At 45.8% G+C, this 72089-nt stretch overlaps 1 pseudogene; it reads right to left on the reverse strand.

Moving 5' to 3' along the window:
* Positions 1-22288: 22288 nt before the first annotated feature.
* LOC146198945 (arylsulfatase B-like) lies at positions 22289-48142 on the reverse strand (annotated as a pseudogene).
* Between the last annotated feature and the right edge of the window lie 23947 nt (positions 48143-72089).

The raw sequence follows: 72089 nt of genomic DNA on the forward strand, positions 1-72089 counted from the left end.
CTCGTTGTATGAAATCAAGCTATCTTTCATGTCTGTGCGAGACGGCTGTAGATAGGGAGCTCAGGCAAGCTCGTTTTCAGCCTCATTTCCTGCAAGACTCGTGCGCTGGAATCTATATTATCTAGATGTTACGTTCTAGTTCATAACGTGCGGGGAGAGGGGCACTCTCGACCACGTAATTTGAGAATGTGCGGGCGCCGAGAAAAACATAAAAGAGAAGCCTAGGAGACCTTGCTGCCAAAGCTAAACCACAGCCAATTTTTAACTCGCTCTCGAAAGCATGACACCTTCTGCCGACAGCTCCTACTGACAATGATAAGAACATAAAATATTTCACCTTAAAAACAACCGTAGCAATTTCCGTGGTCTCTCCACTTTTGTTCACGGGTGTACTACAATATACCATGCACGCTTGCATAAATTTCAACTTCAAAACCGACTCGCGTCGCAAGGAACAGTGACAGTAACTCACTCAGCCCTCACTGCTCACTCCAAAACCACAGATGATGCCATCGAGCGCTTGTTTTACAGTTTCACAGGTTACTCGGAAGCCCGGTGTTCCTAGAAATCCAATCAATATGACGGCCTCTATTTCGCCAGTAATCTAGCTGGATACAGCAAAAGTATTACGTCTGGATCATGGCCTCTTTGGCACAATGACGCCATCATGAATATCCGCTAAGTCTGAGGAAATATTTTATTTAAATATTTAAATCCGATATAGCATACACAGCAAATAAAGCTTTCTCGACACAAACTCGGGAGGTTAATCGCTGCTGAACCGAATGTCGAGTGATAGCTTTGTTGTCATAAGATACAATGCAGGCTTGAATGTTAATTTTATTGATGTCAGTCGCGCATTGGCGATTACAAACACAGTCGTGTGATCAGTGTAGAAAACGCTCACGATTCCTATGTTTATTCTCGGCATCTGCAGTCACAATTTTGTTTCCCACTAGCGTCCGTATGCACAGCGCGTATCACCGTCATCAGCCACGCCATAGAGGTTTTAAGCTGATACTCCCCTGATGGGGCTGAGACAGGTAGGTCACCGCCGCTTGCGGCGGGAGCTAGCCTGCCAGAGAATTTTTATCTGTTGTAGGTCGTCATTGCACCCACCACCGTTGCGGTGGTGGACGACAGCTGTTGTTGCGGCGCGCGTCTTTCTCTCCCTCTTCCTTTTCTTCTCTATTTTCTCTTCTGTCTGCACGAGGCAGCGGAGGTGGCTCAGCTACAAAGCCAGTAGCAGGCCCGTGCATTTTCTTTTCCTTCTTCCGAAAGCCCCAACAACAACAGTAATAAATTATAGATTTGCCTAGAGGAAATAATAACACTAATAATTGTTTCACAGGAAAGGAAAGGCACCGTATCTGTCACGTTTCTATGGGCACCTGAACCACGCCGTAAAGGATGGGAAGAAGGTGGGTCTGAAAGTCGAAGATGAAGAGGAGCCGTAATGGTGGGCTATGGAGTAATTTCGACCACCTGAGGACCTTTAACATGCGCTGACACCGCACAGCATACGAACGCCTCTTTGTGTCACCTCCATCGAAACGTAGCCGCCGGCGGTCGGAATCGAACCCTAGAAGAAAGGAAAAGAGCAGTTTCAGTCACACATTGTGGGCATCGAAGTGTAACAGTAAATTGGTTCAGCGGAAATGAAATGCGCAGTATCTGTCACACTTGTTCTGGGGACACCTAACCCTGCCGTAAGGGAAGAGTAAAATTTCGACCACTTGGGGAACATCCACTCTTGTTGTTGTGATATTCCCAACAACAGTTGCAACAACAACATCCACTGACATCGCAGAGCACACGGACGCCACTTCGTTTCGCCTGCATCGAAAGGCAGCCGCCTGCGGTCCGGATCGAACCCGGGTACTCCGGCACAGTAGTCGGTCGTCTTACCACTGCTCCACCGCGGCTGGGCAAAACACCAGACCGCAAGGCGCAGTTTCTGTCACACTTTGTGGACACGTGAACCGATCCGTAAATGGTTTCATAGCCAATGTAGCAAAGGGGCACGTCGGCTTTTTGTGTAATGAGGATATATATTATTTCAATTTATCTTCAGATTTTCGTCGATTTGCTTATGTATTACACAGTCAGCCATGAAATAGTGTTTGGAAAGGAACGAATGGAACCTCGTTCGAAACAGTAAAAATTATAGATCAAGATCCTGCTCTGTTGCACAGTTGAATTTACAGTCGTGCCCCGTTAATATGACCCCCGTTAATATGGACGACCCGAATTATGGATAGTTTTTCTGGGGACGAAACCTTTTCAATGTATTTATGCCTCGTTAATATGGAAACTCGCTGTCCGGACAATGGACAGGGGAAGAATACACGCGCCCCCTTGGGCCCATGTATTTTTGTCTCGGTAATATGGACAGTGCTTGAAAAAAAGCAGGAGTCCGAACGCAGGTTAAAGAAGGGCGCGCCGCCCGTGAACCTACGCGACAGCCGATACGGCAGGATGCCTGAACGAGTCCTGTAGGGTTGGAAAGAATCAAAGCGGGCGTGTCGTCGTTTGGGGAAGGGGGGGGGGGGGGGGGGGAGCAGGGGAGCACAAGAGCGGAGAGGAACGTACACAGCAAACCGAGGGTCAGCGTAAGAAAGACCCCGAAAGGGGGGAATCAGGAGATTCCTGGGTGCAGCGGAAGTGCCGCCGCAGTCGGGAAAACAGCAACATGTGGTTGCAATAAATTCTGCTGAACGTGAACAGAGAGGCCGGTAAAAGCGTAAGAAATAAATGACAGGAAGAAAGACAAGTGCCTACAGTGGCGGTGGGAACTGAAGTTTTCTTTCCGAAAGCGCAATGTGTGTTCCATGAAGCCGTTAACGCTTTTCGGTGAGAGTTAAGACACACTCACAAAGTAGAGCGACAAAAGAAAGGCGACGTACGAACACGCAACCGGGACCGGGCGTCCCGTCCTGGACGCGCTTCTCTCTCATGCTCCTGGTTTTCGTCCCTGTTGCGCTGCCGAACTAACAAACTATGCACACTAGGCGGCCCGTATGTCGGCTTCGCTTTGAGTCAACGATGCGGCCTTGACAAGGTTTGAGCTCTTCGTAGTCGGCTAGCCGTCATTATAAACTGTACTTCAGCTTGCAGTGTTTGTTTTATAGGAAACATAAAAACGGCGCCAAGAAGATAGGATGTTCGATAGCCCTCAACATAGCAGCTTGCCAACTTGACTCCCTTGCTTCCTTACGGAAACAGTACAAGGCAAAAAAAGAAAGAATCAGAAGAACGGAAAGGCAGAAAGGTTAACTAGGCAAAAAAGTGCAAAGCATCAGAAGTCTGTACCCTCAACTTGAGTCTGGCTTTTGGCATGGCGGGAGTTATACGCAAAAGAACAGAGCTGAAAGTAGGCGCGACGAAATCTGTGAATACAAGCGGCAAAAGCCATCTCAGTCAATCCAAGCTGCGAGGGACTAGTATCGACAGCACAGCTGTTTCCTCGACTCAGGAGACTCTCAAACAGCTACATAGCGGCTACTTTGCGCAGTGAAGAGGCCATTTTGGAAGTGGCGGTGAGTAGAGAATCAGACGCTGATTCATCGGCCAGTGAGGAGTTCGTGCTCGAAAGTTCGACCAACACAAAGCCCAACATCACGGGTGTCATGGTAAGCGAGTCGCTTCAGACTGCACTACATTTTTTCAAAGACAACAATGACAAGGATAATGCACTCAAAATTGCCTGTGTTCTGTGAAAGTTTGAGTCCAGTGCACACCATTATGTACCAAAGCAGTCGTTAACTACAATTCTTTTTTCTCAATAAAATCCTTTTTTGTTTTTATTCATGACACGTTATTATGGATGACTCGCTTTATGGACAATTTTGGTCGGAAACCAAAGTGTCCACATTAACGAGGCACGACTGTAGTTCCTTTTGATCGCTGCCTAAGCGCATATTGCATCATGTTTCTAAGCCTTGCGAGGAGCTTCCGCTATAATCGTTTTAGGAGGAAACGTATTGGGCTTGCTTCTCATTACGGTAACATCTGACTTGGCGCTGTTGTGCAAAATTTGGCTCATTTCTGAAAACAAAAACTCATTTTACCAACTTTTCAACCTGCGTTGAGAAACTGGTCAAATGAGAATCTTTATTCTACTATCATGACCTAGTCGCCCCTTTTGAATATAACAAATTTTATCATCTCCAGATCACGAAAATAAAGAAATCATCGTGCTTAGTCCTGTTCCTAAAAAGAGACTCGAAAAATAGCACCAATAATAAGCCATATTACATTGTCTTCAGGTTTGCTGGAAAGCCAGACGAAATTCATTCACACGTCTGCATAGTGACTGAAAGTGCGCAAACAAAATATTTCTAGAGTAGTTTCGAATTTAGGGAAACTTGTTTGTGTCTCGTAATGCTATTGAATTACTGTACAGGTTGTATGATACCAGCCAATGATCCAAAAGATAAAAATCACATTTGTGGCAAAGTTCTATATTATTCCCCTTTTTTGGCAAACGGTAAAATCAGGTACATTTGCCATCCCCAACAAATGCTCCTGGGTGTTTCTTCACACGATATATTTTTCTTCAATATAAGAAAGATTTGTTTCGATAAGAAACTACTGATCGCAATTATTGGTTGTTAATTCGCTGGTGGCTGGTTTGTATACGTAAGGAAAAGAAATGTGCTATGAAAGGCATTAACGCATCATATCCACAAAAGATCCCTCAAAATAAATGTCAGATGGAACCCTGAATTATGCGCGTGAGTGGCGTCGTTATCTTAGAAGCGCACTCTCTTTCATCTTCACAGCACTCACGGCCTCCTTTTCCTGTGCTTCAACTGCCGCCCTCCAATGCCTTCTCATGGAAGACATAGTGGTTGTTTAGAGACAATTTGGATTCCTTTCACGTACGATTTCCGTAGAGGAGCACTTCAAAGCAGACCCAGGATTCTAGGAACTTAGCGAATCCTTTTTCTTGCTTGCATTCTTTTGCTGACATTTTTACGCCCCACATTCTCTGATAAGCGTGAAATAAGTGCTTTCGGCAGACTTGTGGATATGTTATGTGTTTCAGTGTGGCTGTTTTAATTTCTTGGTGCGCAAACCTGGCCTTTTCCAACTATTGGTCTTCCACCGTTCTTTGCGTTCTCTGTACACGCAAAGGGTCAACTGAATCGAAAAAATATGATCGTTAGAACGAATATCGGTACCACTACAAACACAAAAGTACCAGTGGAAGACGTTTAATAAACGTAATCAAATGCAATGAATATGGTTGCTCTCCACCACATGCCTTAAAACATTTACATAAATAATCTTTTAGTCGCTCGGTTTTCTTTTTTTTTTTTTTTGTCACAGATGTCAAGCTTCTCTTGGCCTGTGGAAAAGTGTGAGAAATTGTGGTAATTACCATAATTTCTGGGAATGTTCCGCCTTTCATGCATACATGAAATAAAAATGGTTACGGAGGATTCAACAGAAAGTAAGTTAAGATTCATAGCCGATGTAGGGTATTCTCTGTGTTACTTCTGTTGTGCTGGGTTTTCATCATTCTTGGGTTTGTTAGTGTTCATACCCCGGTCAGACTCTTTCGGCAAGTTGAACTTTCAGTGCAGTCGGTGGAATTCTCCGATCATGTTGCACCAAGCATTGCCTAAACAACCGCTTTCTCGCTTTAAGGAAGTGACAGCCTTGAAGAATTTCAGACAGTTGCCTAAAAAAAAACATGTCAGGCCTGTGCAGGTGTCACGAAATCGGCGCACATTTTTGTTAAGTCAGGGCGGCGCAAAGGAAGCGCTAGCGTTGCGTCGCGTAGATGGTTCGAGAGCATTGGAGAAATCTCTTCCTTATGCGTGTGGAAACCGCCTAGCCTTGCACGCATTGATATCACCCACTTTGTTCAAGTTCTCCCTCACTGACTTTTAGTTGTGTTATTTGCTTCGTGCGGATTTATTCTTTTCTTTTTTGCAGCTTCTGCCTACTTCGTGCATGTCTTGCTCCATTCTTCCTCGGCCTTCTTTGTCTTTTTGTATTTTTCTTTTTCTTTAATATTTTCCTCTTTTCTAGTCTCGAAGTAATATGTCGCCGCTATGTCGTCTTGTTCTTTATTACCCTGTTATTCTATTTTTACAATTATATGAAAAGACAAAAAAAAAAAGAAAGCAGGAGTGCCCCACGTTGTGTAAATGTGCGCAAACAATCCACCTGACAACCTAAACGCAGTGCTAAGTATTCAAGGGTGGATCTTGCGTATCTAACTCCGGACTCCAAGTCCAATGGGCCTCGTGGCAAGAGCAAAGACAGCAGTGACAGCCGCTGGAGTCAGGCTCACTATCTGCTGAATTCCTGAAAAAGAGACGCCATCAATACATCCCCTCATTTACCTCCCAATGAAGATTTTTCATTTAGCCACTCCATGCAATGAAGAATTGTCAGCTAGGGCACTTCTTCAGCCAATCACGAGAGTACGTTAAGCGTTCGTCGTCTGCTCGTGCCGTATGCGGATGTGGCTGAAAAGGTAAACAGACACTGTGTACCTACCAAGCCCTCAAAGGACTTTAGGAAGATTTTAGATAGCAATTCGTGTGATGTTAGGTTGTTTCCCACATCCGCACATCTAGTTCAGCGTATGCAAACGAGGTCGCTAGCAACAATTATACCCCAGCGGCGATTCTGGTTTCTAGCATAAAATACGTTTTAAAGAGAATGATTTACTAGCCTCGTCGTGTCAAGATCATCGGCGGGGTAAAGTTTGCATCAAATACGCCCTACCTCAAGTGCGACTTGACGAGCCAGCGCCGCCTGCATCTACCCTTCGCACGTGCAACCCACGGAGTCGGCGGCCCTCACTTCTTTTTCTGCTACTTTGTTTCTTCTGCTACTTCGAGAACCTGCTGCATCTTTTTTTTCCTCACCTAACTTAATTAGTACCGGCCGAATATCTCCACAATATAAAACATTACTTGACACTCCACGCAGCATTCAGCCCTTTTCTACCCTTTTCTTTCACCGCCACCGCTCCCCATTTCTGCCGCCTCCTGGGACCTCCCCTTTGAAAATTTTTTCAACACCTTCTTGGCATCTGGACCAAGCTGAGGTTTCCTCGAGGTTCGTAGAAAGCCACGAAGGAGTCGCGCGCTGGAACTAATGATTCGGCTGCGTTTCCTTGCGTTCGTAGACAGACATGGAGGAACTGAACCATAGCAAACTGTGTCTGATAATGATTAATCGTATTTCCGCAAACTAGGTTAAGGCCTATATGAGTCTAACTTGGCTTTGCAGCTGAGCATAACCAAGCATAACAAAGCTTTCGCTCGCATAACCGGGCTTAGCTATGCTAAGTCGCAGCCATTTTCGTTTTAACTAACCGACGTTTTTTGCAATGTTTATTGCCTCCGGGCATAAAAAATGCTATGAAAGATGAAGGGGGTGATCAAATAAATGAATAAATGTTGGCTGATGCAATGAAGTCGAGGAGTGAACGATGATGTGGTCCCTGCGTCCAAGCCGCATGTGACTGCGGATTATGGGTGGTGAGGCCAGCTACCACCAGATGCCAGATCCGCATTAGCTTCGGCGCTTGACATTCCCACAGCAGGTGATGGATGTCAGATTCTGTATTTCTGGATTTGCAGACGGGCACCTAAGGTATGGACACCAATGTCGAAATTGAGGCCACTTTCTGATCATTGTCGGTGTTAGGGCCACCTCAACTCTAATTCTTCGAAGCGCCACCTCTTCTGCACGGGTTAGACCGCAGGGAGGCTTACCGTACACGGAGGTGTCAGAGCACGTGTACGGCGTCGGAGGTGTTCCCTTCTTGTTAAAAATAGGGTATCATTGTCCAATTTTATGAGGTTAGGTGATGTCGAGGTTAAGGGTGAAAGGGGGTTCGCAGAATCTACCTGGCTTTGAGCATTTAAATGGTCACGCTTAGTCCATTCAATACGAATTGGCTGTGGTACGCGAGCCTCTATACTGTGTATATTTCCGCAGATTTCTGGGCTACTGCTAACGCGTCTAAGTAGCTTTGTCACCTGAAGGGCATCAATGCGTATGATAATACGGGCTGTGGGAAGCATGGGAATGACGGTCACTAAGCGAATCACCTCTTGCACTGCAATCAGTTCCGCACAAAAAGAAGATGGCGGTTCCGGTAACTGAAACTTTGATGTCCGATTAACTGAAGGCTTGCTAGGGCAGTGAACTGCAGTTGTCACTTGGCAGGCTTGGATGCCCGCGTCGACGTAAATTATAATGAATCCTTGTGGCAAGCGCGCGTCTAGTTTCATGATTAGCTCGCGAAGTTACAGCGCCGTTTCCGGTGTTCTAGGCCATCGTAAATCAGTTGGCGTCTCATCGCTCGGACGTACAAACCGCCAAGGAGGAAGAACTGGCAGTGGTGGTGGTAGAAGTGAATGAGACGAAGCATAAGCCCTCAAAACGCACGTTGCGTGAGAGAGTGTGCCCTTAAGGCTGCGTGAATCACGTCGCTGCTGCAACAGTTCATCTATTGTGTTTAGCTGCGCGTTTTCTTGGAGTGCCACGATTGGAGTGCCGAACCGACTTTTTTGTTTAGACCTATTATAGGGCAGAATGCTCACACCAAATAAAATTAAAAATTAAAGCACTTAGGTGTTGATTTAAGAAACTTGAAGTCAAACTAATGACCGGTGTGCCGTGTATTGCCAATGAATGCACTGAAGAACTCAGCAAGAACCACGAGTTCACTCCGAAGCGAGATGTTCTGTTTTCAAGCGCGCCCAGTGTTAACAACACGATTGCGTGTTGATAACAAGCAAGAGTCGTAAAAGCTAAACCCAAGAAATAACGTACGTGACACGACTGTACACACAGGCTTAATTTCAAATAGCGTCTCGCGAACGAGCACGTCCACACTTGATACTCTATAAGCTAGTATGGTGACTCTATACTATCACTTCGTGCCACAGCGCCACGAAGTCGCCGCTGCAGTGCGCTCATCACAGCTTTGGTTGTGCGGTAAGGAGCTGTTGGAATGAAGACGGTCTCCAATCATTGCCCGCGAGGCAAGGATGGCTTGGACTGTCATGTAGTAGCGAAAGAAGCATGGTCGGTCAATATTACCCGTCGGCTAGGGAACTACGCCAGGACCTAGCATCTTCCTTGCCTGTATTTTTACTGCGGTCTTGTGTCGCTTCGTGCTTGTGCGTTCTTATTTAGTGATTTAAATTATGTCAGCCCCAGACCGCGCTCGTAGCTGTCTACAAATTGAGTGTCCAGTGCTTCTGTCAGGGCCGCATATCTGAATATTTCGGCATCCCTTTCCTCTCAGCAACCGACTAACCGACAAAGCGATGCAGTATCAGACCTAGTTTCTTCTGACGTTCCCTCTGATGAAAGGCATGCGTATACGGTGCATGCGAGTGAGTTGTTATGGAAAGGGAGGAGCGGAGGTTGATGTGTGTTCTGGTGCACTACCCTCCTTTCTGGACAGGGGACAAGGATGTTACTTCCCAAGCAGTAGTATATGTGAGATATAAGAGCCTGAAAGTGATGAGAAACACAGCCTTCCTGCATCAGCGTCTGGGCTGTGGCGTCGGCTGGCGCCGTCAGCGGAAGTAACCGGAATTTTCTGAAGCAAGTGAATTGTTTTTCTATTCTACACCTTGAAATCACCCGGGATATTCTCCAAGTACGCAGCGAAATTCTACGCGACCATCCATGTTCCACCCGTTCTTCCCATCTACTGCGCTGAGATATCCCTAGCCGGTGACTACATTTTTTCTCATCTGTATCAAAACTTGTAAAAAGAATTAGCCATTGCGATAGTTGAGAATTGCGCTCATTTTCTTGCATGTTTTGCTTGTCACAAGAGTTGTCGTAATTCTAAGCATTTATCAGGTTTGTTCAATACCTAGTATTAAGTTGATGGTCTTTATTCGTCTTCCGTTCTTGCGTTGTCTACGCCCCTAGAATTATGCGCACTTGAATAAACATGCAAAGTGGCCGTAAGGAAACCGCAGCTTCGGTTTTAATAAATTTATTAGTGTTTCGTTTGAAACAGCACTTACGTTCCTCTCTTGACTGCAAAAAAAAACACTTCTCTTCTAGGGAAACGTCTACCTGTCATGGACCTAGTTATCTACAAAGCCTTGTATAAATGCCTTTTTAATCATTCCAAATTTAGCAGGGCGTGGATAACTCTATCTGTTAAGTGCTATGTCGCTGTATTGTTATTTTTAGAATAGGCGTGCATGGACTATTTTCAGCTATACATCTTCCATTGAAAGTGTCTGATAGGTATACAGTTCGCGAATACAGATGATTGAGCCGGTTGGCGCAAATAACTTTATTTCATCAAAAAGAATAAATAAACACGGTAAAATGTGTCGTTACATGCCCAAGTTCGGCAATAACATCATGCAGATGATTAATGTCGTTGTTGTGGCTGTAGGAAGAAAGAATAGAAAATGCACGGACCTGCTCCTGGCTCTGTAGCTGAGCCACCTCCGCTGCCTCGTGCAGACAGGAGAGAGTATAGAGAAGAAAGAAATGGAAGAGGGAAAGAAAGACGCGCGCCGCAACAACAGCCGTCGTCCACCACCAGCGGTGGCGTGTGCAATGACGGCCTACAACAGATAAAAATTTGGTGCCAGGCTAGCCCCCGACGCAAGCGGCAGTGACCTACCTGTACCAGCCCCATCAGGGGAGATAGGAGAGATACCTGCACCAGATGATTAATGAAATCAGTAGCGTCACATCCTTAAATGCAAGCCGCGTAAAAGTAAAGCGTAGATTCCACTCTTTGCGGGCCCCTTCTATCTAGACAACGGACAAGCTTTATTTAGTCCGCTGTAGAGCATGCATTTGCTTAGAGCGACGTAAGTTTCTATTTCGTGTCAAGAAAATTATTTTTTTTAATCCTGCTGATACTTGTCTTGTTGCATGTTCTTGCGCAATTATCCGTGCGCATGTGTATAAGTCGTGCTCGGAGTTCGTAGTTTGTGTATTACTTGGTTTTAATATTTTGCGCATGAAAGATGATGGCGTTACTGTGTGCTTAAAGTCAGGGGGGTCTCGGGAGGTCTGAGACCTCCCACTATTATTTAAGAGTGGTTCGAGACCCTCCGAGCTTGAACGTATAAGGACTATATGAATACAAAGCAGGCAAGCATTTTTTGTTCTTGTCAGTGGCGTATTTCGAAGAATTCTCCTCATTGTTTCGACGGTTTCGCAGTGAGTATTAATAAGAACCAGTAACATGTTCTCGAAAGCCTCAGATGGAGAAATATAATGATTTCTCCCCGTTGTATAAACAATTTGCAAAGCAGGTAACTAGTCGATTTCTCTCTTTTCCTTTTCATTTCCCTTTCCCTCAGTGCTCGAATCACTACAGACCCCTTTCCAATGGAGCCAGACTTTAAGCACTGTTATGGGAAAGTTTAGTAAGGAAGTCAGTGCCATATTGCCTCGTTTGTTGTTTCTTTCTTTATGCATTGCTGCGCTTTTTCAGCACAAAGCACATTTTCGCATTGACGTCACCAGTCAATCGTCTGTTAAGAACAAGGCAGTGGTTAGACGTCCTCCGTTGTCGTTCATTGTGTGCCAGTTGTCTGTGGGCGGCGTGTCGTGGAGAAATATGCGTCACAGAAGCTTTTTATCATCGGCGTGAGTTATGGTCATCGGAGTGAACCTGCGGTGGCGATTTTATTCCGCCTCTGGAGGAAAACACGAAGGGTGGCTGCATTCATTTTTATTGAGAGCCGCGAGAAGTGCCTGTCATGCAAAGATGCTTTCTTTTGCATGGTAAATTGAAACAATAAAAGCGGCTTATAGTAATTTTGCCGAAGTAGTTTGCAAATTCCGCTCACTTTTCATCCGCAAGCATCGCTGTTGCTTCAGTCTTCAGACCTTTAGGTCTTCCTAAAGGTCTTCAGACCTTTAGGAAGTGTTCAGACCTTTAGGTGGCGTTGTTCCGGCGTTCATGTCGACCAGGTTAGCAAATACCGCCGGCCATGCATGCTTACATTAAGGAAATTTTCTTCTTCCCTACAGCTTCACGTGCCGTATATGTTATGTCAACGACGCATGAGCTGGAATAAATGTTCCTTAAATATGGAAACACAAACATGGTCACGGAATCACTGATATATTACTTTCTGCAAGCTTCGAAAACTTCAGAAGAGAAGCATGCGACTACGTTAATTCGCATAACTATTCTAAGACGAAATATATGCGCAGCCAGATTATCATCATTTATTGGGAACGAAGAAGGTGCTAGAAAACGCAAACCCTTCACCAAGTACTAAAGTTCTGGCCAGCTAATCTTCAAGAAAACGTTTGAATCTGAGGCAGTATATAGATATAAATTAGGAACTGGTTCAGGTAAGACACCTTAGCCTGCTTGATTTGCTGTGGACCTTTGTCTCCTGGCGGAATGGCAGCGTCCCGTCTCGCACGCCTTCGGTCTGGGTTTTATTACCAGATATACCACACGTTTCTTTCCTTATTGTTATTAAATAATCATGGTTAGTATCATTTCTGCTGAATGTATGCTGCGGACAATTCTTCAGGTGGCGGGTTTCTTGTTGGACGAGCCACATAATGTTTTAGTATTATTAAAAAACGGGGACCTTCAACTTCCGCCTCAAGGGTATATGACTCGATACTGGCTTGTGGTCCCCCCTTATTATGCACACATTCATTAGCAGCCATACGGTGGTTAGACACACTTTCCGTAGAAGACCACACGACCTACATATCAACATCTGCCTGCTGCCGAGTCACACGAGCGGCCCTTGCGCGGCATAGTGTGTAGAGTGTCTGATCATCACCATCGAGATATTTACAAGCCTAGCGCACTCCAGGAACCTGCGTCACAACCGAGGATGTGCGATAAATTACTAGCAAATGAAGGTGTGAGCGCAGATCGGAGTCGGATAACGTGATATCCTCTCGCTGCTTAAACCAAGTCTAAGCGCGCAGAATCATTTGGTACTCTTTATCACCCATCCGCTATCGCGACGTTCGCTGTTGAGAGAGGTCATTCACTGGCCCTGTTGGAATCTTGGTGGGGATGGTCTAACTCGCGTCCAAAGAGTCGTTGATTAGGATCCCGCTTTAAAACTACAATTTTTGGCATTTTTAGGCTATTCTATTCCCTCAATAAGGTTAAATCATTATAAACACACGGCGAGTCTTAGTTCAAACGACATGTCATGCTTGACGTGTCTGCAATTCATGATGAAGGTCATGCGGCTGTGATGTCATGACCCTGACGAGCAATCAGAATTTTTGGAGACGACGCGGTACGCAGACGGAACGACGCCGGTTTCTTTAGCTGAACGTGAACCTTAACGTCGGTGCTCTAAATATCTAAATAACCCAGAGCAATAGACGTAATTATTGAGTGCTAAAGTAATGACATCGTGCTTATTGCTAAGGCCAGTAGGCATCCAGTGGCAACATATTTTATCAGAGTGTATTGCAGATGTTAATTCATACTAATAATACAAGCATATTAACTACGCTGACTTATAAGCGAGTGTAATCCATCCTATAGCGTCGTGCTGTGTTACAACTCACAAAAGCTAATTCATACCTGACCAAACGTGTTTTAACGAAACGAAAACAAAAACAACATTTAGTAAGGCTCATCATATTTCATCTTGAAACACAAAGCACCGCAAAAACAATAAACATAATATGGTTGAAGCCGCACGCACACCGCTAAAATGCGTTCGGGGTTTCCGGCAATTCGAAATACATCAAAACAAATAAACTGCACTCTCTCTGTTGCTGACATTTTTGTTAATGTCATATTCATTCATGTACCTAGTAAAAGAAAGTCCATTACTGTTCGCACCCTCAAAATTCCATAGTAGCTCATTCCCATTTTCCGCGATGCGTCGGTCGTGGGCTATGGCAGCATAAGTATCCGCATCTTTCATATTCCGACAATGACTGATACGGCTAGCCATATCAGTGGAAAAAAATGATACTCAGAAAAAGAGCCTTGTAAATCATGTTTTGCGGCATCAAACGGTTTTTTCGTCATGTTGTTTACTTAAGTATATCAAGGTGAAGTGTCAAATAATGATGATTGCACACTTTTTTTTTTCAGGGTATATTTGTTTTCACTTCTTACGGACGAAGTATTATCTTTTGGTCTTCTTAATTGACCCATGGCGCCCAAAATCCACCGTTGTTTTCCGTGAATCCTTTGGGATCCGGTTTTGTGTGTACAGCTGGAACACTTGTCTCATTGTACGCTCTCAGCTTCTTCAGCATTGAAGAAAGAACCTGAAAGCCAGGAACACAAAAGCGAATGGTAAACGTTCTCCCGCCTAGCCAGCACTGTACAGCTATTTGTAAATCGAATTGCCTGAAGCTCTTCTTTTGTCTTTATTTAGGTAAAAGTTTTTACGTGCCATTGTTCACATTATAAGAGATATTTTCTTAAAACTGTGGTATGTATTCATTATCTGAAAAATTTATTTGGTTGGCCTCCATTTTAGTAATAGCAGGCAGCCTTTTATTTTCATCACGCAGATATATATTCTTGTATATTTTGGTGAAAATAATATATGTCACACTACCAGAAAATTCGGCGTCGTTCCTGCCCTAGATGGTTATCAAGTAATATATCAAGCCGCCATGAATATATGACGCAAAATCAATAACATCATAGTCTCCTGACACAGCCAAATCCGCAACGAACGGCGCCCCCATTTCAAGCAATCTCAATCATGTCGTTCGTTTATATATCAGTATAGGGCTTCATAACTGCTGTACCTGCATGTGGTGGCAGTTTTTCCAACTTTTACATCAACATTGTGCTGCAACCATTTGGCGTACTGCACTGCGGCGTTGCAGATGGTGTCATACCATTTCTTGTTCCATAGAGCATACATCTGATGCGCGTGACGTTTGACGCTAGCTTGCGCACCTTTAACTGCAAGCCTTCTCTGGCTATCATCTCAAAGTTTTGCCACCGATCGTCGTACAACGTTCCAGGTAGTGTTACGCGATTTCTAATAACATATAAGACTCCGATGGTAGTCAAATTGAGCAGGTAGCTCGAGACAGGGATTCAAAGCGATTACATATGTTGCTTCAGTTGTATGCCTGGAAAGCGAGTGTTTTAATTTTTAATGCTCCAAGACGCCGCGTGAACCATGGCAATTTACATTCAGTGTGGAAACACATACGATGAATATAGCTCCAGCATAAAGAAGTTTAATACATGCCGAAAATCTCACTCTAAAATAATTCCCCCGCGGGTCTGCAATATTTTCGCATTCGTGAACGCAAGCAGTCCCGAGTTGCCAAGTCGACTCAGTCGATTTTTTTTTTTACTTACTGCGCATATTGTGGTGAACACGGATCAATTGATCTCGCCATCTGTTACCTTTCAAATTGTGTCAAATGCATTGTCACGTCGCCTAAGTGCCACGTTTCCGTTTACCTTTCGGTACTGAAAACTGCCTAAGCACAGGTGGGAGCAGTATATAATATGAGTGCGTTCCGTATGTAGAGAAAGTAATAAGTAAACCTTAATAAAAACAAAGCATGTGCTGAAAAAAACGCCGTGTAAGATACAGTATGAGAAATCGCAATCATAAATATGCAAATTATGTACTTCTTAACTAGTATTTGTTGAAGAAAAGTACGAGAATTAACTATATAGAAATATTGTTACGGTGTAGTTCAGCTTGGAGCAGAGGGCGGACACCGAAGACAAGGCTTTCAAACAGACGTTCTCTGTAGGCACCAGCCGACGCTGTTGAACGTCGTCTTCTCTTAAAAACTCACGAGAGTCTTTTTCTTCTTTCCTTATGCGTATGCGTTCTTCTTCTTTCCTTATGCGTTGCACCGCCTAATGTGACACTACCCCGCCGGCTGAAAAGCACCGTCCCGGTGCGTACTAGCGTCCAAACCAGGGTCCATGTAGTACGGTTTCAGGCGTGCAACATAGACCGTCTCGGTGCGTGGTGTAGAGGCATGGCGGACGGGATGCAAGGGCGCAATTTCGTATTTCACTGGTGTATCTTGTCGTAAAATACGGTAGGGTCCTGTATACCGGGGCAGAAGTTTTTCCGAGAGGCCAACGCGGCGAGCTGGAGTCCAGAGCAGCACGAGAGAGCCGCAAGAATACTCGGTGTTGCGATGACAGGAATCATAGCGACGTTTCTGGGAGTGCTGAGAGGCTGCGAGTCGTTTGCGAGCAACAACGCTGGCAGCATCAGCTCGGGCTATGGCGTCACGAGCATATGAGCTGGCAGTGGTGACAGACGGGAGCAGGCTGTCAAAAGGAAGCAGAGGTTCACGGCCGTATAGAAGATACAAGGGGGAGTAGCAGGTAGTGTCGTGACGCGACGAATTGTAAGCGAATGTCACAAATGGCAGCGTTATGTCCCAGTCACGGTGGTTATCAGAAACGTACATAGACAACATGTCAGTCAGTGTCCGGTTAAGGCGTTCGGTAAGCCCGTTCGTCTGTGGATGGTAGGCAGTCGTGAAAGAATGACGAACGTTGCACAGCCGTAGGATCTCGTCGACTATACGAGCCAGAAAGCAACGGCCACGGTCGGTGAGCAGTCGGCGGGGAGCTCCATGGACGAGTATAACGTCGTTGAGGAGGAAAGCAGCGACATCAGTTGCACAACTGGTTGGTATTGCTCGTGTGACCGCGTAGCGTGTGCTGTAATCAGTGGCCACCGCGATCCATTTGTTCCCCGATGCGGACAGTGGAAAAGGCCCTAGAAGATCCAGACTCACTTGAGAAAATGGGTCTATGGGGATGTCGATTGGCTGCAGAAGTCCAGCTGGTAAAAGTGATGGCTTTTTCCGGCGTTGACAGCGGTCACAAGAAGCTACGTAACGGCGGACTGCGCGATATAGGCCTGGCCAAAAGAACCGACGACGCACACTGTCGTATGTGCGAGAGACGCCTAAATGACCCGCTGTAGGAACGTCGTGAAGCTGTTGAAGGACGGCTGAGCGTAGGTGCTGAGGGACTACTAGTAGAAGGTCGGGGCCATCAGGTCGCATATTGTGCCGGTATAAGGTGCCGTCGTGGAGCACAAACAAACGAAGGGAAGGGTCATCGCGATCGGCGCTGAGGCGATTGATAATTTCGCGAAGCTAAGTGTCCTGGCGTTGCTCACGGCGAATGTTGGAGAAATCAGAAATAGAGAGCACGCAAGCGTCATTGTCACATTCAGGTTGGATTGGCGGGTCGACTGGATGACGGGACAGGCAATCGGCGTCTCGATGCAACTGGCCAGACTTATAAACTACTGAAAAATTGTACTCCTGAAGGCGCAAGGCCCAACGTCCAAGGCGGCCAGTAGGGTCTTTGAGTGTAGAAAGCCAACACAGTGCGGGGTGGTCAGTGACTGCTGTCAATGGCCGCCCATACAAGCAAGGGCGGAACTTTGTAATGGCCCAAACTAGGGCTAAGCACTCACGTTCAGTGATGGAATAATTTTGTTCGGCCGCAGAGAGGAGTCGGCTGGCATAGGCGATGACGCGGGGTAACCCGAGCTGACATTGTGCGAGAACGGCACCAAATACATGACCACTTGCGTCGGTGCGTACTTTTGTGGGCGCTGACGGATTGAAGTGAGCCAACACTGGCGGACCGGTGAGGTGGGCAATAAGAGCGACGAAGGCGGCCGATTGTTCGTGGCCCCAGGTAAAGGAGACCTCTTTTTTCAGAAGCTGCGTGAGCGGACGGGCTATTTCTGCGAAGTTTGGTACAAATCGCCGGAAATATGAGCAAAGTCCGAGGAAGCTACGCACGTCGCTGCTAGATTTCGGTTTAGGGAAATCCCTTACAGCGCGGATTTTGTCGGGATCCGGCTGGATGCCATGGGTGTTGACTAAACGTCCTACGACCTTGAGTTCCCGGCGACCAAAGGTACACTTCTTGGAGTTCAACTGAAGGCCAGCTCGTCGGAAGACGCCAAGAATAGCCGAAACACGATGTAGGTGGCCTTCAAAGGTTGATGAAAATACGATGACGTCATCGAGGTAGCACAGACATGTGGTCCATTTGAGCCCGCGTAATAGGGAGTCCATCATACGCTCGAATGTCGCAGGGGCATTACATAAGCCGTCTTTTCATGATCTCTTTCGTCAACAGAGATCTGCCAATATCCAGAACGGAGATCGATGGAGGAGAAGTAGTTAGCACCATGCAGGCAGTCGCGAGCGTCATCGATCCTTGGAAGAGGGTACACGTCTTTCTTTGTTATCTTGTTTAGGTGTCGATAATCAACGCAAAACATCCAGCTGTTGTCTTTCTTTTTGACAAGTACTACCGGAGACGCCCAGGGGCTGCTCGACGGCTCAATAATGTTGCTTGCCAACATTTTCTCTACCTCTTCCTGAATGATCCTGCGTTCGGAAAGAGCAACTCTGTAAGGCCGTCGATGAATAGGTCCGGCATCTCCAGTATCAATACGATGTGTGAAGACGGACGTTTGGCCCAGGGATCCGTGACCGAAATAAAAAATGTCGCTGAATGACCGCAAAAGGCCGGCAAGGGCGCTGGCATATTCGGGACTCGGGTCAGAGGCAACCATGGCTGAGATGCGGTCCTCCGAACTATGTGATGGGACAGGTTGTGCAGGTACGTCGGCGTGACGGTCGGACAGCACTGCAGAAATGGTAAAGCTGGACAAAGGCGACAGCTCGGCAAGAAAAATGCCCTCCGGGAGAACTTGTGAAGACATGCTGAAGTTGAGTACGGGAATGTAGGTGAGGTTATTCTCGACGTGTACAATGTTATGAGGTAGGACGATGTTGCGCTGTAGAGTGACGTCGGTGATGGGGTTGACAATGTAGTCGCCGTCAGGAAGGGAGGGAAAAGGTGACATGGGCCCGTATACTGCCGCCTCGGGAGGTAGGCGAGTAAATGTACTGGAGCGGAGGCGAGGCTGGGATTGGTCAGCACTGGGGTTGTGAACACAATAGGGCAGGGCTAGGCGCAGAAGTCCGGAGGAACAGTCAATGAGAGCGGAATGGGCTGTTAAAAAGTCTAGGCCTAAAATCACGTCTTGAGGACAAGTATTAAGGACAATATTATGTGACAATATGCTGTAGTAAAATTAATTTGTTAACGGCTTACTGGTGGCGGCTCGAAAAATGGCGTCACAGCTTATTCCTTAATAGGTGTGACGGCTATAATTTGCCTGCTCAGTCGGCAAATGGTGCTGCTAAGTAAAAAAAACTTTAACCAAGAACAATACGAAGGTAGCGCATAGGAGCCCAGTCGGAGCGAAAAACTGGCCTTGCCAATGTGACACATCAGCCGCCATTTACATGGTAAAGTTTCGGACAAGGAATGCAGCTAGGACTGCCCCGGCTGGCATATGGTAACATGAGGAGAAAACTTATTCTCCTCTTCTAATGAAGAGGAGGGAGAGACCGGAAGGTGGATGTCACGAGAAAATAAAATCCTGTCCCCCACCCCTCAGTAAAAAAGAACAAGCAGATGAGGAATTGTATGTGCAGGCAACTATTGTATATGTGATAATATATTACCCCACTATATATGTATGCTACCCCTGCATCTGTGGTCGTGCACGGCAGCTGACACTGAAATTCGTATGATGCCGTTTTCACAGCGAAATGGCATTACGTGTCCTCCGAATGTTCTACAGTTTTAGGTCAACAGTTATTACTAGTTATGACTAAGCGTTTTCTTGTGATGAATTTACAGTTAAACAACGGAAGAAATGTAAATAAGCCACAAATTGCAGAGCAAATTCTCGTAACCGAAAATCGGCCAGAAGATAACGTTATCGTGGCTATGAAATGCAACGATGTCGTTATAGCGGCGTCTTATTATGCATAACTGGGTGTCGCAATTGTGTATTGTTGTGCCTGCCCGTGAGGGAGATATTTTAAGTTCCGGCTAGCCTCGCTAAGTTATAGCTTCCGGCGTGATTCTTTTTGCAAATATGGATCCGCTTCTTCATTAAAAACTGATGTGAGTACATAACTTGAGCAGTCATAAAATAAATTCTCATCTAGTTCCCAAGCATTTACACCTGCCAGTGCATATTCCTAATTGTGCCGGAATAATAAATGCTGTGTTTCATGGCCTAAGCTGATCATGCAACGGGCTGTGTTCTTACCGAGGATGTCTCATTGGCAAGTTATGTAGCTCGCATGGGTCTTTCGCCAGATCGAAGAAGTACACTTCCTGGCCAGCAACAAAGTTTGAAGAAGTGTCAGCATCGCCACCACGTCCACAGTCAACGGCAGCCTTGCGTCTCCAGTTCCCACCGTTGCCGTTTTTGAAAAGGTGCTCATCCCCGTAGAAACGCCGAAGCACGTCCGCCGTCCTGCTTCGGCTTTGCAACTCGTCCAGATCGTGATGGGGGCACCTACTCCCAACCAACTGGAAGAAAGTACTCAGGAGCTGCTGCGTATACTAACAACGCGACAATTAAGCAAAGAGTGCCACAGTGCGGGAAATAAGTTCGATGACTTAGAACAATCAAATCGCAAATCCATCAGCGCTACACTTAACTCGCAAAGTGCATCTATTCTCGTTTACGATGCACCGAAGCATATGAAGCAATTCGGGCAATTAAAGAATAGCAGGAAGCAAGAGGAGGCAGCTAATGAGTAGCAGCAGCTATAATTCAAATGTGTTAAGACGCCCTGCTTCCTTTCGCTCAAAACAACGGCCGGGTAGTGCTTGTGACGCGCAAAGCCATCAACGGCCTAAGCATTTCGCGTTAAAAGGAGAAATGTCGAGATATCTGTTGTTATGCGCGAATTAATTTTGGCTTTGCTCGCATCTCATTTCCCGCATGCCCCGAAATGAGCCTAGAATTGATATTAGCCACAGAAGGGCTAGACTGGTAACGCTACCTACGTTTGGTAACACGACGTGTATTAAATAAAATGGCACGAAACTCTAAATTAAAGAGCATTGGAATCATTTGTTTGAAGCTTTTAAAACCTTGGTTAATATCTGACTGCGTTCGTTTTTCGTTCAATCGTATCCAACAACGAGACGTGAAAGTCTTCCACCGCAACAGACTGAAAGGTTTGGTAAATGTGAGACTTTCTCAGTACCGGCGTTGCAAAAGAAAGAGGAAGGTTATAGTTCTTTGCTAATAATTTAAATCGAGAAACTTCCACTAATAGGCCGCATTTCACTTTTAAATACGTTCCTAGGAATAGTTGCAAAACGAACATTTTTTTTTTTTCTTCAATTGCCGCAGAAACACGTTTATTATGGAGTGAAAGTGGACCGTACCCACAATTGCAAAACCTAGCAGCCCACGTCACTCAGCACGCGACGCGTCTGGCCGAGCCTTCCAGAGTGAGATCCGCATTCACGCTGCATTAACATTACGCGGGAGATGGCTAGAATCCTAGCACCAGCAGGGCTTTGCATAGTCTCGTTTTGGAAATTTTGAAATTTTGTACGACTGTTAATAACAGCCAACTGCAGACGCCTTAATGTCTTTTAAACCAGGAAGCCACATCGACCGGTGGAGCACAATTGTTGCCGAACAAACATGGCCGCACTGCTCGCAAGCGCTCACCTGCAACTATGATAATCGCCTGTGCCCTTTGTTTTGTGCCTCGTCGGCATGCGGCGCCACGTGTGTTTTCACGTAGTGTCGGTACAAGCCCTCAAAACCCCGCCTCCTATTATCACTATGCTCCCATACACTCTTCCGATATGGGCGGTCTATGTAACCAATTTTCCTCTTGCCGGCTGAACTGTTGGCAGCGAGTTTGGTACACGAAAATACTTGTTAGAAACACCGTTTACCGGCCTGCTGTGATATCATAGTGGCGTCAAGATTACGTGAACCAGGATATCAGGCTTGCGCCAGTGCTGGTTCGAATCGACCTAGGGTGGCTCGAGTTTATCGCTAACGTCGACGTCAGCTTCGCTGCGTTCGCAGCAGGATGCCCAAAAACATTTGCCGAGAAGGGGGACTAAAAGCACCTTATTGATTAAAATGTTGCGGGAATTCTGGGCAGTTTCGGTTACAAATGGGCCGGATTCAAAGGGTAGCACTTCTGCATACACTCGCTCCTTAACCATCTCCTGGAATTCTAGCAGCGAATTTGTCCAAAAGGAAGTTCTTTATAAACGTTTTTTTTTTTTTTTGTATGTCGCGAGATTGCATCAGAGCACTCAGTATTAACGCAGTTGCTTCCTCGATATGGTTGCAATTGCCTGTGGTTCGTCGCCAAAATTTATTGCAAGGATTTTACGGCAGTATTACATCATTTCGCGCAATTTACTCGCAGCACTACTATACAGTATTCGACAGTCGCCTCATCTTCAAAACCCATAGTTAGAAAGGCTGAGCTTGATGGTTTTTACTTGACACTTAGGTGCCATCTTTGGATCCAGTCTGGTTAGAATTAACAAAACTCGGCTCATTTATTATTTCTGCAGCTGAGACACTAAAAATGACAAATGATAAAGCGAACCTCATGGCGGACGTCCCATAATCCTCCGTAGCTCCTATGACCAATTTGTAGTCACCGTAGCGAAGGGCACCATATTCCGATTCGCGATGAGCGTCGTGGAGGAGCTCGATGCGCGGAGATGCATCGCCCTCAGACAGCGCTTGCACTTCTCAAAACCATCCAGTAGTCCAAGACGATGCACGTCACCTCCTGTCGGAAAAATACCAAAGCGATGTCATATTATTCTGATTGTTAAATGCGTTGCAACATAACTATTTCGAGACCACTTGGCGGTGGAATAATTATAACTCAAGGACGTCGTCTCGTTCTTCTGTAGCAATCGATGAGCGCACGGGTTGCATTACAAAACGCCCGTATTGAATGTAACAATCTCATATCGTTTTTAATGCTTACAGTTAACGCAGACTTTGGTGAAAAGATAATTAACATGCCACAGTAAAAAAGAACTACATATCCGTGTCAGAAATATGATAAAATATTCTCTATTTCGGTCGTGACGTCTTACTTTTCTGTAGTTCTGTGGTACTTTCCTGGGTTTGTAGTTCTGCAATAGTTTTCTGTTGTAACAAAAGAAACTTTTATGCTATGCAGGAATTTCTGTTATCACATCTTTTTTAATGCCAAAACTGCACAGACATTTTGTCGTGACAACAGAAAATTATCTGAAGATTTTTCCAACGTGTTGAGATATATGCGGCTCAGTATACGCAATATATAATTGCATATAATATATCTTTATTTGTCTTAAGACTCGATTTTAGCGGTCGCAGTCCCTGACGTAGAAAGCTTTCGCAAAAAAAAATGCGCTAATTGTGATGCGCGCTAAAACAAAAAATAAAATAATCGAACGCTCGATGCTCCGTCGTCTGCCGTGGGAAGCATGGGAGGGATGTCCACCGTTTCCGACATCACCAGCTCATTGTCGGTCGAGGCGAGGGAAACTTCGCCATAAAACTTTACAGTGTCCTGTGAATCGAGCAGTCACTGCGGATGTACACCTGCGGTCTAGTGCTAACATCGCGCTACTGTTAGCGGGCGCGAGACGCGGCTTCAGTTCAGGACATCAAAGTGTATTCATTCGCAGGATAGCCGTGAAGGGTGAAGAGCACAGGCGGGTCCAAAACTACGAGTATTTGCGTACCAGCACTAGGCGCAAAGGCTCTGCAGTGTAACGGAAAGGTAACACACACACAAAAAAAAAATCCGCGCACAACGTCGGGGTTCTTTGATTCAGCCTAGCTGTGAAATTTATTATGGGCCCAGAAAACGCTTTTGTGCACTGATTCTGCCAGACATCATATTTTGGCCAAACAATATGATATGCGTATATTTCAAATCTCATCAGTTTCGTGTATTCTGAGCTTCGCCAATCTCTTCTGTAAAATGATTTGCTTGGCACCTTTCGTGTCATACTGGTATAGAGTCGATCACACTTGTCTAGAGCGCTGGAGCGGTGCTCTGTGGAGGAAGTAAAGTGAAATTATAAGTCAGGTACTGAATCTTACTGATAATACTTGACTTCTATAGCGCAGCTGCAAGGCCATGCAAACTGCACAGGCACAAACGCGTCACGCTTGAGAAATGAGCTGAATTAATATTTCCCGCCATTTGCTCCGAAGCACACACTCGAGCGCTCTAGACAAGTGTGATCGACTGTGTACATTTGCAGGCTATACCACCTAAGGGCAACCGTTACAAACGGGTCGTTGGTTCGCACTTCATTTTACTCATACTCTGTGATCCGCACGATTAAACTTTTGCCGCAGGGATGTTTTGATATGGCATCAGAGTTTTAGTCTCCGGAAATAATAAAGTATTCGGACTTCGAAACTGCATCGCGCTGTAATCGATACTCACACTTTAATCGGCTTCAGTCTGCCTATTATTTTACCGCAGAAAAGCAATCTGAGAGGGTAGTACTCATTACCCCTTATCCGCAGTTACTTCGAAGTGTAAATATTCTAAATATGTTGAGTGTTCTTATACGTAGCGGACCAGTACTGGTCTGAGACCTTGATTATTAGAACTCAAAGCAAACACCTCAAGGTAATGAAATAACAGGAAAAAGCTAGTATCTCCTTTATATACTATAATGTCTCTCCGGTTGAATGCAGCTTATAGAAGAGATAAATTCGTGGCGTACAAGAACCAGGCATAAGTCTGCACCTGGTATCCACGAATATGTTGACTCGTCCCGCTCTACCAAGCGAAAGTAGTGCAGCGCACTGCTGGCGTTTGGTCCTTCCGCCATCGCATCCTCTTTCTCGAACTCGGCCAGCGCACGCTGGATTGTATCGTCGTCTTCTGCACGACCACTGCGACATGTGGAGGTACGCTGTAGTTGCCCTTCCCCTCTATCGGAGGTTTCGTCAGAACCATTTAATCGATTTGCTCGGGAATGGATTAGCGGTCTTGCGGCAATACACAACAGACGCTTTAACGCAGAGGTCCGCAGTATTCGTCCGTGATTATGCGGTGTTTTTATATCGCAGTTTGTCGCATCTCTGACGCTGACGAAAAGCGCTCGCTGTAGCGTTTAACAAGAATGCGAATCTGGTCTTGTTCCCTCCGGGGTAGTGCTCGGTTGGTGTCGAGCCTCCGCTGATCTCCTCGAGTGGGTGAATCATCTACGGGCTGGTTGAGGAGAGCGAGGACTTGTCGAGTGTCCGATAGCGAGTCGAGGAAAGCGATCGTCGTGCCCTTGTTAAGATGCCGGTATTCTCCCGTGAAGTTTATCACCAGCACTTCGGCTTTCCCTCCCTGAATATAGGTGATGCCTCTTGCAACACCAAGCCGTCTTTCCTAAAGCAACAGGGTGTTTGAAATCAAATCAAGTCAGAGTTTATCTCCCATCTAACAATACAAATGGAGGAATCGTAGATGGGCAGTTTGACGAGTCTACAATCGCAATGACTTCCTTCGGTGGATTCAATGCCTGCGCTACTCATGCAAGTGACGACGCTTGAAAACGGTGGCATGTTGCATTTTCAGTCGAAGAAATTTGAAGCGACGTGATGTAGCCAAGTCATCGTAGTAGGTAATTCCTTGTCTGTCGAGTTTTGTGAGTTAAGAACGGAAGTCAATCATCGCTCAATGTTCACTAAGAAAATTCATGTCCAAAATTACGCCTCACGAGCAGTTGTGTATGACCCCGAAGCTGCTAAGATAAATACATCCATTTACTTGCACTCTTGCGGTGCATCGCCCTGACGGAGTAATAAGGTTGCGAACTAGTGGGCTATCCCAAGTGTCGCTTTCTTAAGGTGGAAGGCGAACGGTTCCCTAATTCAGAACAGTCGACTCCGGTGTCTACTAAGGTGGTAACCATGCGACCGTGGACAGTAGGGGCTTGGTGACGCAGAGCGCGCGCTGAACAGCGATGGAAAACGGAATAGGTGGCTTAACGACGCCTACTCTGCCCTAGAGGTAGTGGTCGCTCGCCAAAACGGGGTCGTGGGATGTCAATGGCAGAAATGTGCATGCCGATGCGCCTGCACGGGCAGTGGCATAGAATGTGGCCGGCCTCACCGTAGTGGAAGCATAGTGGGCAGTTGTTCGCAGTCCTTCAGGCGTCGTGCTTCCTGGGGCTTGATGATAATTCGTAGGCTTGGTGGGCGGGGTCCAAGAGCCTGCGTTCAGGTAAAGCCTGTTTGAGTAGAGGGGGCTTGGAGGGTCGCCCTCGGGGTGCAAGAAAACATGTTGCATCGACGGGATGTATGGATTGGGCTTGGTCTTTAGCTGCGATAGACGATGGTGGAGAGCCAAGCTAATGCTGAACGGACGCGTCCACAAGCGTCGCTCTTTCCGGCTGCTCGGAGGATGCCAGGAGTTGTTGCAATTCTTCGAGGACGATATCGCGGATAAGCTCCTGCCGGTTATCTCCACATGTGGGTGAGGCGTCATAGCGGCTTGAGGGGAAGATTTGAAATGGCTGGTTGTACTGGCGGGTTTGGGCGTCCAGGGTTTTCCCAATGCTTGTTGTTTCTTGGATGAATTTTTCCATGGTTTTCCATGGCTGTCATAGGAGACCGGCAAACATTGGCCTTTTGCACCGCACGTCAGGAAGTTCACCTTGATCCCTCGGTGATGTTGGGATCGGCGCGGTTGGAGAGACCTTTCATCTCTTAAACACAGGACAGCACAGATCCTTCAGCAGTTGCATTCTGGACTGAGTGTGGGCATTAGCTTTTTTTTAGGCGACACTTGAAAAGGCCATTCAAAACTCCGTCTTAAATATCTCGGAGTCCTTCAAAAAAAAAAAGTCTCATAATTTTCGAACAAGATTCAGGCAGATCCTTGCAGAGCAAAGTAGACTTGTCTTCGGTTTTCTGGCGTTGTACGTTGACACGCGTTTAGACAGGTCGTGTCAGTCTTCTGTATCCTCACCGGTCGTCCTTGGAAGCATGGTAGTGGATGAATATTAAAGGTTGATTTTTTTTTTTGACGGATGCCATTTTCACGGGTACGTTACTATGTCGAGAGTAAGCACCATCACAAGTTGCCTCCTGGTAGTGACAATGCCGCAGGCAGCAATCGAACACACTAAGATTTCCTGAAATAAACTTTTTATTTTACTGACTTTGAGCTTCAGAAGAATTACAACACTCCGCAGCGGCGATAGCAGCAATCGTACTCAGCGGTTGTCGAATTACGAATGCCCGTAGCACCGTCCAACGCTCAATTTAAAGGTGGCAAAGAAACATCTAGATAAAGCCGCACATCGGGACTACCATAACCTGGAACACTGTAGGAACATACGCCAGTGACTGGAATCCTTAGAGACCGAAGGAACCATAGAGAGTGATGCTCTCTGTTCACAAAATATCAGTGGCGCACTCCGCATCTCAGCCAGAATGACACTGTAGCTTACCGGCTGCCGTGTACAATGTGGGTAGCCAATCGGAGATGTGCATCAGCTGGGATGAGACCCTTCGGCTGTTCTTCAGCAGCGGACTCCACACGAAGGCAGCGACGTGAATCCCCCTTCCCAGAGCGTGAGCTTGGATCCGCGCAACGGCCAGTTGTATCCAAAGTTGGTGGCTATGGTCCCATATGGTTCAGCACCGTTGTCCGAGCAGAATACGAGCAAAGTGTCCTCCAGCATATCAGCGGCATCGAGTGCTTCGAACAAGTCTCCGACCGACTGGTCCAGGGCATCCACCATGCCTTTTAAAGGAGATAAGGGGGTGCGTGGGGCTCAACATTAGTTGCAAAAAGAAAGAAAGTATAATTGGCTACCTTTATTTTATAACATTTATTACCTTAATTTGTCAAAACTTGGTGGCATAAAAACATTGTCGTCTCTTAAGCCGAGGAATTTAACACTTCAAGGTTAGGCTTCCGCGTCCATAAATTTGTTAATTGTTGTATATTGTGTCTTCGTTAGATAACTTACGACCATTCTACTGCCAACCGTTATCAATAGACTGTAAATTTCTGGTATCTTAACATTTCTCTTTCAGTACGAGAATTTATCACTAAAAAAAAAGGAAATTTTAGAATTCCCCTCAATCCTAGCTGAACTGTCAAACGTGTACCGAAAACGACAGGCTGTCACCATTGGGAAATGTACAGCACTCCAACGCGGCCTCCTAGTTGAGCGCTGAAAATCCGCAGTCAACGAATGCACTTAATTTTCAATATCGGGAGGTGATGGTCCGCCCTACACTGCACTTCTGTTGCATTAACGCGAGGCCTCTAAGTCCAACGATCAGCTGTCGATTGTGCGTTCGTCTGAAACCGAAGAAATGAACATAACATTGCCAAATAACGCCGAACCAGGGGTTTGAACCTCTTCTTTGTGGGCATATTTGAAACCCTAGCCTCGAAACAAAAAAGCTAAAATAAAACGCCAAGTGTCTGCACGCATACTTCACTTTTGCCGGCCAAGCTGCCGGCAAAAGTAGCTTCTAAAAGCTCGTTATCGCAAACAAAACGTATACCTTATCGATATAGGCTTAGTATAATTTCCCTGTCGTTGTCTTTAATATAGTGGAGGAATAATCAAAATTGCCACTGTTTCTCCAGCGGCATTAGCCTCCGATTTAAGCAACTCTTTTCGTACACATTAAACACAGCTTTTTTTCCTTTTCATAACAAGGAAATAAAAGGAAACGGAAATAACAAGAAGAATAAGATTGGGATGGAACGCATTTGGCAAGCACTCGCAGATTATGACTAGCAGCTTACCGGTATCGCTAAAGAGGAAAGTATATAACAGTTGCATCTTATCTGTACTCCCTATGGGGCTGAAACGTGGAGGCTAACCAAGAGGGTTCTACTTGAGTTGAGGACAACTCAGAGGGCTATGGAACGAAAAATGGTGGCGGTAACATTAAGAGATAGGAAGCGTGCAGAGTGGGTCAGAGAAATATCTCAAGCTACTGACATTCTAGTGGAAATTAAGAAGAAGAAAAGGGCATGGGCAATACATGTAGTGCGCAGAGAGGATAACCGATGGTCGCTTAGGGTAACAAACTGGATTCCAAGGGAAGGAAAGCGTAGCAGGGGCGGCAGAAAGTTAGGTGGGCGGATGAGATTAAGAAGTTCGCAGGGGTCAAGTGGATGCAGCTAGCACAGAACCGGGTTAATCAGAGATATACGGGAGAGGCCTTCGCCCTGCAGTGGGTATAGTCAGGCTGATGATGATGATGATGGTGATGGAGGTGGTGGTGGTGGTGGTGGTGATGATGATGATGATGATGATGATGATGATGGTGATGATGATGGTGGTGGTGGTGGTGGTGGTGGTGGCGGTGGTGGTGGTGGTGGTGGCGGTGGTGGTGGCGGTGGTGATAAACACAGCTTACCAACTCGGATTGTGCTCGTTTGCGCCCTACTTTTCGAACTATTTTAATCCACAATAAATAACGTAGCCATGGCATCGAGCCATTCGCAGCCGTTACTAATTTTACCTTCGTTTACAATCTTCAATAAAAATTTATGGAAGAAAAGGAAATAATATTACCAACGACACTGTTAAATAGCTATCCTCCTGAATGAAGTAGGATGCTTTTTTAGGCTTTGAATGTACCATGCCAATCTTTAGACAGCACATGCCTATTAATGAAATAAGTAAAGTTCTTTTAAAACCTGACCGTGGCATGCATTGAACAATATTTTCTTCATTGTTCAAGTAAGCAGTTTAAAGTTTTTCTATGAATAATTTGCAGTACCATTATCACGCCCGCGCTACGCTTTACCGCTTAAGTCAAACGTTGATGTGGCACATTGCCAACCCACTTAAACATTTACGCAATAGAGTTAACGAACGCATATTAATCTCAAAGTCAGAAGCGATGTCTGATAACAGAGTTTTCCCGAAGCCGACCTAAGACGAGTCCTTCACTTTTTCAGAAGTACGGTGATTGCAACTCTTATAGCATGCACAGCATTCCCTCACCTGCGTATGTTTTCCTATTCGGGTCCCCGATGTATGAAAACTTGGCAACATTTGCTTCAGGAGCTTGCAGGAAATCCATATCGTTTGCCCTGTGAGGGGCTTGGTGGGCCATGAGCAAGAGCAAGGGCTGCAAGAAACGTGGTACCTATCTATTATTGAAGGGATGCGTTTCAAGTCGCAGTTTTAGAGGAACGATGAATTACTGTGCTAAACGGTGTCAGTTGCTCTCTCTTCCCTAAGAGCAAATCGGATAATGTTACAGATCTCATTGATCCGCTCCAGAAACGTGCACACTGGGTCCTCTATTCATGTAAGTCAGCAAGCTTCCTGGCTTAATGTACGAATCCTTGCGCTTCGATTGATCCTAAACAACACGATTAATAGAAAAGGCAATTATGATAGGTAACTGTGCAAATACAGCTCAGTGATGGTAATGGTTGAGTTGTTCGGACGCTTGACTGCTCCCAAGGACCCACGTTCAGCCTAGGGTGCGGCGGCCGCTTTTCAATTGAACAACAAAAAAAAAAAAAAAAAAAAAAGGCGCCCGCATACTCTGCGGTGCATGTCCATGTTACAGAACGCCAGATTGTCGAAATATTTGAACCCTTTATATTTAGTAGCTTTGCGGGTTAAACGGTTAGAAAGGTGGTTCAGAAAGTGGCAACCAAATGCGCACATTTTGTAGAGGAAGCTCTTTGCAAAGTGCTTGCCGCGGTTTAGAAGTGCTGAAAAGCGAGATGGAAATTTCCAATCATTTTAAAATTTCCAGCTTTCGCTCAAGGCGGTGACCCGCGCATTCGACCGCTCTCCACAGTTCCCGCACGTTACGTTGTCTGGTGCGGATGACGTCAGCAGTTCAGACTGCTTTACAGTGCAATCATTCGTTCGCCAGCACCGCAGCGAACACGACGGGCTGATCGACCAGCCCGACTGGAGGCTGTGCCACGTTTCCTTTTCCACTGTCTTCAATGTTGTCTAGTTGTTGCGTGGGAGCGAGTGGCAAAAAAAAAAAAAAAAAAGTAAAAATTCGAGCTGGGTTGACTAGTGACGCTTTCTTGGGTAAAGCGCATATCCGGTATGCAATCCTTGCCATAAACTCAAAAGCACCCAAATAGAAGTAAATGGCCCGCAGCCTAGCGCACTCTTGAAAAGGTGGTATATTGTACTCCTCAGAAAAGGAGTATCTGCTTCACTCTCGCTTACGGAGAGGTATTTAAGGTACTGAAAGGAGTAAACGTTTTACTTCTCTCAGGGCAGGGGTAATTTTTGGAGTATATGTCGGGTCACTGAAAAGTTATCATGGCATCTAATAGGACTGTTAAATATTCGTTTGAGGAGTATTTGAGCTCCTTTCTTTCAAGTACGTTAAGCAGGCAATTCTAGAAGTAATTTTTACTGCTATAATGTGGCATTCAGAATGCCAAAAGAGTATTGTTCACCTAATTAGGGAGCTCATTTTGTACACAGCACTTCTACACAAGCCTAATATTAGAGATTTGTATTCCACAGTGAATACATAAATGCAATTACAAACATTGATTTCAATGAATGCTTTTATTGCTACAGAAAATTTCAGCCCAGTATTTGGCAGCTGGCTTCTGAACTTTCCAGAGAACCAAAGGAGGATTGCCTTGACCTACGTTCTTCTTGGTATCCAGTCTGAAATTAATGAAAAGAAAAAACGGAGATGGCACACTTTAGCCATGGTGGGCACCTTTTGAGTCATTGCTTTTCAACATTCAGGCATCTTTTGTTATCACTGCTTATGATATGACGTCAGAGGTGGCTCCTTCGGAAAGAAAGAAAGAAAGAAAGAAAGAAAGAAAGAAAGAAAGAAAGAAAGAGAAAGAAAGAAAGAAAGAAAGAAAGAAAGAAAGAAAGAAAGAAAGAAAGAAAGAAAGAAAGAAAGAAAGAAAGAAAGAAAGAAAGAAAGAAAGAAAGAAAGAAAGAAAGAAAGAAAGAAAGAAAGAAAGAAAGAAAGAAAGAAAGAAAGAAAGAAAGAAAGAAAGAAAGAAAGAAAGAAAGCAGTTGCACACATATAAGCTTGCATAATATTAGACGGTTCAAGTTTAGCTTCAGTCAAGTGTAAATAAATCAATTATGAATAGATTTTAGGGAAGCCGCCATTGTTAAAATTATTTTTTACGATGAGAGATTAGCGCCAGTACTACATACATGTATTAATTACTAATCTGCTTATTATCAACCCGTTACTAGTCGGCTAAAAGCGGCTGAACACGTTTTTCAGGATATTTGAAGCTGCAAAATCTCTTTCATTAAAAGAATATAGGGTCACTAACCAATTCAAAGTTAATAAAAGTGTAAAGATGTTTCGGAAACCTTACGGTTTCCTTGTTCACAACCTTTATGCCACCACCTGACCAGACCATGTTTGGTCAGACTCTTGAATGTGATGCACTGAATAAAAACAACAGTCACTGGCGGACCTTTCACATGTGAGTAATAAAACTGAAAAAAAAAAATGTTACAGACGCACTAGTCCTTTCTTATTGCTTTTGGCTCGTTTACTACACAGAAAGGAGCAATGTGACTATTTTTGCGCCGCAGTTTATTAAAAAAAAATAAGTTCCTCATGCTTTCTAGACGAGCGTTTAAATTTTAACTAAAATTACAGCACGTGAACTGAAGGCCCGCGTCTTGCGCACCCGCAGTGGGAATTTCGGTAACCCGCAGCACCGCATTGTTAGGGCGCCGTAGGGGGAGCTTGAAGGACAAGTAGGGGGAGCTTGAAGGTTCATTGTACATTGTAATCCATTTCGTGTCCATTACGGCCCTCACATCCTTATTTCCGGCCCGCCTGTTATTCTGATCTTGCTCTCGCATTCCCAGCTGGAGTCTGTCGACTGGTTTTTTTTTTTCTTTGTTGCCTTCTCAGTATCCGCAGTTTGAACAGTAGCACGAAAGGCCTCGCAAGCCGGAAAAGAAAAAACGAAGCTTAAGCGCTAATTCTTGCACTTTCGCGATACAAAACGCTTGCAATGCTCAAAGCTAACGTATTGTTGAACAGAACGCCCAACCAACAAAAGAGGTAGCGCGATGTCTTTTCCACCTCATGTCCGCTGCTAAACAACCACGCCGCGTTTCGACACCACCAAGCATAGAGGAACATATTCGTAGCCTGAGATACAAATGTCCCACTTCGTTAGGACAACGCCATTTACCATGCTATGAATACAAAGAATAAACACTACATGTTTCTGTTGCATCGCTGTGTCTTTTTAAAACCACCCAATAATATAGGTGATACCTTCCTTTTGCAATTGAAACCTTTATCAAAATACACGAGGCTCGATAGGTTCCTGAGTTTTCACCGCGATCGTAGCCTGGACGTCGTTACCGTATAAGTTGAACATAAATAACAATGAGGAAGTTTGCTTCGCAGGAGAACAGTTGATACTCACAACCGGACATAGCAACGCAAGGAGGAAAAACGCAACGGAAAGTAAAAATACATTTCCAAGGTACTTACTTTAGTGACCACTGGATAAACTGTCTCCACGGGGCAACGACAAAACCATTTCACCTCGGCACCCCCCCTTCCCAATATCTTGCGAAGATCGCAGCCTGTCGCTGCACAGGGCAGAAGAGCTGGCATAATTACATATGCATCAACGGCCTAGCCAGCATAACGAAACTTTTCACTGACTTTTTTACTTATCAATAAAAATACTGGTTACGCAGGTTATCTCGGCCGTTACACGTAAATTAGCAGCAAACGAAGGAGAGGCCATCGGCACTGAGCAAACATGCGTCATCCGCCCATGGCCATTTCAGCCCGTCGAAGTGACAGCAGTCAACTTTTGCCTGTTAAGCAAATTAGATATATTCAGGCGTTCCGTCTACACACAGTTTCTTGGAGCACATTGTTACACAGGTCGATGGAATACAGCCTTTGTATCGCGGCAAGCGCGCACAAAAAGAAAAAAAAAAGAAAGAACCCTCGAAGTGCAGGCGGTGGCAGGGATCATGAATGCTGATGCGTCGCACACCGCCATGTTGGTTTGGCAAAGCTAGGCATGGCTAGGCCACTCGCGGGTCGGCCACGCGCACGTCGGAGTGAAACATGTCGGACAAAGAAATCCGACATGTTTCACTCTATTAATCTGATTACTCTTGTAGTCATACACCAAGCGTATGCTTTACTGTAGCCAAAGCGGCTTGTAAACAGTACGTTTTAATGGTCCGTTTCGCTTTCGTGGAATGCGCCGGTCATAAAGGAGAGAAATCATCACCCTCTCGTGCCGAGTAAACCGAGGAAAAGTGGTTTGGAAGATGACGAACGTTTATATAGATGGACAAGGTAAGCGTCAAGCGCAACGGTGTTTGTATTTGCTCCTGTCTAAACCTGGAACTTGCTCGTGTATTTCTGTCCAGAATTAATCTTGCGCACTTTCCCGACGAACAGATGACCCTTTAAGTTATTTGGTATGCTGATCATTACTTGCTTATTATCAAAGAATAATCTTAGGTGTTTGTCGAACGTTTAGGGGAATCGCCCAAGGAGGAGTAAATTAGTAACAAAAGGAGTAATTACTCATTCATATTGATTCAAGCGTTTTCATGGATGTCAGTGAGTAATTATTCCGTTATTATTAATCTTAGATTAAACGCTGAATCTATGGAAGGCGATCGCTCGGTTTTGAGATGACATACGAAGGGTCTCGAATTTACCGCCGGATTGCAGACGATAACAAGTTCATGGTTTTAGACATGGACTTCCCGCTAACACCACCTAATGTGCGCTGAACATATTTGCTATCAACCGGAATTTATATGTTGCCTTTTGAATTTCAGTGTGCACTTTTGCAATCACATCTGCATATAACCGAAGTCGTGCGCTTCGGCATTCAGGCAAAAAAATTCCCTCTCTCCAGAACGAATTGCTGGTCGGACGTACCACAGTTGTGGCGTAATGGCGACGAATTTTGTCTCACACACAGCTATCTCAACGAAATTCCATTTTAAACATACACTCGCACTCACCACGTCTATGGACATTGACAGTGCTACCAATCCCGTCAGTTATACGATGTATAAACTGCTTAATAATAAATGCCTCCTGAATATTCCTTAACAATCTGTATTGCTCTAATCCTATAAATAGTTTTTGATTAAAACATTGGTTACTTTTTTCGCTTCAGCTCATCAAAATATAGATGGAAATGCTTCCCGCCGATTTTCTTTTTCTGATGACAACATGAAAACAAAACAGCTTACCTTAGACGCATCTCTTGCTTTAATGATTACCTTGGCTTGGTCAGTGAACCGTGTTGTTGCATAAATGTCATCTTCGATCCTCAGTGGCTCAGTATCGTTCCAAAAATCTAGTCCCCTCTGCCCCATCTATGAGACGTGAATCATTGTGCAAAGAAAGACGTGCGAAATAAGAATCAAGGTAAATATATATCTGAAACCCTTTCTCTTTCAATCACATTTCGACATCTAACAGCACTAATGTGTTGCTCTATTTATGGACGACGCTGGTTCTAAATCTGCATGCACCTCTTTCTGCCCCATATTATAAGCGCCAAGTTCATGAACTACCTTTCGTTAAAGCTGCTTAAATGACGATAACATTTCGAGTCAAACATGGCAAGAATGCTTGTATCTTGAAAGCTCCCACTTTTTAGACATGGAAACCATTAACGCACAAAAAAGATTGTTAATCGAGTTAGTCATGTCTTTCCTCGTCCTAACAGGCAAAGTTTAAAGCGCATGTATTTTTAATTCTGTTTTCGTGTAGATGATTGTGTAAACATGGCAGGTAACTAGGCCCTGCCTCCCATGTTGCTTGCTTTTCTTACACCCCCTTCCTGCCAAAAGAAGCAAAGTAAAGTTTCGGAACACAAGTGCCGCCTTAAGGTGTAAGTTAAAACTCGATGTACCGAAGTTAGATCGAGAATGTGTGTGTGTGTGTGTGTGTGTGTGTGTGTGTGTGTGTGTGTGTGTGTGTGTGTGTGTGTGTGTGTGTGTGTGTGTGTGTGTGTGTGTGTGTGTGTGTGTGTGTGTGTGTGTGTGTGTGTGTGTGTGTGTGTGTGTGTGTGTGTGTGTGTGTGTGTGTGTGTGTGTGTGTGTGTGTGTGTGTGTGTGTGTGTGTGTGTGTGTGTGTGTGTGTGTGTGTGTGTGTGTGTGTGTGTGTGTGTGTGTGTGTGTGTGTGTGTGTGTGTGTGTGTGTGTGTGTGTGTGTGTGTGTGTGTGTGTGTGTGTGTGTGTGTGTGTGTGTGTGTGTGTGTGTGTGTGTGTGTGTGTGTGTGTGTGTGTGTGTGTGTGTGTGTGTGTGTGTGTGTGTGTGTGTGTGTGTGTGTGTGTGTGTGTGTGTGTGTGTGTGTGTGTGTGTGTGTGTGTGTGTGTGTGTGTGTGTGTGTGTGTGTGTGCGTGTGTGTGTGTGTGTGTGCGCGTGTGTGCGTGCGAGCGTGCGTGCGTGCGTGCGTGTAAACACCGGGTGTTTCTGAGAGCCTCCAACATTTAAGAGAAAGATAACAGGCTTCATAACTATTTTATCCCTGGGGCTATAATTGAGGCTACAGAAGATACCAGGTAAGATTCAAAATGCATAAATTTGTCTTCTGATTAACTAAGCAGTTCTTTTCCTTTTCCCTTTTGTGCATATTTTATTGATTCCTATTTTTGCATTTATTTTCCGTATTTTATTTTTCCGTTGAGAGGGCATGCAGTACTTACAGAAATAGTATCCCGTCCTCCAAATGAAATTGCCACGAAAACAACTTTTCTTTTAAAGAAACAGTAGCATGCCTTACAAAGTCCACAATTGTCTCCCTGATGGGCAGTTTCACAGCGCTAAACGTATGCACATCTATCCATCCAGATGTTTCGTCACTCTGCTGGCATCATCTGAGAGTCATGTGGATGCACGGCGGTTCGGTGCCAACGTCGATTCGACCATGGCCTTGCTGATCGGAGCTTCGTCGGTACATAAGGCGCGCAGGTATTCTACTTGCAGTCCTGCATCAGAGAATGCATTATCGGACCGGTCTACGGCGAACGTGTTGCTGGCGCTGCGTTATTAGGTGAAACTTCCGCCTATTAATGTGACATCTTTGGGCCTCTTTTTTCGCTGCTATAATATATCCTTTTTTCCTTTTTTCGCTACTTACTATTCGGAGGACTAGCTCCGATCTGGAAATGCAGCTTACCCTTAATGAAAATGGGAAGTTAAATATTCTATTAGGTTAATTACCGAGATAATTGAAACCTTCTGCTCCTTACCTGGTGTCCGCCGTAGTCCGCATATAGCCTTAGAGCTAAAATTAGTGAGTTACCTTCTTTTTTAAATATTGGGCATTACAAAAAAAAAAACGAGAACGCCCGGTATATAGCCTCAAATTCTAGCTGTCAAGCATCAAATGTCACAGAAGAAGAAAACGCTTTAAAAGTGCAAAAGATACTGACCCATTCGACGTAGTGGTGGTAGTAATCGGCTGCACCATTGTAGTATCCCAAAAAAACTGTCAAATCCCCGTTTTGTGGGCGTGTAATCCAAGCTTTTGTAACCGAGATGCCACTACCAGAAGAATATACACAAGAAAGGATCAAACGATCACCGCTGACACCTGCAATGTGCTCACGACTATAAAGACGCTTGTGAACGAAAAAAAAAAAATCTCTGCACAAGGAAAGAAATAGCTACAAAGTCTTGAGTGAGTTCAAGTGCAATATATACTTCTGAAAAGGTGCAGCGGTGGCGTAGCGGTAGAAAATCCGCCTCGCAGGCAAGAGGACCGGGCTCCAAATCCCGGTGCCGCGCAATTCTCCACCGGATGAAAAAAAAAACAAAGAATCCGCGTGTCGATGGAATTTCATAAACAGGTTTGGGGTGCGACCTGATGCCGGAGAACACCTCCGGCAACGCACTCCCTCACCAGAACAGGAGTTGGCCACCCTGGGGCAGTAATTGGCCACAACCTCCCATGATAAGCTCCATAAAACCCCGGTCCTCAGTCACCAGCGGCTGCGCAGCAACTGGCTACGGCGGCGGTCAGACCTTTGACACAGCAGGGGGTGCTAAGAATGCCTGGCTGCGCTGGACAGGCCCCCATTAGAAACTGACGCTGGCAACGTTTAATGCTGGAACCCTAGCTAGTGAAGCTAGTTTAACAGTGCCGTTAGAGGAACTAGAGGGCATGAAATGGGATGTCATAGGGCTAAGTGAGGTTAGGAGGCCGAATGAGACATATACTGTAGTGAAGGATGGGCATGTAATGTGTTATCGAGGTTTACCAGAGAGGCGACAACTAGGAGTGGGTTTCCTTGTCAATACGTATATAGCGGGTAATATAGATGAATACTATAGTATTAATGAGAGGGTTGCAGGCATCTCAATTAAGCTTAATAAGTGGTATTAACTGAAGGTTGTACAGGCCTATGCACCTACATGTAGTTATGATGACGAGGCAGTTGAAAGCTTCTATGAAGATGTAGAATCGGCAATGCGAAAAGTAAAGACGCAGTATACTGTACTAATTGGCGACCTCAATGCCAAGGTAGGGAAAAAGCAGGCAGGAGACAAGGCAGTAGGTGACTATGGCATTGGTTCTAGGAATAGAAGGGGGGAGTTACTAGTTGAGTTTGCAGAGCGCAATAACTTACGAATCATGAATACCTTCTTCAGCAAACGGAAGAACCGGAAATGAACATGGAAAAGGCCTAACGGAGAGACTAAAAATGAAATCGACTTCATTATGTGTTCAACCCCCGCCATTATGCAAGATGTAGAGATAATCGGGAAAGTGCAATGCAGTGACCACAGGATGGTGAGGTCCCGAATTAGCCTAAATCTGAAGAAGGGACGCAACAGATTAGTAAGAAACAAACCCATCAACGAATTAGCGGTGAGGGGGAGGGCAGAAGAGTTCAGGATCTCGCTACAGAATAGGCATTCAGCTCTAACTGAGGATGGCGACATTACCCTAGAGGCAAGGAACAATAATTTCAGAGATATCATTACTGAGTGCGCGGTAAAAGCAGGCGGTAGGATAGTTAGAGAGGATATCGGTAAGCTGTCTAAGGAGGCGAAAGATTTGATTAAGAAACGCCAGAGTATGAAAGCATCCAATCCAACAGACCAGATCGAATTGGCCGAGATATCAAAGCTAATCAATAGGCGCAAGGTGGCCGATATAAGGAAGTATAATAATTGAGCATGCTGTAAAGAACGGGGGAAGCCTTAAAGCGGTAAAGAAGAAATTGGGCATAGGCAAAAACCAGATGTATGCGATAAGGGACAGGGCGGGCAACGTCATCACGAATATGGATAAGATAGTCAAAGTAGCCGAGGAGTTTATACAGATCTCTACAGTAGCCAAAGTAGTCAGGACCGTAATGAGATTGGCGGTAGGGAAAAACAGTCAGACGTTGCACCAGTGACGAAGGACGAGGTCAAGAAAGCACTAGAAACTATGAAAAGGGGGAAATCAGCTGGAGAGGATCAGATAACTACAGATTTGCTGAAGGACGGGGGGGATGTCGTGCTAGAAAAACTGGCCACCCTGTATACGCAGTGCCTGGTGTCATCGACGGTGCCGGAACCATGGAAGAATGCAAACATTATCCTCATTCACAAGAAAGGGGACTCTAAGGACCTTAAAAATTACAGACCAATCAGCTTACTGTCTGTTACGTATAAGGTATTTACTAAGGTAATCGCTAATAGAATCAGGACAACCTTAGACTGCAAACAAGCAAAGGATCAAGCAGGATTTCGGAAACGGTACACTACTATCGATTATATCCATACCATCAATCAGGTGATAGAAAAATGCTTGGAATATAACCAGCCCTTATACATAGCATTCATTGATTACGAAAAAGCATTTGACTCAGTTGAAACCTCGGTGGTGATGCAGGCATTGCGAAATCAGGGTGTAGACGAGCCGTACGTGAAAGTGCTGGAAGATATATATAGTGGCTGCACAGCAACCATAGTTCTGCATAAAGAAAGTAACAAAATTCCCATAAAGAAAGGTGTTAGGCAAGGAGACACAATCTCCCCAGTACTATTCACAGCTTGTTTAGAGGAAGTATTCAGAGACTTGGAATGGGGAGCAGTTAGGGATAAGGGTAGATGGAGAATACCTCAGTAATCTGCGATTTGCTGATGACATTGCCTTGCTAAGCAACTCGGGGGATGAACTGCAAATAATGATTGGTGACCTAGACAGGAAAAGTAGAAAGGTAGGCTTGAAAATCAATATGCAGAAGACTAATGTTCAACAGCCTCGGGAAGGAACAGCAGTTTACATTAGGTAGCGAAATACTGGAAGTAGTAGGCGAATATGTCTACTTAGGAGAGGTAGTAACCGCAGATCCGGACCACGAAAAGGAAATAACAAGAAGAATACGATTGGGATGGAGCGCATTTGGCAAGCACTCGCAGATTATGACTAGCAGCTTTCCGGTATCGCTCAAGAGGAAAGTATAAAACAGTTGCATCTTGCCTGTACTCACCTATGGTGCTGAAACGTGGAGGCTAACCAAGAAAGTTCTACTTAAGTTGAGGACAATCCAGAGAGCTATGGAACGAAAAATGGCAGGGCTAACATTAAGAGATATAAAGCGTGCAGAGTGGGTCAGAGAAATAAGTTACCGACATTCTAGTGGAAATTAACAAGACGAAATGGACATGGGCAGGACATGTAGTGCGAAGAAAGGATAACCAATGGTCGCTGAGGGTAACAAACGGGATTCCAAGGGAAGGAAAGCGTAGCAGAGGGCGGCAGAAAGTTAGGTGGGCGGACGAGATAACGACGTTCGCAGGGGTCAAGTGGATGCAGCTAGCACAGAACCGGATTAAGTAGAGAAATATGGGAGTGGCCTTCGCCTTGCAGTGGGTATAATCAGGCTGATGATGATGATGATGATGATTATGATGATGATGATGATGATGATGATGATGATGATGATGATGATGATGATGATGATGATGATGATGATGATGATGATGATGATGGTGGTGGTGGTGGTGGTGGTGGTGGTGGTGGTGGTGGTGATGATGATGATGATGATGTGGAAAAACTTATTTGTAACAAACCTTTTCATTTTGATTTAATTATCAAACTCTGGTCCCTGTAGCTGTAAAATATAAATACAGGGGCTTCTACAGAACCCTATGTTTTGTCTTCAGAACGTAGTTTCATAATTTCTTGCCGCTTTGAGCGCCTAGATGACAGTAGAAATATTTTCTGTGCTTATCAAGTAGGATTGTCATTCTGGCAAATTGGTATTCGCTCATTTTGCTACGGCGCGAACAAATTGCAAAACATGCGAGAGCGCAAGAGCCACATACACTTTCAAGACGAAATATGTACTTACCAGTGATTGTATTGACATTATATCTGGTGCGCCATATCATTGCGTACTCAATTCTACTTCTGTCTGAAGATATCATTTTACGTGCGCCTATTATTCCCGCCCTCTTCACCCCAGAGACAGACTTTTACTAAAGCCGGTTTGGGAGTTTACAGAGGCAGAGGAAGAAGCCTTTACATGAGTCTGCAGAGGCAGGGCCGACGCATCAATGTAAGCTTCTAACGTTTAGCACAAAGCGGATATAGCTTAATAGCATATTAATAATAATAATAATAATAGCATAAATATTACAAGAAGGCTCTCTAATTACTACTGTAAGCTTTTCGCATACTGTCCGGAAATTTTTGGGGAACACAGGCAGCGTGACACGGTTTCTAGCCTTTTCCACTTGATAATTTTCTCCCCATGCAGTCCAAAGTATTTGAAGCATGCTTGAAAAGTGTCTTTGCTGCCGAACAGTGCTCGTCTTGAAATAAAAATCCTCGCGAGGATCATTGCATGTCTTATGAAGCCATCTGATGAGAAGCTAAAATCAATGCACAGCCGGATCTACACCTCTGGGAAACGTTCAAATGATATAGGAGGTTCTCAAGCGTAATACTTGCGGTGTCACCATATGGCAACAAGTATTTTCAAGAATGTTGAGTAACGTTTAGAATCGTTTCTATGTATACACGTGCACCAAACAACAGCTATTAACGCTCTAAAAAACTGCCTCAAACAACAGGCGTCTGGTAGGAGCGCCGTACTAAGTGATGATTAAGAATGTCCTCCATGTGATGAGCCGGTGCTTCAGAGCCAAGTAATTTACTTCGGCATTCAAAACGTCGGCAATGACCGGTCGCCAAATGTGCGACATTGGCTCCCCTCGACTGAACGTATTGAAATTTCAGCAGCTCCTAGTGCAAAGGTCAATAATAATAATCCGAGCGCCTGCTCAAAGCTTTTGAAATTTTTCGAGCCGTACACAAGATATCAGCAATACTTACGATCACCGCGGTTGCAAGTGACCTAGAAGCAGCACTTTACTAGAATTTTGTAACGAATAATCATATCAGGAAACTCAGCGCATATATGGAGATTAATTCGAGCTAAGTGGTGCTAGTTTCTTCATATATGTAGCTTGGTATCAAGCTTCGGTGGTTATTCTGATTAAACCCCAAGTTTATTTAAGAAATGTTTTTCTCCTTCCTTCCAGGTACACAAAAACAGCAGTATTGAGCATCAGGCGCGCGCGCACACGCACACGCACACGCACACGCATGCACACACACACACACACGCACACGCACACACACACACACACACACACACACACACACACACACGCACACGCACACGCACACGCACACACACACACACACACACACACACACACACACACACACACACACACACACACACACACACACACACACACACACACACACACACACACACACACACACACACACACACACACATATAGCTCGTCCCTGCGGCTACGAAAGTTGCACTGAACACTTAGCTACACAAGATGACGATACCGAAATTGTTATCTCCATTCTCGTCACTCACCGCTTCCCGCAGGAAACCTGACGGAACCTGACGCGCGCGACACGCAACTACAGTGTACTCTTCCTAAGTGAGCTAGAATTAGTACCCGCAGTAAGTGATTTCGCCGATGTTTTATTGATATGTGCTTGTGACGTTGAAAAAATAAAGCACTTTACGGCCACTAGTCGGTTTCGAACCCTCGGCACCGTGAACAGGCGAGCTTCACTGGCCACTGCATTGAACCTCAACGCCATCTTTATTGCTTTCAAGGTGCGATAATGTAATATAACAAACACACTACAATACAAAACACTCTACTAAGCACAAGACAATGAAGCACTATAAAATACAATATAATACGCGTCAATTTCACAAAACCGCGACACTATTAGCCTGGAGGGAGTGCTCTCATTTCTTCATTTGTTTTAGAGGATCCAGGGTAGAACGAAAAATAGAAGAGGGGGGGGGGGGGGGCTACACAGTTTGAAAGAGCCATGGAGGAAGGAAACAGCTTAGGAGAGGCCCTTGCCACCCTTGCCATTCCCAATGCATTGGAGAAAGTGTGGCGGAAGTGAGGTCAAAATAGCAACGACGACGCTGTTGCTATGAAAACTCGGGCCCTAGCAACAGCGTTGCTAATGAGCGTCGCGAAGAAAGAGAATGCGGAGGGTAAAGGAGGAGGAGAGACGTTGCAGCGTTCGGTCGCGGCGCGGCCGCGCCGGCTTCAAAAAAATGACGTCAGGCCTCTCCTAAGCTCTTTCCTTCCTCCATGGAAAGAGCACTGAACAAGGTTGGAGGGGGAGCCTCAGTTTCCAAGCTAAGCCAACGTTTGGACAAGCGGACTTGTCTTCGTCTGGGCACCGCGATCATCACTGGAGGGAGAGGGAAGGGGATGGGGCAGAAAGAAGTAGGGCAAAGAGCGAACGAATGTTCCTTCTGTAGGCATTTCTGAGCCTGGAACCAGAGATCCCGCGGCCTTAAAAAAAAGCGGCAGTAGCAGGATAAGATAAAATGGGAGGAGGCGGAGGATTGATGATGAGTCAGCGCCTAAACAGGTTCGATAGGCCTTTTTTGATAGGCCTTTCTTTAAAGGTACCCGCCGGGTGGCGCCGTGGTTAGGGTGCTCGACTATTGTACGCAAGGGTGCGGGATCGAATCCCCGCTTCGGCAGCCGCTTTTCGCGGGCGATGAAAAGTAAGGTGTCCGCGTGGTGTGCGTTGTCAGTGCACGTTAAAGAACCCCAGGTGGTCTAAATTTGCGGAGTCCTCGACTACGGCGTCTCTCATATCCTGCATCGGTTTGGGACGTTAAACCACGAAAACCCAAACCAAACCTTTCTTGAAAGGGGACTGGCATCCCAAAGAGTCCTGATAAAGAATACAGGTGCAAAAGAAAAAGTATCAGAAGCTTTAGAAAAGGAGAAGAGAGGAACAAAGAAAAAGAATAGCAACAATATAAGTGGACTACACCTGCCAAGCCCATTGTCTGAAGAAAAAGACTCAAGAGGAAACCAAAGTAAGCAGTCATATGAAGGAAATATGTTTGAAAAAACACGTGAGCTCATGCTATTGCGGAGGGGGCAGAGAGTGAATACGTACTGTGAACAAACTGTACAATTGACGCTTTGAGATAGCTTTCCCGACTAGTTATGGCGCAGAGGGAATATATTTATGGGATGTTAATGCTCCTTTTCAGGTTTTTGTTCCTGTTGGTTCCAATGTTCTAAATTTATGAACTTTATATGCGTCGCTATATTTTTTGTCCCTTAAAGATTTAAAGCCTGACTGGAGAATAAATAATATAATTCCTTCGAACTTATGGTCTTTCTGGTTGAAATGGTGGGAAATTAGTTTCGGGAAGTTTTTGCCTGCGTCGTCCCGATGGCTATTAAGCCTTATGTGCATTGATTGCCCTGTCTCTCCGATGTACTGTTTATGGCGAGAAGGAGCATTCTAGAATATAGATAACCCTTGTTGACTGATCTTTCATTTGCCTTAGTTTTCCAAATAGGACTGCAAACACCATCTCGTGTTTAACTCGCCAGGCGCTACAATCGTACTGTGCTTTGCATGTACGTCTTCATTTCAAACTTTCCTGCTTCATAGATCCAGAACTCACCTTCATCAAGTTGTCAATTGAAGATTCGTTAAGCGGCCCTAAAATATTATAGTGTGTGACCAAACAGGTCTTGAATCACCGAATCAAATCTAGCGTCCTACCGAAACCAGAACCGAATTGGCTTCAGACTATTAACCACTCTTGAATCGATCGAAGAGACTTTCGTGCTTACCTTTCCAAAAATGTGGGTTTCGTATCCAAGGTCCTTGAAGTGTTCAGGCATAATTTTCAAATCGAGTGATAAACTGTCAACTGATGCTGGTTGCAAGATCCCATAAATGCCTTAAATGATAACAACAAAGGACATTCATTGAGAGTCGAAGAAGACCTACAGTCCTAATGCGTATTTCTTTGATTCATGAACGTAGGGAGGAATGCAGGAAACAATTTTACCTATCTTCTCAGAGCTTTCTATTTGTCGTGATTAGTACAAGACAAATGACGAAACGTGCAACCCGTGCTCTATTTCAAAGCAATGATATTGTTGAGGACGGCACCGTTTTGTGTACGTTATCTCTGTAAAAAAGAACCTTGCTAATTTACTGCCTGCTCATAACCATTTTGTTAGGTAAATCTGATATATTTATTTATTTATTTATATTACGGCCAAACTTCTGTTGTTGCAATTCAAAATACTGCCCCGTAATGTATAGCGTCTTTGAGTGATGTGTAGATTTAAAAAAAAAAAAAAAGGTTCCGTTCCAGGAAAACGCAGGTCTCAACAATGAGATAGACATTTTTTACTGTGTTTGCAGAAATCTTAAAAACCGATGGGGCCAAATTTTTCTAAACATAAAGTTTTCTAGCTATTGCAGGGAAAGAAAAGGACGAAAATTGGCGTTTTCCGTATAATGTGTGAACCTAATTAAACTGCAGTATGTAACATCAATCGCTTTCAATTTCAGCTGTCAGAGTACGCGCGCTGCATTTTTGCTTTCAAAAGACGACAAAGGACGACTTCGGGGCCATCAAGGTGGCGATCAAGCTACACAATGTAAACACGCAATATCACGTAGCTAATATTCTTCCACAGCAACCATCTCTAACGGTCCGAGAAGATCGCGTATATACTACAAACTTCAGTTCCAGTTAGACTTAACTTCAGCTCGACTCTAAAAATACAAACGCCGATAACTTTTGCAAAGGATTGATATGTATTGCTCTCTTCTATAGCTTAAACACCTGTCTTGCTTGTCTTTTACTACTTTATCCGTAGATATTGAACTAAACCAAGGCTCGCCTAACACGTTGTTTATCCGACTCTCCAATCACTCTCACAGGCTGTATTGCGCATGAAATTGTGCCAGAGCACTATACTTTCGGATTCCACCTTGTTCAGATCCACACGAAATAGTATTGAAGACTCTTCACGTCGACTATCATTGCGCATCGAAATACTTGAAAAATTCTTAGACATCAACCCTGAATACGGTACAGCATCGAAAACCAGCTCCGACTACACTGAACCTTCTTCTGGAGTCAAACTGCTGACAGCAAGTACGACGACGCCAAAAAATGCTTGCGCCGTTCAAACTAATTTTTGTTTGGAATTACAAACGAACTCTGTGAAACCTCGGAGCAGTCTGAAGGACGTGTTTCTTTTTCTCGGACAAACTTGATATCTCAATTGAAAGTCATCAAATCGAACGTGGGAATCGGTTGGGTCAATTCGAGACAGGCAAAAACTGCACATAATTCTCCAGCTAGCGCATTTAGGAGGCAAATCCGGAATATTTCTTGCCGGTCCGACGCTATAGAAATATGATTTTTAATCCTCAAGGATTTTCAGTTAAGGCTCTCGTAGCTAGAAAGAAACTTTTCACTTAGGTTCGACAGAACAGCGCCACTTTTAAAATTCCTTTCGACAAGCTGCTGATCGGGAAAAAGGATTTCACTTAAAAGGCACATTCGGATTTCGTTGTTATACTTCCACCGTAGCGTTTACTGCAAATACCGAGGGGCCGGTAATCGCCTCATCCTTATCCTCACCAGCGTACTCACCCAGTCGACACTTGCGCTACGAATTCGGTTTTGCTGACTACTATTTGAAGTTATCTACTCAAAAAAGAATCTGTTGAAGCACTCTTGAAGACCACCGCACTGGCATCGCATTATTCACCGAATCCTGACTAACATTTCATATAGATTATATCGAACTATTGCACGTTAAATTATTTCCCTCCTATCGGCGAGGCAGAGTGGGTCGCTAGGGAGACGGCATTCTTGCTCCGGTGAAAACAAACCTTTCTTCCCCTCGAGTTGATATCAAATACTATAGCGAGATATTGTCTATTAAATCTCATTTTCCTGCTTGCACCAACATTATAGTTACATGCTATAGAGCTCCCGACACGGATCTTTCATTATTTAGTGACCTTCGCTCTATCCATGAGAACTTGTAGTCTCGATTCTCTCACGCCAACTTCATACTCTGTAGCGGCTTCAACTTTCTAGACATCGATTGGGACAACTTGACTACATTATTTTGTCCAACAAAATATTTCTTAGAACTGGTCCTTACCTTTAACCCTACCCTTTTGGGTAGGGTTAAAGGTAAGGACCAGTGGGTGGCCCAAACCGAGTCTCAAACATTCTCGACCTCGTTCTTTTATCTGATCCAGATTTAGTTCAATCGCGTTCGTGTATTAGTGCACTAAGTGATCAATTTATAGTAAAATTCAATCTTTCCATCAAAATTCCTATATGCTGAGCGTCCGTTAAGTGCATCCGTGATTATCCCACGGCTTATTTCACCAGCATTAACTCCAACCTTGAAGAATTTTTTATACGTTCCCAATCCTTATGCACGCCAGACCCCTAAGTGATAACTGTTGTCTTTTCAAAAAGAAATTAGCATCGCTTATGGAAGCCTGTGTCCCGCTTATGTGCATTCGATGAGATGTGAATAAAACGTGGTACTCAAATGCGCTGAGGAAGTTATCACAAAAGAAAAACGCCTATTCCATAATGCCAGGAAAACACCTTGCGCTGCGAAGTAAAACAAATACTTTTAAAGTCTACATGAATACACGCAGTTGCTACAGTCAATAAAACAAACAATGTACTGTCAGGATCTCATAGAGATACTGCGGACAAACCCCAGGAAATTTTAGAACTTACACCCAATAACTGCGATTCGCACAATATTTCTCTGAAGGCACGAGACGGCTACTATGTTCCAATTTCTGAGCGTTCTGATGTAGCGCATTCCTACTTCACCCCAGGGTTTACCCAGGAGCCGGCAGAAAGCAACATTTCTGTGCCAAGCCTAAATTATGCACCTATGCCATCTGCCACCATCTCAATGAAGGGAATTTTAGGCCTCATTGACAAACTAAAGGCATCCACTTCCCCTGGATAAGACAATATTCCTGCTAAAATTTTCAAATCAAAAAAGATTCTGCGAACCAAATCCTGCAAATCAATTTCGCCAAGTCTGTTATTATTGATGTCAGGGTGAAGAGGAGCAGAAGACGAAGAGGTCGCCGTTTCGTGCTTGGACCGGACGTCCCTGGACTAGGCCAACACCGGCTCTGCGGTCTTCGCACGTCTTTTTTGCCAACGTGACATCTGGTGGAGGTGCGGGGTGGATCTTTCATGTACTGGACGCTCCCTTCAAGAAGCGACTTCAGCTAAGGACGCACTGCCAGGGTAGAAACACCTGTTCACCACGCCAGACGGCGACTCCGTCGCCTATCTCCCGAATTCGGCCCGCTTCCCGATCTACGGTCCACACGCACGCAGACTGTCACTATGAACACAAGAAATAGCTGCCAATGTCCTGCCTCACCAGCAAGATCCCCCTCGTTTTCATGGTCTTCCCCATGAAGACGCTGTGGACTGGCTAGACCAGTACGACCGTGTGGCCATGATTAATGCCAAGGACGCTAACGCGAAGATGCGCCATGTCCACTTTGCCTTGGAGGACTCGGCGAGAACCTGGTACGTCAGCCATTAATCTCGCCTGCAAACATGGGACACATTGAAAGGAGAATTTCGGCAGGCATTTATTAGCACATTCCAAAAATAAAAGGCCGTCCTTATACTGCATAATCGCATCCAGCATACAAACGAAAGGGTGATGGTGTACGCGGAGGAGATGAAACTACTCTTCCGGCATGTTTGAACATGCCGGAAGAGAGGAAAGGGCGTTACTTCGGAGATGTAAAAGAACAGCTCTTCGCCGGCCTGGTTCGCTGTACGCCAGTGACCGTGAATGCTTTCGTCACGGAAGTTTCTTCCATCCAGAGAGGGCTTGACATGCGGACACGGCAGTACGAGCGCATGACTATCTCCATGCTGTCCACATGTACTGAGGGATCCAACATGTCATCAGGAGACTCATTGCGTGAGACCATGCGAGCCATTTTGCGCAAAGGGCTGGCTAAACTCTTGCCTACGTCGGCACAGCCGCAAGTTGCATCGGTCACCGATGTTTTTCGCAAACAAGTACAACAAGCATTGGGTGCCTTGCCGCTTCTTGCAAGCCCTCCACGACCACCTACAATAAGTTACGCTGAAGCCGTTTGCTACCGCCTTCAACACCATGCTTCGAAACACCTGCGCTAGCCGCTCCGCAAATGCCACCTCGCCAGTCGACTGTCGTCCAGCGACCCAGACGCCGCCGAACTGACATCTGGCGAACCGCTGACTACCGGCCGCTGTGCTACCACTGTGGCATAGCTGGTAACGTTTCACGTCGCTGACCGTACAAAGACATAGGTCATCGCGGGTTCCCCTTCGGTCCTCGCTGTCCGCTTCCAGTGGAGCGTATACGACAGATTGCCGACTACCTTTCTGGCCCGGACTCAGTCCAGCACCACGAATCACCTTCGCCCTGCCACTACGAATCCTTCGAGCCGCAGGACCAGTCTAAAAATTATGGTAGGGGAAACTAGACGCAGCAGCCTCTGGAGGTGTGGCAGCTCGACGACAAAAAGTACAAGACCCTTCAACGACGCAGACCGCTTCACCGACGCCGAACAACCCAGAGAAGACGACGATTACCGAGCCGCCCAAATTTGCGGCAAGCCGACAACCCGACCAACTTCGTAGCCCGACTGCCTCTACGACACCTCACCTCCTCGACGCACCGCAGCCGAGAACGGACAACTATATATTTCTGCATCGAGGCGCCACCGCCGGCCGATTTAGACCTTTTAGTTGACGGCGTCGTCGTAACCGCATTGGTGGATACTGGGGCCGATTATTCCATACTCAGTGGATCATTTGCCGACGCACTAAAAAAGTTACGACAGCTTGAGACGACCCACAGATACGTATCTCTGAAGGACATTTGATTAAGCCTACAGGAACATGCATAGCGCGAGTCACAGTGCAAGGGCGAATATTCTTGGCAACGTTTGTTGGGCTAGCGAAGTGCTTCAGAAACATTATACTGTATATGAACTTCCTGACGGAAAAAGGCACCATGATCTACCTGCGATCTTAGTCGGTTCCGTTTTCGACAGAGAATGCCCTCGACGCGGTTTTCTGCCGGCGCAGATCCACACTTTCGACGAGTACATGGCTGTTCCTCCCCGCTACAGTGTAATGGTGACCGCGGTGCGCACAAACTCCGGCAAGCTTAAGGTGTACTGTCGAGAGTAAACCGCCTATGCTTCTCGACCACGGATTTGCTGTTGCTCCGGCGGTTGTCTCCCTCGAAGATGGCAAAGTCGACTTACTTCTCTCCAGTTTGAGCAATGAACGCAGGTATCTAAAAAAGGGAACAACTATCGCTTTAATTGTTGCCATCGCTGTAACTAGGTGCGCACACAGTTTAATTTGTGATTCTCAAGCTGAACAAGAGGAAGTCGCCGGCCTAAAGTACGACATCAACCTGGAACCACCGAACAAGGAGCAAGACATCTGAGGAACCTCCTCAATCGCTGCAGAACTCCGTTCACGTCGCTGCCCCGAGTCACTCGAGCACACCTTGTAAAACGGAAGATACACTACAACTACTCCAACAGTCACCCTATTATGTCTAATTTAAGAACGTGCCGCAATTACCACTCAAGTTAGGGAAATGCTTGATCATGGCGTTATTTGATCATCTCAGAGCCTCTGGGTGGCACCTGTCGGCCTCGTCAAGAAGAATGACGGAACATTAAGGTTCTGGGCTCGTTACAGAGGTCTTAACAGTGTAACTAAAAAAGATGTCTACCCTCTGCCCAAAATTGACGACGCTTTAAATCACCTAGGCAACACCAAGTATTTCTCTTCCATGGGCATCAGATCTGTGTACTGGCAAATCGATGTAGACTAGAGGGATAGCAAGAAGACTGCCTTTATCACTTCGGACGGGTTGTACGAGTTTCAGGTGATGCCGTTTGGCTTTTTCTCCAAGCCAGCGACTTTTCAAAGGCTTATGGACACCGTCCTCACCGACCTGAAACGGCAGACGTGCCTCGTGTACCGCAGCCATGGTCAGAAGAAGACCACGGGCAAAAGGGAAAAGTCAACATTAAGGCAGCCAGCACCATCGCGACGGAAAAGCGGCGAACTTGGCGGCGACCGACTTCCGACCGACTGACGTTCACACCGGTGCATCGAAGTGAGTCCTCTGGTTTATGTTTTGGGTGAACGCAAGGTTACTCGAGTATATGGAGACGAGATTTGCTCACTTGAACCCGGACAAAATGTCTAGAAACGCTGAGGACAGAAACAAAGAAGGGGGGAGGACAGTGCGGATGTTTCCTGATCTAGACCTCGATCGACTTGTTACCGCGGAGGTCGATAGTGAGGGTGGCGAGGGCAATAGTGATGTGTCCCACACACAGCTTTCTGAAAGAGAAATAGAATATGATCTGAAAATGGCGGAAGAGCGGCGCAAAGCTCTGGAACTTAAAGTAAAGCTCGCTCGACTTCATGGTCCCACCGCAAGGCTCACACGTCACGATGCGAGCGAAGGAGAACCACAAGGCAGCCGGATAGCATTGAGGAGCTACGCTAAATTGTCAGCAGGTGCTATTCCGAAGTTCCCCATGGGTGCGGAAGTACACATTTGGTTCGAATCCATAAGGAGCTCACTGGAGGCGTTCGGAGTGCCGAAAGGGTTTTGGGGACAGATTGTTTTCGTTTATTGCGGAGACGGTGCAGTACCTGTCAACTCGACTCACGCCCGATCAGCACCGTGATTACAAGGTGATCAAGAAAATTGTGCTGGAAGAGCTAAGGCTGTCTGCAGCCGAATATCAAGGACGATTCCAGTCAGCCGCCAAACGCTCAGGTGAGACCTAGAAGGCGTTCACGACGCGTCTGCGCAGCTACGCGAACTTTCACGTACACTCACGCGGTGTGAAGTCTTTTGAGAATTTTATGGAGCTTCTCGTTGCTGACCAATTGAAGGCTGGCTTAAATAGAGAAGCCAATAAATACATAAAGCTTTGAGAAGGCGAAAAATGGTTTAAGGCTGACGAGCTAGCTCGCCTTCTGCAGACCTTCGAAGGGGCTGCGGGAGAGGGTAGCGCACGAAGGAAGGGTAGCAGTCTTAAACCAGTTGAACCAAAAGGCGCTGCTAAAGATGAGTTGAAAAACCGCTCATTGCACAAGGGATTGCTAAGCCTTGAACAGAAGAGCCACGAAAGGTCAAATTACCTAAGGCAGCTCAAACGTTAGCTCGAATGGGCAAGTGCTTTCGGTGCGGTGACTTAACCCATTACGCCTGCGCACTGTCCACTTCTTCGCGAGGACACGAAAATCAAATCGGTAGGGCCCGCGAATGAATAAAGTTAACCGCAAGAGTAGCCATGCATGAGTCCTGCTCCCTGCATACCACTTGAGGGAGGGAAAACTAGATTGCAGCGGCATGGTAATTGACGCCATTGTCGACACCGGTGCCGAATCATTATGATTCGCAAAAGCAGTGTGCCGGAGGAGCTAGTAACACCAAACAGCAGCATAGAGTTGGTGTCAGCGTTTGGCGAGAAAATGAGTGCTAAGCTAGCACTGCTGCCTCTAGCTTTAATTGGCGAAAAACTACCAATACAGGAGGTAGTAGAGGAGACACAAATAATGTGTGTTCTTACTGACAAGCTGAAGTGCACCGATTGTTTATTATCGGCTGACACATGGGACCAACTGCTTGACGCATGCCAGGCCAACACCGAGGTCCGGGTGCTAGCAGTGAAGGAACAAAACAAGCTGATGGAGTGTGAAAGAGATAGTCCGGAGACAGCCGAGAGAGCAGAGCCGGAAAACACCGCTGGTAACGTAACAACTCACTCAGAAGCGGTAGTAAAAGTATGAAGCGAGGCGCATGAAACTGAGCTGGTACAAAGCAGCGACGCACAGAAGTTCCGCGATGAACAGCGGAGTGACGATTCCTTGCGTAAGGCCTGGTAAGATGCTAAAAGGGGCAAGTCACGAATGTTTACAGTTGATGTGCTTTTCTAACACACAGACTACGTGCTAGGATACCAATTGCCCCAATTGGTACAACCGGAATCGCGCTGCCCAGCTGCGCTTGTTTGGCCCACGAATCTTATGGGGGAGGTCACCTTGGTGCCCGCAAAACTAAAGCGCGCGTTAAGTATTCTTTCCACTGGCTAGGCATGGAGAACGACATTCGAGACCACTGCAACAGTTGTCACAGCTGTCAGGTCTGCTCCAACAGGAGGCAATCTGATCGAGTGCCGATAGCACCACTCACGCGGCCGAAAGTGTCATTTCAGAAGGTGAATGTTGACGTGATGAGACTGCTCGATCGACCTTCTTCAAGAGGGCATGTAATCTGCGTAATTGACCTGTGCACGCGCTAGCCGGAAATATTTTGTCTGATATCTTTGTCCGCTAAAGCTACCTGCGAGGCCTTATTTACAATCTTTAGCTGCACAGGCGTTCCTGAGCTGGTATGTTTCGACTGCGGGACCAACTTTACCGCCACACTGACGAGAGAGTTTCTCGCGAGATTTGGTTGTTCCTCCGTGATTCTCTACTCCTGACCACCTAGAAAGTAACGGATTGGTGGAAATGTGGTACAGCGTGTTCAAAAACATGCTGTTTCAAGTTATTGAGAGGAATATTGCTAGAAACCGGGACAGATTCATTCTGTTTTTATTGTGGGCATATTGAGAGGTGCCCCATAACACAACCGGTGTGTCACCCTTCCGAATGCTGTAAGATAGGGACCCGGTTGGGCTACTTGTGATCTTAAAGAACAGTTGGGCAGGTGATACTGAGCTGCCGGCAGAACTCGCAAACTCGCCCGCTGGTTACCTGAAAAAGTTAAAGGTGCAGCTTGGACTCGCAGCCAATGCCGCAGAGCTGACGAGCATAAAGCAACAAGAAGCTTATGCCTATCAGTACAACAAGCACTTCTCTATGAAGAATTTGCGAGAGGATGATACGGTACTAATCTTCGATGAACTCTGTTCAGGGAAACTGCACCCGAAGTGGTTGGGACCGCGTACAGTAACAAGGAAGTATCGCGAGCACTCATACTACGTGCAAATGCGCGACGGTCACCAGAGACTAGTACACGCTAACAAGATGCGGACTTACGTGAGCAAGGTAGCATTGGTGAGCATCATGTTCCACGATGACAGTGATTTCGGGGAGGTGAAATATACCCCGCGTGCAAACAAAGGCGAAGTGTCATGTGTAGCCCTCGGGATGGAAAAGACAGCACATCTCGATGTAGAGACGGCTACTAGAAAACGCGCTGTATTCGACAAGCACAAAGTACTATTCGCAGCGAAACGAGGCGTTGCGCGTGTCGGCGCACATCACTTAAAAGTGGTGGAACGCGCGAAGCCGCAACGCAGCCGCCCGTACAAAAACGCCGAGACTCTGAAAGGTGAAGTCGCCAAACAGATTAAGGAGCTGATAGACCTAAATCTGATATACCGGTGTGAGAGCCCGTACGCGCAGCCAATCGTATGCACGCCCAAGAAAGATGGGTCGATCCGTCTGTGCATCGATTACAGGGCACTCAATGCAAAAACTGAGACTGATGCCTACCTAATGGGATGCCCACAGGAGCTCATTTTATGCGTGGGAGCCGCGAAGTTCATTAAACTCATCGACCTAAACGGGTCCACTGGCAAGTGCCACTAGACGAGAGTTCACAACTTGTAGCAGCCTTCGTGTCGCATTGCGGTCAGTTCGCATGGAGAGTCATGCTCTTCGGCTTGAAAAATGCAGCTGCCGCTTTTCAGAGGGATATGAACAATGTGCTGGCTCCACATGAATAGTACGCATGCGCTTATTTAGATGATATAGCCACCTTCAGTCAATCGCTAGGGCGGCACAGGGTGTTCGTTACTTTGGAGAACGCAGGATGGCGCGCTATCGTACAAAAGTGTCAGCTCAGGCTTCAATCCGGTATTTAGGACATATTGTGGGTTCCGGCAAGCACGGCCCAGACCCACAGAAGTTGGAAGCGATCGAGAAGCTCCAGGTCCCTAAGAAAAATGAAGAGTTGAGGAGTGCGTTAGGTCTCTGCGGCTACATTCCGAAGTTCACGGAACTGGCTTGCCCGCTAACACAGTTAACGGGAAAAAGTGTACCGACCCAATTGCCGTGGTCACCAGAAGCCGATAGTCTTCGACGCGCTCAAGCGAGCTCTCTGTGCAGCCGTTTCGCTGAGTACACCTGACACACTAAGACCATACCTACTCTACACGGATGCCTCAGCTGTGGCTGCAGGTGCTTGCTTATCGATAACTGCCGAGAGCGGTTCGGAACAGCCGATCGCTTTCGCAAGTCATCGTTTTACATCGACGCAGATGCAGTGGGCCACGATCGAAAGAGAAGCATTCGGGGTCGTTTGGGCATTAAAAAAGTTCGAGACATGGGTATTCGGTGCCCAGGTAACTGCTGTGTCTGACCACAACCCGCTGTCGTACCTCACGAGGAGCGCACCCCGGAGTGCGAAACTTACCCGCTGGGCTTTGGCGCTGCAGCGCTACAATGTGACAATCCAGCATCGCAACGGTAAACTCCACACGAATGCAGACGCTCTCTTGTGTCTCCCAAATGATTGTTGGGAATAATGACTGACTGGAGGCCGTGAGCGTTCACTAAGGGCATAAACAAGGTGACGTCAAAGTGCGTGTCAGCGCCACTGTGCCGTGTGAACCCGAGACCAGTGCGCGAGTCTGGACATCAACCTGCCAGCCGTACGCCTGCGAATTAAGTGCGAAATGCCGTGCGAGAACTGGGACGATTGAACGGGTTTGGACCCTCTTTGCATGTCGCATTGTTGGTGTGCACATGTTTGTCATTTTTGTTGTCATTTTGTTTGTCATTTTGTTTTTTTAATATCTTGTATACGTTTGTGTGGTGATGTTTTACGGAAAGCGGCGTTGGCGTCCCTCCTTGTTGTCTGTGTGAATCAATGAATATTTTAGGGATTATTGAATGTTGGGAAGGAGGTGTAAGGTTGACGTCATTCATTTGCCTTTTTCCATTTTAACCGGCGCCGTACTAACCATCGAAATAGCCGCTCTACGCACGGCGCGGCGGAGGCGTCGGGGTCTTTTGTCCGGACGACGCTCGTTGTTTCGCTAAAAGCTCGTTTCCCTGTTTCTTTGTTTTTTTTTCAACCAAAATGAACGAGAGGGCTCCCTTGTCAGTTCACGGTCGCGTTTCCGCCCGGTCGCAGATTGCGGAAACAAAGCATCCTCCGTGGCCGAGTGCGGATCGCGCACAGGTCCGAGGCGCGGAGAGGGGAAAGCAACATTCGCGCTTCGCGGCTTTCTTTAAAGGCTTCGATCAGGGAAATTGAACTAATCTGGGTCCCGGCCCACTCGTCTAATCCGGGGAACGAGACGGCTCACGCGCAAGCCTGAGGTTTCGTCGACCGGGCAGTGAGCGCGCCCTCCGACCCGAATTTCATGAGGGACGGGTTAATTTCTTTTCATGACATTGCCCATCACTTCAGGCTGGAAAGGCGCACATATCCGCCCCCCCTCCCCCTTACAAATCTTTAACAAAGGCGCAGGAAGTTACCTGGCGCCGACTTCAAGCACGCTACCTCCTAAATCCGGCGGTGCTTGCCCTGATGTACCCAGGCCAGTACAACCCAAACTGCAGTAAATGCAGCGAAAGAGCGACATACGATCACATTCTCTGGAACTGCGCAAATGATCCACCAGCGGTGGAATTAATACAGCTCCCGTCTCCCGAGCAGTGGGAAGCCGTGCTGGTCAGCTCGAACCCGAAGATTCAGCTACGGTCTATCGAGCGGGCTAATACGGTCGCCGCCAGCCATGGACTAGCGGCCACCTAGTACGTCTCTTCTTAGACCTGCTTGAGCGACGAAATAAATGTTTTGCAATAGAATTTAAAGGGTTAAGCTTGCGGAAGGCGCGCTTGCAGTTAGAGAAGGCATCCCTTCTTCAACAGAGCCTGTGCTCCGCGGCGTGGCGCAGTACGGACAATACCCGGTGTCTGCGAGCCCATTTGCTAGCCACATCTGGAAACGTATGGCGGCACCTTGTCTGCTTCGTGGGGGTGTCGCGGTCCATATGGCGGGCGGGCGTTCGTCGCCGCGTTTAAAAGCTGTGTACGGCGCCAAGGACAGGCTTTTAGGGAGAAAGCAAAAGCAGATGTTCTGAACCTGCCTGGTTTGACGAGACTCCTCCTGCTCGCGGCTTGGGAACAATTATACTTTGTGTGTGTGTTTTTTTTTTTTCTGCGTGGCGAGAGAGCGCGGGACGCGCAATGTTCTGCGCCATCACGACAGAGATTTTGGTCTCGACCGGAGCCGGGCAGGCGGATCGTGCTTTCGAATGGCCGTGGAGTGTGTTCACGGGGCAGCCGGTGAGGCATCATGCTATCATGTATATAGTCATTGTCAATAGTCTTCTGTATATATAAAACCTATATACCAGTGCTCGACAAGAGTCTCCTGTCTTTGCTACAAGTATCTTCCTAATGTCTCAGTATTTCGCTGGAAGAAAGAAGAACGGAGAAGCAACCACTCCGTACAGAAAAGTAGAAAAAGAACCACTCCTTGCTGCGATGTTCAGAAAAGCCATGACGATGCGCCAAATAATATTTGAAATGCTTTCAAATAGAAATATGAGACAGGAATGACAAGCTATTTGTTAACGCGAAGTCAACTCGAACAGTACATCTAGGTCGTATTATGTGCCCAGCTGTGACGAGTAAATTCAATCTCTAGCGCATTTTTTATAGCTTTGGAACATTTACCCAAGGAAACCCCATCGCTTGAGATGCCAGTAGTTTGCTTCAGAGTCCATTGGCAGCGGATGTTGCTGATGCATCGATGCAAGCGCAGCGGGAAAAAGAATTCATGACGCGATGACTGCATAGAAATACACGGCTAGCAGACGACGCGGCCGGCTCCGCTCCCGGATTTACTCTCAACTTCGACGCCAGTGGCGTGGCCATCGCTTTGCATGGGGCGTATACCCTGTGTCAGCCACCAAGACCTGCAAACTGATCAGCCTGTTCTACGTCCATTTCTGCCATCTGTTTTATTTTATTTTACATTTTTTGCCACATTGCGTGTCGGCTTTACTATCTGAATTGGTTGCTCTTATTTTTTCTTTTGCTTTATATATATATATATATATATATATATATATATATATATATATATATATATATATATATATATATATGTATGTATGTATGACTGCCGAATTAACCTGTATTCCCCAGTTATATAATGTCCTTAACGGTACATTTCAGGGTTAAGAAATGCTAACTGCATTTTGTGCAAGCTTATCAGCAGCTTGTGTTCAACTAGACGCCTGGTAAAGCTGAGCTGTAAACAACCGTTGTCCACCACCTAAGCGGTGGCGGGTACAATGACGGCCTACCACAGATGAAAATTCTGTGGCAGGCTAGCCTCCGCCGCAAGCGGCGTTGACCTACCAGTCCCAGCCCAGTAGGGCAGGAACCGCCAACCTTCCGCCTGTTGAAGATGAGGTGTAAACAGGTTGAACGGACAATATAAAATCCGCAGATTTCCGTTCAGAATATGAGTGTCTGTGACTCTTTCAGCGAGTCGACACCTTCAGGAAGGCGCTTCGTAAGTGAAGGCATTCCTTGATAACGTCTTGATATGTGGCAGCTCAGAAGATAATCATGCAAGTAGTTTAGAACAAGTGTCGATGAGCTAGCACGATTGACTGCTTCCTGAACCTAGGGAAAGTGTGAACTAATTAGAACAAGCGCGAAAATTTTGACTACTTAATCCATGCCGTACATATTTTCCTAAATCATACTAAAACAGATGCCACTCATCAAACACATAAATTTCATCACCGAGGGAACTGTTCTTGTCCCGGGGTCCCAAAATCTTTTGCTGCCAGTTCCTGAAAGCAAACGCAAAATTTGCAGATCATCTGCACTATCTCACCGACAAAGAAATTGTTCAGACGTTAACAGAGACCTTTCTGTCGGCAAGAGGGATTTCAGAAGGCGCTTATTGTGTACCGAACCGTCAAGGCAACAGGGTTGATGTCAACAAGTTGAATGTAGGGCGCCAAAATCCACCAAGTAATCGGGATAGCATTGATGGCCACCATGTTTCTGCGATACGCACGAAAACGCGTGGTGACCTCAGTTAATCGCGCCATTGTACAACAAAACGGTCTTCTCAGTTCTAGAAAACTGTGGCGGTAAAAAGAAAGTTGTCTGTTTCACACTGAGCGCCATATGACACTTCACAGTGGGAAAATTACAGTATGACAGCGTTGTTCCTGGGGGGCACCAATGCGAGAAGGGACATGCCGATGGGGGTTACTCTAAATTAGAAGGCGCCGTTCATTCAGGAGGAAGACTTTCAAATGAAGAACAAGTGCCAATGTAATATCTGAACGCGTCAAACAGCAGAATTGAGTGAGGTGATTCTGCAAAGGCAACAATCGTTGCGGAGGAAATATAAGGTCAATTTTGAATAAATGGAGCCTTCATACCGAGCGAGCCAAAAACTCAAGAACGCCGATACTCATGAGTGACTCAATGTCGAGCGCAATGAAAAAAAAAGAGACTGAGAATTTCCCTTTGACATCAAGGGCGGGTTTCTCAAAACGACATGGGTTGCCGACAGGAGCCAGATCGATCCCTCGTGACAGAAGGGCGCTACGAGAACCGGCTGGCAAGGTGAAATGAAAGGTTGACAAACGTTAGATCGCACGGTAACACACATATGCTGACTCTGGGCTCGAAAAGCAAAGACCATTTTTCCAGCAGCTGCGCTGTGCCATCACCACCGCGACGCACTCTGGAAAAAGAGGTACTCTGCTGGGGGTCGCGTCGGCCCAGTGCGTGGCGTACGTGGCATAAAAGCGAGCAGCCATGCTTACTTGAGGTTTCACAAGACGTTTCTTTGCATGCATGTAAGATCTTGTTAGAAAGTTTAGTCTATCTGAAAGACACCATTTACTCATACAGATAGCTGCGTTCTATGTAAGCTTTGAAAACTCCAGGGAAGCTCCATTTCACCCTTTGTGAATGCTGCGTCTCCGGCAACGATATGTGAAAGGGACATAGTGGCATCTGGACAGCACCAGTATATGTACTCTATGCCTGAAGTATCCCAGCCAGCAGTTCAAGTGGAGCACTTCCAGCTTACCACTATGTTTCTAGATTTTTGAAAGGGCCACTATTTCTTTCTTGTATGAAGGTACTCTAAAGAAGCGTTGTCAAGTTGCTGCTGTGCAGCTTTTTTCCGATTCCCCCTTTTCGCCATGTATTCCTTCTTTGGTGAAAAAAGTCTCTGCAAAAAAAAAAAAAATTGTGTCGAGCAGTTTTCATTCCTCACGCTGACCTTGTGGCGCTTATTCATCATGCTTAATTGTGTAAAACGTACGCTGAACAAAAAAACAACATAATTTTTTTCACAGCATGCCTAGCCCAATATTCACTCTTAGCGTCTAAAATGAGGACCTTTGATCTCTTAATAAGGATTCGCATACCATGGTGTATAGGATGGAGTCCTGTCATTAGCGATGCTCTTGAAGTTGAGCACACTGGCTGTGCGTAGTAGTTAGTCAATAGCACACCCGTGCTCGTCAAGGCATCGAGATTAGGCGTCGGTATCTGCGTTGAACCGTACAGGCTGGTGTCTGCCCAACCCTGCGTACAACCGCATTATTGTTTCGGATTAGGAGTAGCACGTTTTATGTGCTAGCTGGCTCATAATGCAGTATTTTTAAGATAACTAATATAGCAATGGTAACATGACTCACTTTCTCAAAAGGAAACTGCACCATCAATGGCGCAGTGTGCCCAAAATGAAACATGTTGGATCGTTCTGTGCATTACTTATTTAAGGGCGAAGCCCGCTTTAGTTTCGGCGCATAGAATTTATGTAAAAAATAATATTTACAACAGCTAGCGATCAGTCTCGATAAGCGTGCATAGTGTACCAATAACGCACAGAAAGCGTGGTTTCGCGCATTTTGGGTATAGCAAGCGCATGAACGTAATTGCTATACCGAGGTGAAACAGGACGATACTTTTTTTTTGTTCAATCAATACGCCAATAAATAACCGGGTCATTATGTGAGGCACTTTAGGCACATATCATGCGAACAAGAGCTTTACCAATCAAGCTTATTTCATAATCGCTATGCCAAACTCTGAAGAAAAAGCTACACAAAATGTTTGCTAGAAGAGAATTTATCTGCGGTTTTAGACAGTGAACATCTTGTGAGAACAGAAATTTCCGCAGTAATATTCACATTTCGTGTAGTCGAAACGAAAGGTAGAACTAGAGAAAATTCGGGATTACGACAGAACAGCATAATATTTTGCCGTATTTTAACAATGTTCTGTCGTTTTCCTTTTTCGACAGGGTACAAGCGACGAATTCAGCACGTCAACCAAGTTTAGGCTTCGGGTTTTTATTTTTTGCTGCCACACACAATATTATTTATAATTTATTGACATTGTTTAGATTAAAGAGCAACAAAGTTCAAATATACTGTGAAATCATTAATTCCAGGTGTACGAAAAACTCGCAAATCTGCTCCTTATGATCAAACCCCGCCGGGGTGGCGCAGTGGTTACGGCGCTCGACTACTGTTCCCAAGGACGCGGGATCAAATCCCGGCCTCGGCGGTAGCTTTTCAATGGAGGCGACAAGCAAGGCGCCCGTGTGCTGTACGATGTCAGTGCATGTTAAAGAACCCCAAGTGGTCGAAACTTCCGGAGTCCGCCACTAAGGCGTCTCTCATAGCCTAAGTCACTTTGGGACGTTAAACCCTACAAACCAACCAAACCAACCATCCTTATGATCAAGGCCGTGGTTCAGCGGTGAATCTTTTTGGTCGAAAAATTATTTCTTTTTTATGCTGTCCTGACGTTTGCCACATCTAAAGGCAGTAATCTAATGGGGCCGTGTATCCCCCAATTTGGAAGTTTTAATGCTGAACTTCATTATTGGTCTCCATTTTGCACGTCCCGTGCACGTGTCCAAGGTCTCAGCCATGCACGTTGCTTCGTGCCAACTAGGGTCTATTCATGTCACAGTTGCTTTAATTATTTTTTTTTAACTGGCAGTTTGAAACTTGCTGTTAGAACTCTTTCATGCTTCAATTATATGAAACGAAGAGGCGTCCGTGTGCTGTGCGATGTCAGCGCACGTTAAAGATCCCCAGGTGGTCGAAATTACTCCGTAGCCCTCCACTACGGCTCCTCTTTCTTTCTTTCCACTTTCACTCCCACCTTACTCCCTTCCCTTACGGCGCGGTTGCGGTGTCCACAGAAAACAAGTGAAACAGTTACCGCGCCTTTCCCTTCCTATATGTAAATAAATCACTTATGCTTCAATTATGAAAAATGTTCCTTTCCCCAAATATACTTCTTTGCCAACTTCAGTCCTTGCAATTAGAATGGCGTGCCCTTCACGGTGGCTCATAAGTACTGGACTTGGGCACACTGATACCCGGCGCTTTCCATTGTGTGAAGGCTAAATTGCAGTGCCATCTTGACGTCACATTCGGTCATGGCTGATGACATCACCAGGCGATTTACGCATATACGAAGCTGGCACCACTGGGCCTCCGATCCAGCCAGTGACGTCATCCCCTAGTGGCATTATCGGCCATGACCGATGGCTTCACCAGGCGATTCACGCATATAGGAAACTGTCCCCGCCTGGCTTCCTTATGCTTCCTCGAACGCCGCAACACACAGCATACAGAATCAGACGCAGTAAAGCAGGAATCAACGGCATTAGAAACTGGCTTGCGGGAAAGAAAATGCGCAGTATCTGTGACACCACTTCCAGACACCTGAGCCGCACCGTAAGGGAAAGGAGGAAGGTGGGAGTGGAAGAAAAACAAGAGAAAGAGATGCCGTATTGGAGGGCTAAGGAATAATTTCGACCTTCTGGGGATAACTCTATGCTGGTGCGCTCCGCTCCGCATTGGAGAAGGGGGGCTGATCCTGGCCCTGATGGAGTTAGGACAGGTAGGTCACCGCCGCTTGCGGCGGGGGCTAGCCTGCCACTGAATGTTCATCTGTTGTAGGCCGTCATTGCACCCGCCACCGCTTTGGTGTTGGTGGATGACGGCTGTTGTTGCGGCGCTCGTCTTTCTCTCCCTCTTCTTTTTTTCTTTCTTGTCTATTTTTTTCTGTCTGCACGAGGCAGCGGAGGTGCCTCAGCTACAGAGTCAGTAGCAGGCCCGTGCATTTTCTTTTCTTTCTTCCTACAGCCACAACAACAACCGCATTGGAAGGGGGCGACTGCTACAGGCGCTACAGGGCTGTGACCTAGCCGTCTGCGTCGAGGGCTCCTATTGCCATCCGGGTTTATGCCTGTTGTGCAGGCCGTTATCGCTTATGCAGCCGCTTCGGTGATGGACGACGGCTATTGCGACGCGCGTCTCTCTCTTTCTCTCACACATACACACACACGCACTTTCTTCCTTTCTCATTTCTCCTATGTCCGAACGAGCCAGCGGTGGTGTCTCAACTATAGAGACAGTCAGCTGGCCAGCGCCTTTTCTTGTCCTTCTTCCTGCAGTGGGGTGGTGAAGGGTGGCTGTTCCTGGCCCTGCGGGGCTGGCACTGGTTGGTCAACGCCGCTTGCGGCGGGGGCTAGCCTGCCACTTAATTTTTATCGGTTGTAGGCTGTTATTACACCCGCCACCGCTTAGGTGGTGGACGGCGGCTGTAGCGGCGGGCGTCTTTGTCTCCCTCTTTTTTTTCTTTCGTCTCTACTTCCTCTCTTCTGTCCGCACGAGGCAGCACGTTAAAGATCCCCAGGTAGTCGAAATTACTCCGTAGCCCTCCACTACGGCTCCTCTTTCTCTCTTTCCACTTTCACTCCCACCTTCCTCCCTTCCCTTACGGCGCGGTTGAGGTGTCCACAGAAAAACAAGTGAGACAGTTAACGCGCCTTTTTCCTTCCTGTAAATCCATCGATTAATCTCTCTCGAGGCAGCGTAGGTGGCTCAGCTACAGAGCCAGTAGCAGGCCCGTGCATTTTCTATTCCTTTTTCCTACAGCCACAGCAACAACAACCCGCCACCGCTTAGGTGGTGGACGACGGCTGTTGAGGAGCTCGTTTTTCTCTCCCTCTTCTCTTAACGCGGTAGCGTTGCTCTGATTTAAATAAATCAGTCAATAAATAAATCAGAGCCCCGTGTCACGGAAAATTCGGTGTCGTCGTCGGCGGCCGCCGTCCCGCGTAGTCCGGCGTTGGCCGTGAGCGAGAAATCCCAGAAGCATTAGCAAATAAGAAGGAGTAGGAAAAAAATGCCCACGATTATGTTACTTCCTAATGCGAAATTTGAGCGCAGCTCATCAGCTGTTTCATCTTTTCGATAAATTGAGGCAAAACGAAGAGGCGTCCGTGTGCTGTGCGATGTCAGGCCACGTTAAAGATCCCCAGGGGGTCGAAATTACTCGTAGCCCTCCACTACGGCTCCCCTTTTCTGTCTTTCCACTTTCACTCCCACCTTCCTCCCTTCCCTTACGGCGCGGTTCAGGTGTCCACAGAGCAAATGTGACAAATACTGCGCCTTTCCTTTCCCGTGAACCAATAGAGAAAAAAAAGAGGCAAGGATTTCGAGCAAGGCACATAAGCACAATTACATACTTCTTTTTTTTTTATTTTTCACACGTATTCCTTCAAGAAGCACTCCACTAACAGTTCTTGGCTGTCATGAAAGAAGCTTTTTGGTCCGAGAAATGAAGAGAGCAATTGAGTTATCGGGAGGTTGCGGGAGGCAGCGCGTGGGTCCATAGGAACGTTGCGCAACGAACAGATAGCAGCGACTCGCTGACGCCGCTAGCGAGTGAAGCGAGCCTGGAAGCGAGTGAGAACGGGATGCACGCACCGTGATCCGCCGCTGTACGGTTGCTTTCTGCGGATGAAGGATGCGAGCGCTATTGTATCCCCCTCCGGACCGGTCGTCTCGGTGCGCCCGCATACTTGCGGAGCGGGTCGGCGTTTCCGCAACCGGAGAGCACCCTCGCCTCCACTCAGGAAGAGGGGGGGGGGGGGGGGGGGTCTCCTCTTTCTGCATGGTGGCGACGGTGTTCTACGCAGCACGTTGTGTTGACTAGCTAGCGACGTCAGTCAGTCGCTGCTAGCGCTGCCTCCGGCGACCCCCTTTTTTTTCCTCGTGTGCTCCGGTAGCTGCGCGCGCTCCTGCCCCCATCATTCGCCGCTGAGTGTACCCCCCCCCCTCCTCCTGCGAGGCTCCGGTGGCCAAAGCGCCGGCTCAAACGGGGGGCTGAAAGGGGGGCGGAACTGGTTACGAGGCCGACGCCGACGCCGCCGCGAAACCTAGGAACGGCCGCCAAAGAGCTGCGCTCTAAAACGCCGACCTGAGGAATCGAACGTGGGCCTCCTGGGTGCGAGACGAGACGCTAACCACTCCACCACGCCAGCTAGATGGTTTGAAATGAACAAAGGAGCGTCTATTGATTGCGGTGTTGTCTCAGATATGTCCCTTAAAGAAGTGTATTGTGGCGAATAATAATAAATATGAACATGCAAATTACAGAATTACAGAACGTGCAGTTAAGCGAGTGGCAAATTACTTTTCCGCTGTACTTCCTCTTAGCTTGGCGTGCACGTAGCACCATCATGCGTGTGGCGCACGAAATAAGATAGACAGCTCATGGCCTCCGAGATCTTCATCACGCCGGCTCAGATCGGCAACGATGTTGCCGACGAACTACGACTGCAACTTGAGGCCCGCTCGTTTCGCAAGGTGGCTGGCAGCGCTTCTACGTCCCGGAAGGTTTAATAAATAAAAATGAGTATAGCAAGTTGCTCTATGTAGGAATTCGAAACAGAGCCTCCCTTCTCGGTGCACGCCTCAGCCGCAAAGGAACGCTTGTACGCGCGAACTGGAGCCGAAGGGTTCTCTCGCAGAGGCCGCTAGGGGAATCTATGACGTCACCGCTATAGCATGAAGCGTCGGAACATTAGCTCGCTCTTGAGAGACGTGTAATGAAAGCGGTTGCGTCTACCAGTGCCGGGCGCACCACGGTGTCTCTTGTGCTATCGCGTTCCATTCTTAAAGGCGAAGCTTAAGCGTCCTCAAATTTTTTCTTTCTTCTCTACTCTCTCTTCTGTCCCTCCCTCGCCAACTAGGATTATAAGGACAAGTTGACGAGAGAGACTGTGGAAGCCTGGGCGATATCTTTGGTTGGTGAGGATTGTGTCAGCACGCCTTCTGTTCTGTTACCGAAGAAAGAGAAATACTTTTTAGATCACTGCGAGGACAGTGAAAGAAGAAGTAGTATATACTTCGAAGTTGAGAAGGAGGAAGGTGTTGATCTACAAATAATTAGTTGTCAGTGCAGCATCGCTCTTGTTTGTGTGCGTCTGTATCTGTGCGCCTCTCCTATGTGTTGGCAGCTATTCTAATGCGTGTTTCATCATATCTGACCAACTAGCCCGACGTTTTACTGTATTATTGATACTATTTAGTGTGCAATTATTCAATTTTGGACCATGGCTTTTGAAAACAAGACAGCCTTACCTGTTCTCATGTCTGCATGCCATCCGAACACTACATTTACAAATAAATTAGGTACAATCACGTTCTTTTTCACGAAGAAGTTATTTATAAGCTAAATGTTTCCATATCGTAGAATAGCGCCATAACAACCATATGTCCGCATATCGCCCCTCTTTGCAGAGTTGCAGTTCTCTGCATATTATTGTGAAAAACTCAGTGGCTCCCAATGGCTTCTAGGAACATGCCTAAGCGCACGGTGCGAGCGTAGGAAAATATTTAGAAGGAAGATTTGCTAAGGTCGAAAGATTGGGCTATTCTCGTTAGTATGACCACATATCGTTTTTTTATTGCACGTTTCCATTACAGTTTACAAAGTGCAACTCCTTGTTTTTTTATGGCTGTTTCAACTTTTTGCTAAGAACGCAAGCCCAACATTAAAAGAAAGATTTTGTTGTGGATAGGAACATTAGACAATTGCCATCAGCATGCTCATAACAGTACCTAATGTATTCAATTTACCTCGCCATTCTAGGTGAAGTCTAAAAAAGCTGACCTTGTTATGCTTTTAAGTTTCGTTAGAGTTAATCTCCCAGTAAACAACTGATTTCCCGTATTTAATTAAACTCAGATTTGGTTCCACAATTTTTATTTTGAACTCTAAACAAAGCTAACAAAGAAACGGTGAGTGGATCAAGTGTTTTTGAGGACTTTGTTACTCTTCATAAGTACGTAACTTTGCGAGTGGTCGCGTGCAATGTCAATGGCAGTAAAAGGAATCATCATGAAACAATGAATAAAAATCTGCTCACAATTAAAGATATTCCTCAAGCATACTTCACAATATTCCTGTAAAAGCTGCCAGATTTGAAAGCTATATAAGCATATTTTTATGTCGCATCCACCTCCTATAAAATCATTTATATTATCTACTTCTATTTCTATTATATGGAGAGCTGATCAAAAGTTGCCGTTTCTTTGCTATGCTAAACTGAAGCGATTTTATACGAAATGTTTCCTCGATCATTTAATTTTTACTACATTTTGATGTAGCCCACTATACCGTTATAACAGCTGATGCAGTACCCAACAATACATAGTGACTGGGCTACTTCAGCAGAGTTCTCCAGCGTAGTCTTTTTTTAAACATTTAAAGTTCCCTGCTATTCCTAATGAGTCTGTTTGCTCAAATTCCACTCAGTGCAGCGTATACCATCTAGTGTAATCTTTTACTTTCTTCATCAGTCCCTTTCACCTCTACAGCTGATTGTATACTTTCTGTAGGAGCGGATTTACACTCGCCCTTTAAGAAGAAAAATCATCCAGTTCCACTGAATCATCTATATGAACCGCATATAAAAAACTGAAAAAACTGAACCAGTATAACGATTCCGACATCAAAGATCTATTTATTTCCTCTAGATATATGCAACTCAAACCTATTAGCGTTGTAAAAGTTCTCAAGCGCATGGTATCAGTAATGCCTCAACAGCAAACACGCCAAACTTTTTTCCTTGCAGGAAGCGTAGCTAAATCTAGAATGCATCTAAACCACGAGAAACTACTCCAGTTGGTTCTGGAACGTAGGGTTGACATGCAAGAAATTGGTTGGAGTTCCGCTAGTTATGTTTTAGCGTGCCTCTTATATCGGCATATAGTTTCCTAACGCTCACCGCAGGCTATGTTACTTATATCGCTACTTTTCCAACATTCCTTCCTCTTTGCAGCTTTTGCGACATAAAATACTAATTCGCTCAAAACGAAAATATGCAACTCCACTCTGGCATTTTACTCACCCTCTATATTTCCGCACACTGCCCTTCTGGTTGTCAGTCTTAAGCGAAGAGAGCACTAGTTAAAACAATTTACACATGTAAAAATAAAACTTGATATTTTTTTTCGAAATTCGCACATCCTTCCTGTGTTCTGAGATTAAACCAAAATTTAGGGTAATTGAATAATTATCTCTCAAAAACATTTTCAGGAATTGAAAAATGCACTAAACTTTAGTTGACCCTAAAGAATTTATCCGGCCCCTACAGTTTCTTAAGTTGTCTGAAAGACCTACCCTGCAGGCTCTCGAACGTCTTCTAATCGCCAAGCCACACTCTAAAAAGAAAATTGAGCTAGAGACTTCTGCTGTTGGATTGGGTGCCATTACCCATCGTCGAATTCGCCCTCCACGCAATGTATTTCATTCTGAAGGGTAGAAAGTTTATGAAACAATGCTCTATGAAAATGAAACGACTCGTTTCCTCACATCTAGTCTTTGATTAATAATATAATTGTTTCGAAGCCTGGAACGCAAACGCTTTATGTAAGGCGCAAATACTAGTTTATGGAAGGTGAAGACTGCACTCGTGCTCTTCTTTTTGCGTCTTGAATTGGGTGGGCTTGTCATTCCGCGAAGATGGAAACGTAAATACATACATAAGCAAGTATTTCATGGACATACAAGTCGAATTGATTGGTAAGAAATAAACGTTAGAATATTTGTTTAATGTTAGTTTCTCTCCCCACCGAACAAACTGGTGTGCATGCTGGTAATTCTTCAACTCAGTTCGGTACTTTCACTCCAGCAGTAAGTAAATTATGCTCACCAGGTCATCGGCCAGAATGAACACAATGTGTGGCCGGGAGGCATTTCTAGCGGACGAGTTAGACAGAGCGTTTACCTCTACGAGCAGCCAGAGGCCCATTAAGGTCCACAGAGACCAGTCTGTAAAGGTCAGAATAGGCACATTTGAAACATATCGAAATTAAGACTAGGAGACCACACAATTAATACATGCATACCTAACAGTTGGCAATCGTCTCCATTCAAACTATATCGGTCAATACACAACACTCATATTATCAATAAAATACCTAAAGCCTTTCAGTCCCAATCGCAAGCACACCGAACAAATATGGTTCATCATAGCACCGCACAGCTGACGCTCGAGATAAAGCCTCAGCTGAAAGACTACCTGGCATCTAAACTATCTTGGTTGTTGTCTAAAGGAAACAGTGGTTAAACTAGACAACTCAACTTGATGCTCGATTCCACATAGTAAACTGCTTCGCTTCAGATAGAGCATGCATATATTTACAGCAGCCGAGAAATCACATTTACATTTGCGTAGACGCCAGAGTTCTTCCCTCTGAGGCAGCATTTGTGGTCTGACGCCACTGTTGGTGGAAACTATTACTGAAGAGCGCTCAGTGCTTGGTACTGCGTCGTTTCTGTTTTTCAGCTCGCGTTGCCGGTTTCGCTCTTAGCTTGATCACACACAATCCAACGCAGCCATTAACCTATATAGCAACCAATCCTGGCAGCAACTGCAAAGCTTATCTAACTATGTACCTGACAAGGCCTGGAGCGTTTCAAAGCCATCTGGTTCTCTCTTTGCAGCCAAAAGCAGCATCGGTTACGAAGCAAAAGAACGATTAGATTTACACGCGGAGTTACCGGAACTACGCACCTGCGCAAGAGTTCCAAACAGTGAAATTGCTTTGCACCCGAAGTATCTTTTCATTTCTCTTTTTTTTTCTGGCATGGGTAAGTTTCTTCAAATTGTTTATACTCCATTTATGTTGCCTCTAAGGATTCGTGGCACTCCGTTCCGCGCACACCCACTTCGAATCACGTTTTTTTTTTTTTTTTTTTTTTTTTTCTGAAACGCTCTGCCGTGCTGCCGTTTTCTCGGGGTCTTGTGTATTCCTCTGCCTAATTTTATTATTAACGTGAAAGCTTTAAGGACCTCGTTCAGTGGTAAGTCCCGCGTTCTATGCAGTTGCAGCCGGTGTATATATAAGGCACGATGGGGGTTGCAGGTGACATGGACAAGCACTGACTGCTCGGTGGGATGTACGAACGCATCAGCCCGCAAGACATGGCCAAGCAAGGTGGAATCCTCAGAGATGGGAATGGAACCTGACAAGGGTCACTGGTTATCGATTCATGCATGCTACCCCAAGGCCATTCAGGAGAGTTATTAAGGAATGGTTAAAGCGGGTCATGGTAACTCTTCGAAGAAGTTGTCTTGCCCACTATGTGGTAGCTTACGACTATTCTAACCAGTGCATAAGATACAATGCAAACACAAATCAAGGCATTTGTGATGAAGGAGTGAGTAGTAAAGCGCATGCGCAAGAGGAACGATCTCGGCGCCTTAAAGGCTGTCGCGTCACACCTCGAAGGAAATATTAGGTGCCTCCTGAATTTTTAATCCCTAAGCGTCTGTTATGGCGTGCTTGTCTCCGGGGTTACTTTCATTGCGTTTGTTGTTCTGTTGTCTCCAGTTTATTTCCGACTGGCTCTCGTCTGTCTCACACCCCTTCTTAATTATGAAGCAAAATTTGCACACCTCTCTTCATCGTACATTTCAGAGCAAACTAAGGTAGAAAACCAGGCGCCCTTTCTTTCAAATTTTCCTAGGTCGATTATCTCTTCGCCTTTGCTTAGCCACTTCGTATTTCTTCTCTTTAGTTGAAAAGCAGGAGAACATAAACCAAAATAGCATACAAAGCGGGAATAACATGTGGAGTATCAAACCACTTTCAAAACAGGTATGTAAAATGTTCTCTATTACGTAGTAACACGCAACGTACCAAGATAACTTAGAACCATTATTTTATTATGCGCTATAACAATGTGCTTGAAATTTTACATGGTGCCATATGTGATATATATTATTTAGCCTAGCTTATTTTAACGTACAGCCAGTGAAATAGTTTAATAAACTGGATATTGATACATTTATCAGAATAATGAAACACTAGAGATGAATTATGTTTTCACACATCTAGGTTTTATCCGAAATGACACCTTTATTAGTTCATTGTGAGTTATGGCTTTTACATTCTAAACGATTTTCTGCCTAAAACAAGATCAATGTATTAAGCTCACATAATGGTTTCAGGTCTACAAGCGATTGTTCACAGAATACTAAGGTACAAAAAAATTAAATTGACTCTAGCACGAAGTATTGAGGTACTGGTGTTAAAACTGTCGGGCGCAAAGATAAAAAAAAATAGAGGGTCTCTTATTGTCTCTTAAGACGATAATGGCGAAAAACTACCCTTCCTCTTCTATATCATTTGCCTCTTATTGGTGGTCGCTGCAGTGTTACATATAATTACAATTGGTTTACAGGAAATAAAAGGAGCAGTATCTGTCACACTTTCTCCGGCAAGTGTTGGACGGTACACCGGTACGGCATTCCTTGGCGCGTGTTCAAGTGCGTGATTGCAGAAGCAGGAGGAGGAGAAGAAGGAAAAAAACTTTATTTCACGAGTGAGTTTGGACCCTTCAAGGGCCCAGGGCCACCGTACGGCCCTCACATTACGCGCAT

Source organism: Amblyomma maculatum, chromosome 2, assembly GCF_055883805.1.
Source record: "Amblyomma maculatum isolate TAMU_Amacu chromosome 2, ASM5588380v1, whole genome shotgun sequence".
In the NCBI taxonomy this organism is placed as follows: Eukaryota; Metazoa; Arthropoda; class Arachnida; order Ixodida; family Ixodidae; genus Amblyomma; species Amblyomma maculatum.